This window comes from Embiotoca jacksoni, unplaced genomic scaffold (assembly GCF_022577435.1).
Source record: "Embiotoca jacksoni isolate LCO1_2020_lvr unplaced genomic scaffold, fEmbJac1.0.p SCAF_15, whole genome shotgun sequence".
Classification (NCBI taxonomy): Eukaryota; Metazoa; Chordata; class Actinopteri; family Embiotocidae; genus Embiotoca; species Embiotoca jacksoni.
Genome location: NW_027185285.1, coordinates 8,923,112 through 8,995,200, shown reverse-complemented (window position 1 = coordinate 8,995,200; position 72,089 = coordinate 8,923,112). Strand labels below are relative to the sequence as shown.

At 42.0% G+C, this 72,089-nt stretch overlaps 1 protein-coding gene across 1 annotated transcript; it reads left to right on the top strand.

Annotated features, from left to right (window-relative positions):
- Positions 1-34,853: 34,853 nt before the first annotated feature.
- Positions 34,854-59,493, top strand: plppr2a (phospholipid phosphatase related 2a). The gene is given in 8 exon segments (XM_069149341.1): positions 34,854-35,454; positions 52,989-53,109; positions 54,188-54,438; positions 55,752-55,928; positions 58,120-58,197; positions 58,199-58,248; positions 59,293-59,348; positions 59,351-59,493. Coding segments are annotated over 8 exon segments (987 nt in total). The 5' UTR covers positions 34,854-35,250; the 3' UTR covers positions 59,401-59,493.
- The last annotated feature ends 12,596 nt before the right edge of the window (positions 59,494-72,089 follow it).

Genomic DNA, 72,089 nt, shown 5'->3' with positions numbered 1-72,089 from the left:
TCTTGCCCCCTAGTCTAACTGTGTCTTTCTGCCATCCTTGTGCTTAGCAGGTGGTGTGCATTGGGGTTTTTAGAGCCTCTCAAAAATCAGCAGTTGCCCAGAACAAATGTGAGACTGTGACGGAAAACCGGTCAGATGATTACAACAATGAGCTTTCAAGCAGTTTCATAGACGTGTTAAAAAGCTCTGTAGAGGTAATGACAGATTCAAATGATAATTAATGGGCTTATCACGTGGAATGACCTCTTTGACAGTAAACTAATCATTAGAGAAGATGTTATCGTAACAGTATTGATTTTAGATGCTTTAATGTTGGCTGGTGGGTTTCTAATGGTGTGTCCCGGGCTACGAGGAGCTGTGTGCTCAGCCTAATTTGACAAATGTGGTTTATTTTTTATGCAGGTTTGCTACCTGTCACTTACATTACTTTACACTGTCACCCATTAAAATGAGCCTGTCACCATCTCCAGCTTGGACTTGCCTCCATTTACATCTCATTACAGAGCGATCGCTGCTCTACCTCCATGTTGTCATCTTCAGGATCCCATCTGGTGTGTTCACAATAACATGCATCATTTCCCTCCCTGCCTGCCTGAGGGGTTTCCAGCAAGCTGACATGAACGAGGGACCACTGCAGAGGATCCTGTGTAAAGGGGTCGGGGTGATAACTGCAGCCCAGGAAATCAAATCACATGGGATGGAATTTATTTTCCAATCACCGTGAAAGAGGGGGAACACCTGCTGTAGGGAGCCCCTCAATATTTGCAGGACCTCGCCCACATGCTGTTATGTTGATGATCTGTCTGATGGCATTTCAGACAGCTCGGCACAAAGCAGCACAGCTCCGTGATAAACCCAGAGACAGGAGGTCGTGTTATGAAACGTGTTCCTAAAGGGAAATAGTCAGCATTATCTAATGAGGCTCTTGAGGAAGACACTCAATGTATGAGCTGCTAAAAAAAAAAGAGGCTTTGTTCAGAATGCAAGCAAATCAGATTTGTTTCTCAACTCAGATCTTTAGGACAGACTGTCCGCAGTGTTATTTGCAAGAGAACAGATCAGATTTGGTGTGTCCTGACATCACCAAGCTATTTGCATGAGTTGCTATGGTAAAGATATACGCGTAGCTACGTTGGGGGTCACGTGGATTTTCAACAAATGATTTCTGCGTCTGTCCGTAGACTGTTATTCTCCTTCCCTCATCTGTCACTTAAAATGACATCATCATTGTGTGTCGTGTTGCGAGTGACGCCAGAAATCCAATCTGAGCCACTAGAGCATCCAAACTGAGACTTATCTATAGATATCTGACTGGAATGACATTTCAAACCAACTCCAAATGTGGTTTGGATCTGCTTTGCAAAAATCTGTTGTGTTTTATTTTACAAACATCAAACTTGGTACAATTGGGGTATGACAAAAAATGGATTTGCGCTGGCCGTCTGAACAAAGCTAAAGTCTTGAATCCTATTAGTGACTGTGTTTAATTCCTTTGATTGCTTCTGTGTACTTTTAAAAATGACTAAATCATTTCCTAAGTCAATCCAGTTCCATTTAAGGTGACTATTGCATTAACAGTAAACAGTCATACTTGCCTGCTGCCACTTTATGATATTCAAGTCTTCACTACGTACTTGTAATTTTTTTAAATTTTGTTTGTTTATCTTTCACTCATGGACTAATATTTACTCCCTGTGAACGCGCTGTATACGCAACAATAAATATTAATACGGATGGACATGATTGTGTACTTGTAATTAAGATGAGAAAAATGAAGAAAAAAAAAAGAATACAAGCTTTTTTTTTGTGTTTAACTGGCAGAGTTTTCACAGGATCAAATGGGAAGTACAAACAAAGGGCTGAGGATACTGTAGGAATGCAGTCCTTTGTTGTGAATCTGATTAATGAACTTACCCTGTAGACCACAGCTGGAGCTCTTGGCATAATAATACAGGGGGTGTGTGTGCGCGCGCGTGTGTGTGTGTGTGTGTGTGTGTGTGTGTGTGTGTGTGTGTGTGTGTGTGTGTGTGTGTGTGTGTGTGTGTGTGTGTGTGTGTGTGTGTGCTGGTGAGCTGGTGTTTTGGGAGCTGTGCAGGAGCAGGATGTCTGTTGTTTTAGGGGGTAATTTGCGCAAGGTGTGTTTATATGATGGACCTAAAATTAGATATAAAAGGTTGTGTACAGATGTGCCCCAGTTTGTCTCCTGCTGTGTTGGCCACTCCTGTATGTTGTGGCTGTGTAGTTGAAAGAAGGGCTTTCTTGTTTCTTACTTAAAGGAGTAGTATTACATTTTTTTGCCTGCTGACGGTTAGATAAGAAGACCGGTACCACTGTCATGTTTACAGATGTGTAAACGTGTTAATATGAAGATGGAGCCAGCTGCTGGTTTGCTTAGCTTAGCAGAAAGACTGTAAACAACAGGAAACACCTACCCTGGCTCTGTCCGAAGGAAGCCAAATCCACCTGCTCTGTTGTAATTTCCATGGTCACACCTCAGTTTTTGTACAGATTATTAAATATAACGTGTGAATTAGTGAACTTGCAGTAACTTCTTATTTACCGTACAACCTAAATTAGACCAAACTTTACGCAAGGAAGCCTTAAAAAAAACCAAGTCATTATTTTAAAGCAGTGATTCCGTATTTGAAACAAATAAAATGATCATTTAATTTGGAAAAAATATACACATATTAAGACACTTGTAATACTTAAATGTCATATGTTGCAATGAAGAGTGCATACATATTAAATGAGCATGGGAATAATAAATGAGCAATTTTAATAGTTTGCAATAACTAATGGATACATTGTTGAAATAGTTCAAAGTAAGTAAGTAAAAGTAAGTAAGTGTTTAACTCTTTAAATACTTAAAGTCTCTAATATATAATCTATAAGTCTTAAATATCTGAAATGTCTGAAATACGGTTTATATCTGTACGTCTTAGAGTTATCTAAAGCTAATAGTAATAAATGGTTGAACCATCAACCTTCTCCTACTCAGGAAACTTGACAGAATTAATCTAAACATTAGTTCCACTCATACTGTAGGTATAAAACATTATAGCTTTACACAGTGTATAGTTTTGAATAATATCCAGGTTGAAATGAACACATTTGGAACTTGATGGTGGTGCTGATGACAATGTTTTCATTAGCTCATTTACATTGCTTCGATGTATTTGATCCTGAATGTATTTCCACTTCTGGGCCTTGTCCCAACAGCAGGCTCTGCACATTGGCACATTCTCTAGCATGAATGCTCATCTGATGTTTAACTTACCCTGAATTGATCATTTGAATTATTCAAACGAGGCATGTACAAGTGCCATACAGTAAAAAAAAAAAAAATAAGCATCCAGCTATGTAGGCTGCTTGGGATGCTTGTATTCATGCACGCAGCACAAAAATAGAGTACACAAGAATTACTAGATGTTGGTTGTGTAATGTGCATGAATGAGTAAATGTGTTAATGTGTACAGTACATAAAACTTACTTCCCGGTGACTAAATATGATGTGTGCAAAGGAAAGGTGGAAACAACAAATTCACACAGCCAGCACAGCTCAGCAAAATCTCCTAGAGGACTGAACCTCTTTCCCATTTGCCCTTTTCTCCTTTTTTTTTTTTTTGCCCTACAATATCCTTCAACCTCTTGCATTTAGATTTCTCTTCCCAACAGTAAGTTGGAGGGGGGGGGTTTCCATCGAAGGCATTGTAGGAAGCAGCTAGAGAGGGGGATGGACTGAGAGATGGCTGGGGGTGGGGGGGGACCCAAGGGACCGGCATCCAATGTGCTGCAAACCATAACGGCCCCTTAACAGGCAGATTTCTCATTTCCACGATGCTCAGGCCATATCTCATCTAGCACTGTGACAATCCCACTGAGACCTATATGAGGCAGGACAGCAGACTCAGCATTGGAGGAGGGGCAGTGGAGCCCAGTGAGGTGGTTATTGGGAGTGAATGACAGAGAATAGTGATGAATTTCTTCGACAGTTTATTTCGGGAAAGATCAGATTTGATTCCACCCTTCCTCCTTGTGGATAAAAACAAAAGGAAAGTTATTGCATTTGTACATTTCCCTTTAATGTTTTGTTTTTTCCCGTTGTAATTTCTTATTTTTTACCATGTTATCCAGCGCAGGAAACGAAAACAACCAGCAGTTACTGGTGTTCTTTGCCTTATTTTCTTCATGTATTAAGGGTCCTAAAATAGGTCAGGACCTGTGTGCATAATATAAGGCTGATGGTTATTAATGCCTCCAAGGTAATGCTATATTAATGAAGAGTGGGCGTGGCAGAAACCCCCAGCCGCCTGGTGAACAGAAACACCCAGGATCAACCTCTTGATTCATTTAGCACCCCTGCGTTTCTCTGAGCAGTACAAGTCCACCGGTCCTGTTCATGTTTGGATCGAAGGGTGAGCTCGATCAAATCACTGATCAAACCTTACTGCAAAACGTGGTCAGACGCTGTATTTTGAATGAGCCTTTGATATTAGGGTTATTTTTTTAATGTTCGTGACTCATTCGATGACTTGGGGATTCATGAAGGGAGAATCTGGGTGAAAATATTCAGCTTTGTAGAACAGATACAGTGCAAAGTCAATCCCTATAAGAGAAATAACTTTTAGTCAAGGAAATGAATGAATAGATGAATAAAAGAATGAGTGAAAATACCAGTGCTGTAACTTAATATTCTTCATATGATTTTGTATGTTATTAAAAAAACTATGCAGATTTAAACAAATAGAACTGGAACAGAGCACGTCTCCAGTGGTCTTTGAGATTATAGGATTTATTCAACGTTTAGGGAAATATATGCCAAATAGCTTTCTTGCCAAGAGTCGGATGAAAATATCAACGCCAATGAGCTTTGTATAAACATTGAAAATGAGGAAACGGCGAGCATCGGTCTGTCCAAAGGTGTGTGCAGCCGTGCCCGTGGCTCTGAGATTATTTAGCTCTCGGCTAAATGCAAACCTCAGCATGCTAACATTCGCATTATATTTATGTCTGAAGACACTAAGTCATTCACTCATTCACGATACAGTAGACACTCAGTGCTTTACTCTATTGTACCCAGTGTTGGGAAGTTTACTGTTATAATTTAATAATTTAAAGATTAGTAGTTACCCTGTTAAAAAAAGTAACTATATCAATTACTTTATCAAACCGTTGTAACTTATTTAACTACTTAGACTCACCGCTGGATACTTATTTATGTTACATATATGTATATATACACTTGGGCAGAATGAAAGTTATATTCTATGTGAGCTTTTTACTGAAATAATAAGTTCAGTTGTGACCCCTTTGTATTGAGCTACATTTTGAATAGTAACTGCAATTTAATTCATTTTTTTTTTAATTAATTGATGTAACTGATTACAATTACATATATTTTGTGTTTTAAATACATATAACTAGTAACTCTGAAACACTGATCGTGACCAGTAATTTGAGATTTCAGAGTTAGCCTTATTTTGCATCTCCTGACAGGTTCAGTTTACTGCATTATACAATGATTAGCAGAAAGTAGTACACGTGCTGTCGACACTGAGCTGCTCTATTTGTTCTTTGATCAAATTTTGTACGGTGCTATATAGTGATTACATTTAAAAATTCAACCCCCTCTCTCATCAACCAAGAAAAAAAAAAAAAGGAGAGTGAATACAGTGAACAGTAAACAAGGAGTGATTTTGGAAGGAGATGGTGAACGTCTTCACGTGATTAATAATTAACACTTAAATTTGCACTGAAATTAGCACGTAATAGCACTGAACACATCTGAGGCTGATAGGAATGTGATTTACTGACCTCATTACTGCACTAGATATAAAGTTAAGGCGTCACTAAACTTGTTACAATCGTTACGTTAACTTCCTGGTGGCTTTGGAAGAAGAGCCGGTGAAGTCACAAAGTCACAAATGTCTGTAGGTCGGTAGATGTTGTGGTATTTCTGTCTGACACCGCAAATTCACTGGAACCTCCCTCAGTTTTTGTCACTGCTGGTAGGCAGCACTCTCCTCTCTGCAGCTGTCGGCATTGCCTCGACCCTTTGCACAGAAGTAGTGCGTCAGAACTGGCATGGTTTTTAATAGCAGCATGTGCCCTCATGAGGTGATGCATTGCTTTAATATCTAATTCTCTCTGTTCTATATCTAATCGTGACCTGATCGCTGGAGATGTTTCAGCAGGCTGTTCTCTACATGTTTCCTCTACAGCTCTGCTTCTTTTCCCTGTATACCTGCAAACTTTCATTTACCTTTAGCAATCACAAACATTGACACACACACACACACACACACACACACATAGGTGCACATGCACTAATGTCCATCCAGTCTGGCCAACCTGTCTCTCTGTTCCCATCCCTGACCTGTGATGTTGCATGTCCTCCTGCAACACTAGATCAATAGCCGTGTATCATTAACCCACATCCAGCGAGGGCTGTGCTGGAGGCACGTAGCCAAGCAGCCTTACACATACACACACACACACACACACACACACACACACACACACACACACACACACACACACACACACACACACACACACACACACGCACACACACACACACACACGAAACCTCGTGTTCGTCTGCAGAATTCCTCCGTCCCTCTCTCTTATAATGTTTAGGTCAGGTTCATGTCCTTTACGTCCATTCACGGAGAGGAGGAAAGAAAAGAGGGAAGGGGAGGGAGAGATGGAAGGAGGGACAGAGAAGGGTAGGGATGGAGAGGCAAAACAAGCTTTGAATACAAATGAGTTGACACACATAGTGGATGCCCTCCCTTCCTCTCTCTCTGTCTCTTTCCCTCCTGCTCCCGATCACCATCTCTCACAAACACTCGTACTCCCTCACACACATGTTCTTGCTCTCTCTCCCTCTCCTCATTGGATCAGCGATGCACAGGAGGTGATTTCAGCCACTTGATTTATTAGTCATCGCGGGATGTTGGAACAAGCTAATTAAAAGGAGGGTGTGTGTGTGTGTGTGTGTGTGTGTGTGTGTGTGTGTGTGTGTGTGTGTGTGTGTGTGTGTGTGTGGAAGATTTGGAGACAGACACGCTGCTGCTGCTGCTGCTGCTGCTGCCGTCTCTTCATCCGCTCTCTCACGCTTCACTGTGGACCAGGAGGCAGCAGAGGAGAGGAGAGGACAGAGAAGAAGAGGAGCAGGAGGAGGAAGAGACAAGAGAGCACACACCTGGGTGGAAAGAGATTTTCACACCACTTTCCCCATCATCTGCTCCGACATGGCCACCGCATAGGAATCTGGTGCAGCGGCGACCGTCAGCTTGGCAACGAGGTGTCTGAGGTAAGGAGGGAGAGAATGATGAATGAATGGACGGATGGCAGGTTTCCCTCTCCTCTCTCGTGCCGGGATGATTTGAACTGCCTGGAGTGCTGTAACAGAACAGCCATGTTGGGGAAGTCACTGGTTTTTTTTAACCGGTAAAAGATCTGTTGTTACGTGCTTCTTCTCACACTCTCAGAGTGTGTCTGTTGCTGTGTGTTGTGGTGGTAGTGGTGGTGGGGGGAGTCTCTCTGTGGTATTCTCTGTTATGCTGTGGTATTCCCCAAACAGAAGCCCTAATTATCCAGGACTGGGTAAATCCTATTATGGTTTTACTCTCATCCTTTACTTTGTTCTTTTCATAGTGGGAAGGGATTGCCTCATAGCCAGGGGAGTGGGACGTTCACTGTTTGTTTGCGACTCAAACTCGGGTGTCAGGGTAGGTCTGTTGTCCGTATAGTCTCTGTGTGTGTGTCTGTATGTGTTTTGTGCATTAAGTATGGCTAGTATCTCTACATATATGCTGACCAAGCTGGGATCTGACTTGAAAGAGATTGCTGTGACAATTGCAGGGCAGAAAATAGCCACACTCCACAAAAAAAAAAAAAACATGCAAAGCAACATGAGAACTGAGGGATTTGTTTAGTCAGATCGACAGTGATGGCACCGGGCTGCAGGTAAATAGTGTAAAAAAGAAAAAAAAAAGAAGAAGCTTTTTCCTTCAATGCTCCATATTAAAACACTGCTCTGCTGACAAAGTCTTGGTTATTTAGGTTACAGCAGAGTTATGTCTCTTTGGATGTGGCACACAGAAATAAAAGACAGACTGACTGACAGTTGGTATTTTAACGCTGCATTGCTGCTGCACCTCCTCTCATGTTGCTGCTGCACAAATGTGGATTTATGCATAAAAAGGCATGCGAAATGCAAGAGCATTGTTTGGCAAGGCAGAGCCAAGGATGATCCAGATATTGCTGTGCCCAATTAGCCCCTGTGTGTGTGTGCGTGTGTGTGTGTGTGTGTGTGTGTTCAGGGATGTGTGCTGTACTGTATGTCCTGGGGCAGGGTGGTGGACTGCAGCGGCAGAAGAGAGGACATATGGCTGCCTTGGTCTCTACCCTTTGACTGGAGTGCTCAGAGATTGAGGCAATATAAATGTCCTGCTTCTCTACAATGTGTGTGTCTGTGTGTTTGTGTAGCAGTGTTAATTCAACTTTCCACTTTGCAGCCTGCGTTGCGCCTCTCATCGCCACCATTTTCATTCCGGTCCTCTCGTGTTTTTATTCTGAAGGCTGTATTGGTATTGTGTGTTGCCCTGTCTCTTTGGCTTTAGTCTTATTTTTGTCCCCTCCATCTCTGTCTCTGCTGACAGGTTGGCTTGACTTTCTCTGATCGATGAACTGTCAGATTAGGCCCCTTTTCACGGCCCCTCTAATCAGATCAAAACCATCTGGACTGTTTCTTCCTCCCGCATAATTTCTTAAATCCACACACACAATTCAGTGAACTGTAACAAGAATTGGGCAGGAACGTGTGACTTAGTTGCATGTTAGTGATCTGTGTTTCACTTTTCAGTATAAAATAGTTGAAGAGATCACAATTTGAATTCAACAACCAACCCCATTAAAAGCAATGTTCCATACATTTCACAATTAAGGAGTCATCTTTTTCTTCACCAAAATTGAGTTCAGTCACAACATATTCTTAATTACTTGTTTTTAATTACATGTTCTTTTGAGTGTACTTGTTTTTCCAGTGTCAAATCATATAAAAGTTATGATTTGAATGTCAGTAATTACATTAGAGTTTATAATCCCAGTACTGGGATTAGTTTGAACAACTCAAATTATATGTTTGGTTGATATCAGTTTACTCTCTATGTATTTAGTTGACAGAAAAGGTTCCAGAAACTCAAAAATTTGCTTAAGCCCCTTTTCCACTGTCATTACTGTCTCCGGTCAGTAATGGAAGATCCAAAAGACCCGTGGATGTAGCTTTGGGGTCATGAAGTGCAATAGCTCCGAGGGCCACTAGGGGGTGGCTCCAAAAAGGCTCTGGCTCCATTGACTCTCATTGAACTTCATGAAATACTTCAAGCCAATTAATTTTTTTCCACAAGTCATTATGGTGTCATTTGCTAGTCACTCCTTCTTGTAGTTCTGGTGGTCCCATTACTAATTAGGTTTTAGGCTACAAAACGTAGTATATTTGGAGACATGTCTGTTTAATTGACAGGCCTGTGGTGAGGTCAGGTTTATCGCTATAGGTGGGTGGGTGTAGTGTCCTCGAGTTCCCAATCAGATCCACCTCTCGCTCCTCCCCAGCTCGTCCAAATATGGTCACTTCTGACTCCAAAATAGTAGGATGGCGATGACCAAAATGCCGAGCTTGTGTCTTCACAAAATGATGGGTGAGGTCACTGGTTGCCGCTTGATCATACCTGATACCTGGTTCTATTTTCGGTATCACTGGTCAGGGAGAATCATCTCAATCACGTCAGGGAATCTCCAAACCTGTTTTTATTTTTTCTCTTACAGCTAACCACATGGTTGTTCAGGCCTTAAGGAGGCAGGACTGATGGGTTTATTACACGCTTTGATGTACCATTGGGTTGGAGTAGGTGGTGTGTGCAGGGGGATTTTAGAGCTTTTTCATTGGAAGCAACTAAAACTTGCTATAAAAATCTGTGAAGCAAAGGTGAGCTGCAGATTCAAGTGATAATTTTCTGGAGGTTTGAGACGATGAGCGACCCCTTTCGAAATTGTTCTCACATTATCATCAGTTTTATAAAACTATTGAAGTATTGAAAATGTTTCATTTGGGCAAGCTTGAACAAGTAATGCTACTCATGCTGTGCAGGAATTTGCAAAACAATGTTTTTCAGTGAGTAGCTGACTTTTCATTAACTTGCCCAACACTGTCAAATGCTCTTGACCTGATCCGAGGACAGAAGATCTGTGCCAGCCTCTTGCTCCTTCTCCATGTTCTGCATACTGAGCAGTGGAAAGATTGTCCCATACTAATGAAGTTTCAAACTTGTCACCCACATGAGCACTTAGAAAAATTAACTTTCTACCAAACTGCTCAGAAGTCTGCACGCCCCCTCCAGGAATACATCTTTTTTTTTTTAATTCCCATTCATCTTGTGAAATAATCCCTAGCTCGGTGTCCCACTTATCAGATAATAATCATTAAAGGCTGTTACGTCTCATCTCTGGCCACCAGAGTCATTTCTCCCAAAACATAGTTACATCTTCAGGAAATCTGCCACCTCCAACTCACAACTCAAGCGTGCACTTTCTCAGCCAGTGGCCCAAACTGTGGGAGAGAGTCTCTTTGTGCTGCCTCCCACTGAGGAAATGAAACATAAAGTAACACTTCCCACCATCCTCTAGAGAAGAAACAGGAACAATTCCTCCCTCCGTCTCTCCGTTTCTCTTCTTCTCACTGCTGGTTCCCATTACCTGGGGCTTCTGCTTGTTCGCTCTGGCGGTAACTTATTTTTTTTTGGACAACCATCACACACACACACACACAGCTGCACACATGCACACACACAAGAGTCCAACCAACCCTTTCTAAAAGCAATCTTGGTTGGAACACAGCGTTGTTCTCAGGGCTACTAAGAGCTTAGCGTCATGCCTTATTCATCCCTCAGGCCTATTCTTTCCACCAGCGTAGAAGGAATTACGAGGAAGAGAGCTCTGCTGCACATAACACACCACTCACCAGCAGAAGAGAGGTTGACCTGACAACTTCTGAGAAACAAAAAAAATTAAAAAAAATTGTTGTTCCTCTCCTCTCCTCTCCTCTCCTCTCCTCTCCTCTCCTCTCCTCTCCTCTCCTCTCCTCTCCTCTCCTCTCCTCTCCTCTCCCTCTCCTCTCCTCTCCTCTCCTCTCCTCTCCCTCTCCTCTCCCTCTCCTCTCCTCTCCTTTCCTCTCCTCAGGTGATTCAGAGTTCAAACCAAGCCTTTGAAGATTTTAGGTTCAGCAGTGTCATAGATAAAAACCTAAAAGATAACAGTAAATCTAGCTGACAACTCCTACTCAGTTTTAACGCTGTTTGCAAAGTGTGACAACAGTGATCACACAGTACTCACTGCTGGAGTGTAGAACAGTGCTGATGTGTTTGTCCCTTTTTTTGTTTTTGTCTCTTCTTTGATTTTAAGCAGAAAGTTTGTGCAATGAGGTATGTTGTAGTTTTATATTGCCGAAGACTGGATGTAACTAGTCGGGGCTGTGTACAAAGGGGACTGAATCCACCTCTCAGTATATCAGGAGGCGGTTAGTTAACACATTATCGACCTGTTTAATTTGTAAGTTACAACTAAAGTTCCCATACTTGACACTTTTATTAACTAATCACAGCAGCGTAGAGTTTAGGGTGGCCGTTCCTCTGGCTGATCCAATCCTCTACCGATTTTTAGACAGTGGTTTGGGCTGGGCTGAAGGTGGAACGTATGACAAGGTCGGTGCTAGATTGGATCAGCCGGAGAAAAGACCGCTCTAAACTCGTTGATTAACTGCAACCCTCTCACAATGTCACAACCAATCACAGGCAGAGCGCCCCTCACACTGATCCTCTCTAGCACCATATGACATGAGTGTGAAGTTGTGACATGAGAAATTTACAGAAGTCCAAACGACACAGTTGCTGGGCGGGCTGAGAGCCTTTCTCAGTGGACTCCGAGTTTTGAAACTTTTACATTATTAACACTTAGATCTGCTCTATGATCCAAAAAAAAAAAAAAATGGAAATCTGAATTTATACATATGCGGCCTTTAAGATGAAGGAAGCTACTGCATCAGATTAGATACAGTGCTGCACTATCCCCTTACTTATTCTGGAGTATAAATTGCTTTACAAGAAGTAAACAGTTTACACTCATTAAATAAGTAGTTGATGCTACAAATATCGCTCTTGAACAAACTGTGTGTGTGTGTGTGTGTGTGTGTGTGTGTGTGTGTGTGTGTGTGTGTGTGTGTGTGTGTGTGTGTGTGTGTGTTGTCCTGTTAGCGAAGCCAGCATGGCATGGATCGTGGGACTTACAGGACTAATTAATCTGTTTATTTGTTTCCAGCTGACGTTTGTTGGCCATGCTAGCTTCAACAGTGTTATTTAATACGCCACACTGGCTGTGAATTTTGTTGTTTTATGAGAGTTTGTTTACATTTTTTTCCAGTGGACACATTTCACGGGGACGTTTGTTGTTTGTTTGCTGTGCTTTTGTTTTGTGATTTTTTTTTTTTTCCAAGGACAGATGTGTTACACACTTCTTTACTGGTTACCTTCTTACAGTAGAAATAGGAAAGTTAGCAAGGCTATCCAAAATTTGCCAACTGCTGCCTCACCTTGCGCGTTATAGCGTTCCACTGACAGTCTCCCATTGTGGCTTGCTGGCCAATTAGCTATCCAGTTACTCCATCTCACCAAGTAACCTTGCAAATTGTGTGAACGAACTGAGCTTCTTTGTCAGGAGACAAGCACACTATTTCAGCTGTGAAATATGAACTCTAATATAATTTAATAATTTACATACACAAGACATTAAATATTTTTATCGGGTGGCTGCTATAGTTACTATTAAATGAAAGGCACAACACAGAGCGGTAGGCTGGGACAACATTTGTAGAAATTATTCAAATGTGTTTGCTGTTACCCTGAAGGGAACTTTGATATATAATGCATTCAAATTCAACAAAAGCAATGCTAATGTTGATGACTGCATGCAGCATACACTGTAGTTTTGTTCTAAGAATGGAATTCACTTTTAGTGCTTGTATTAGATATTCATGGATGACATGACATATAAATGAATAATAGAAAGGTATTGTAGAAACAATGTGCAAAATGAAATAGAAAAGCAGCAGTGTGACTGTGCAGACTAAGAGATAAGACATCGAGGGAAAGCAGCAGTTCTATCCAAAGCTCATTTGTCCTGAATGGATTTCATTTAATCTCGCACTCCGGCCCTAACCTCAGGTTGGCAAGTGGACTGACCTGAATTACCCTCTTTCCTTCAGGACAAGGAGAGAGAAAGCTGGGCTGGTTCAAAGGCGGGCGGAGGGAAGGAACGGCGAGAGGGATGGCAGTGGAGGAGAAGCCGGGTGTGAAGAGCAGCAGCTCCATCGTTCCCTGCTTCCTGTTTGTGGAGGTAAGCGTCATGAACACGCTGACATGTTGCTCACAGTTTTACCTGTAAGGTGGGAAGACAATAGATTATTTTTCACATAACTCAACCGATGAGATCTTGACAAAGCTGAGAGCACCAAACACCTCCTTACCTCACCTTACAGATCCAGAAAAAGTTGTGATTGTATCTCTCTTGGCCATTTCCTGTTTCTGTGTGCCTTCATGCTGACTCCCGGTTTATCTCTGCGTTTCCTCGTCCCATTAGTGAGAAGAAAGCTTTGCTGGCTCTGACATTTGACTCACTATCTAAGCCCACAGCTTAACACACTTTCCTCTCCTCAAATCTCCACAATCACAGCCTCAGTGGTAAATATTCCAGGCTGAACAGCAGAGTTTGGGACAGCTCAGCAAACACGCGTCGCTGGCATCCTCACTCAGTGTCACACAACTTGGCCTGCTGGAGCACCAGGGGCCAGCTGAGGCTTTGCAAAGTGGCTGCAGTCGTTCGGCGGCGCGTTGAGCGTTTTCCAGCGTATTTGTGAACTGCATGATTCATCGAGGTGGTTGTGGATGTCTCAGCGCAGACGGACTGGATTTTAATCTATTGCCGCTGTGGGATTTGCAATGGAGTTGTACAGATCACGCCAAAGGTCATTGTCTGTGGTAGGCTGGGAATGCTCAGACAAACACACTAATGCACTGCCGACACACACGCACACACACACACACACACACACACACACACACACACACACACACACACACACACACACACACACACACATACCGGCTTCATCCCTTGTGGAAAGCATTCTCTACATTGTTTGTGAGAGCAGACAGACAGATGACTCAGAGGGCAGTAGAAGTCCCAGAGCCTTCACCAAATTGTAACTGGGGTGGAGAGAAACATGAACTGGTGAGGTAATCAGATGGCTTGTAATCGAATGAGACAGAGCGAACAGTCCAGAAGCTCGCCGGCTTCTACTTAGCCAACCATTGGCTTTTCAGCCAGAGTGCCCGATGCATTCAAAGCACTGCTCTGTAACAGATAACAGAAGCTGTTTGCACTGTTGCTTTGCAGATGTAGACATTAAATCAAACTGTATTTGACTGTTTATAGTTTACACTGTATCTATCTCTTCATTGCTTTGCTTGATTTCATAATTTTTTTTTTGTAGAAAATGTATTCTAAACTAAAACTATAAATTTCATCTTGAACGGGTTTTCAAACTGTGAGCTGCTCCGAAGAGTTGAATGGAGGAGTAGATGCCATGTGAGGTGGAATAGACTGATACATGCTGTGCTAGATTGCTGAAATTTGCTCCAAAATTAAAACCCCTTCCCACAGTCATGAGTCAGTCACATCAAACACAAGAACATGATACACATATTTTTTTTTTTTAACTGACTGACAAGTGTGACTAACACTTGCTGAGAAAGTTTTTTTGGCTGTCCATTGTGAATAAATGTCCAGAAATCTGCTTAGAAATCTCAATATGAATCTATCTACTTCAGAGTAACAAAAGATTGATATAGAATTAACATGGACGTTTTTAATGTTAGACTATCAATGTTTGGACAGAGGCGGTGTTGTCTCCGTTTTTCTGCCTTTTTTTGTTTTTGTTTTGCTTATTAGCACTCCACTGTTTTGTAGTTGGCTGCAAGAACATGGACTGAGGTGGATGTTGGTGTATTTTAGCCGCACTTTACTTGAACACCTCAGCAAGTCCTCCCTGTCCACCTCCTGTACTGTACCCGCATATGCCTGGCTGTAAAGGAGGGACCAGGCTACAATAGTAACACTAACCCACTCCGCCCTCGTGTCTGTGAAACACTGATCTCTTTGGTTATAATACACAGTAAAAGCTCTCCATTAGGCCACTCCACCATATGCCTCCCACACAGCAGCTCTCAGCTCTCAGCCCTCAGGTCTCCGTCAACTCCCTCGCCAGCGCCACATCTGTGTGTGTTTGATTGAGAGAGTATTTCTGTCAATTTGTGCTGGAATGGAGAAGCATAGCAAGCAATCAGGGCCAAAGAAAGGAAGCCAGCAGCTGGTACCTGTAATGGAGGGCAGTGAACAGGGTTTTCTTCCGCTCGTGCTGCTAGTAAAGATAAAAGTGAGAACGTGTGCATGGCAAGAAGGGACGGAGCCACTATGGCTAACAGTTTAATACCACTTCATGTATTATTCGAATCAATACATATGTATATATCAATTTTCGTAGTTGATTACTCGCGAACGATATAAACCTTGTGTGACACAGTGATGAAAGCTTAATATTATGAGGTATCAGGCAGGTTCATCACTGCCTTTCAAATTACACACTAATTCAAACATTGGAGGAACTCCAGCATTTTATTATTGGTTTGCTAAGCCCTCAAAATTCTTAATAATGTTTTAAAATAATTAGTTCTTTGTTTCAGAGGAGAAGCGGCTTCTCATTTCTCGTTTTGTTGACTGAAACGGCAGTAGATCAGCGGTCTAATTAAGGTAACGTTAGCGTCAGCTGGTTAAAAAGACTGTTTCCAAGTGAAAGAACAAGACAGAGGAACTACGTTCATCTAAACTAGTTAGCAGGACATGTTGTCACTTACTCCAAGTCCTTCATTCCTTCTGCTATCAGGCTACTAAACGCTGACAGTGGACATTTTAAATGACTTGAATATAACTTATTTATGTCTATAACTTCTTATAATTTATAGCAAGATACTGCTGCTCTTTTCCTTGTATCGACCCGTGTATGTTGATATGTTAAGCTGTTGCCGCTAACATCTGGCCGATCTACTTTGCCTGTGAGCAAGTTGTGTGTATAAACTGGGACAGCTGCAAATTAACCTGCTGTGTTTAGTTACTGTATGGTTTGAGGTTATCGCTGTCCAGTTATTGCTTTTCTCTTCTTCTTCTTACTGAGGAAAGCTGTTCACATTTGAAAAAAAAACACACGTATACAAACAGTATAACATGCTTTTTGAAAGATAAATATTAAAAGCAATTAACTGTAGACAGGAAAATCACCTTTTCATGTAAAGTGTCATGATGCATTATTTTGCATTTGGATTCCAACCCCAATTCACTAACAAACAGAATGAACTGGCTTTGGAAGATTTGTCTCATTACCAATGCTGTTGCTAAGCAGACAGACAACTTCATAGAGCTTTCTCCCTCATGCTGCTTTTTAAAGAGAAACTTGCAGGCTGGCGACCCCAGTGAAAGAATGTGTACGAAAATGAAACAGAAACTACATTTCTGAAATAGACAGTATTACATAGATTTAAAATTGCAACACATCATCAGCAGGGTAAAACTAAACCCAGGTCACGCTCCCTATTCGTGGGTGAGCAATCCAAAGCTTGGTGAGTTCTGCTTCACAATGATAGGAAGAGTCGACATCGAAGGATCAAAAAGCGGCGTCGCCATGAACGCTTGGCCGCCATAATCCAGTTATCCCTTGGTAACTTTTCTGACACCTCCTGCTTAAAACTCAGAAAGTCAGAAGGATTCTGACTTTTACTATATTCTTCTGTATTCAGACTGAAAATCAAGGAGAAGCAAGCTTTTGCCTTCTACTCCATGGGAGGTTTCTTTCATCCCTGAACTTGCCTCACTAATATTATGATACTAATATTTTAAGTTGCTTGTGTGACAAAAAAAAAGAAAAGAAGACAACTTGTGACGTCACAAAAGGAGAGTGGCCAAGCTCGGTCAAGTTTATCATGAAGTAATATGGATCCTAAAATCACTTATGTGAATGTGATGGACCACAGCTTTATAACTAAGAGCCTGTCAGGTGTCACGGAAACCAGACAAAGACAAGAATTAGGAAAAAATAAATGAGAAAGGAATTTGTGGTCTGAGGAAAGCCAGCGGAGAACTTTGTCAGTGTCTTGGTGCGTGAACGCCTTTAGATAACTATAGCTCTCTAAAATGAACGGCGCACACGACCGTGCTTTTAATTACAGATGCTGCGGTGGAGTCTCATCTCTTCACCTGCAAAAATTCAATCACTCACCTTGATGAAAAATCATGAAATGCAAGATAAAACTAGAAAAATAGACCAGCTTACTAAATAACAGCCACTCAGACTCACTATAACACCTACTACTATACAGGCTGAGGCAGAGATGACTCCATCGTTGACATAATATGATGGATTTTAACTCGTACATGTCAGAGAGGGTATTAAGAGATGTCTTTATAATAGAATGAAATAGCTCCTCTGTTACACAGGATTATTGCCATTAATTGCTTGTGCCTCCTTTGAAGTTGACTTAAATTTAGTCAAGTACAGGGATAAGTGGCAGATTATTTTACGTGATAGCTGAGAAAATAGAGTTTCATGGATTAAGTGTGGTAAAAATGAGGTTTTATATCTGAAGCGATGATATGTTACAGGGAAAGAAAAGGTGAAAAGGGCAGATTTTAGGATATGGAGGGACGAGACATCCATGGAGGGAACTACTTTTAACAGTTAATCTCCATTAATAATTTTGGTTATATTTTGGTCCTTTTAAGCACTGTGTACCTGAGTCCACATTGAAACGTGCTGGATGGGCTGCCTGTGCTGCGCTGCATGTCCAAAGACCCGTCCAGACGTCCACCCCACATGCGTAATGTTACCTGCATGTTTCCCAAAGATTCAAACCCTGGAGCTCGTCGCTGTGAATCGACAATGTTAACCACTGAGTCACTCCACTGCCTTAAACAAGATTACATTATTGACTGTGAGGTGCTTTAGCGGTTCGGGATGTCAACACGAAAGGTTGAGGTTTGACTCCAGAGCCTTTCTGCATATTCTGGGATACTGAAAACTGCCCTTAGCCATGAATGAACGAGTGAAATATATGTGATGGATACATGAGTGAATCCCTTATTCAGGATTATTCATGCTTAGGTTCTCTTTCGTGTGATCAAATAAAAACTATAAAATAAAATAAAATAAAAATAAAAATGATGAATGATGATGACAAACGGTCTGTAACCTGCTGAGTAATCACAGCTTTGGCTGCAGTGTCTGATCTGTGAACCATACAGAGAAATGTCAGTGAACTATTAATAAGTTATTTTCAGAGAAATGGGCTTTTCGCTTGAAGGTACTCTGGAGCAGACTGGATAATGTGTGGGGAAAACTGGAGTAGATGCTCACAAACTTATTGTGTTCATCACAAAACGGCCTGTAAACTGGTACTGTGGCATCTAAAAGCATTTTTAGATCTTGCTGGGTGAGCGTGGCTGTAGCTAACATCAAAAGACCCAGCAGGCTTGCTGCATTCATTCGCCAGTATAATAGAAGACTGTAGACATTGCAACATATGGTGTATGTTCAAAGTCTTGGCAATAAGGCAAATATGTGTATTTCCTGAACCATCATTGATATAAATGAAGAGGAGCTGAGCCTGCAATGAGAAAAGGTGTGGCACTCCTTTTCAGACATGTCCCTCCACAACCTCAGCATTTAGTGTGTGTGTGTGTGTGTGTGTGTGTGTGTGTGTGTGTGTGTGTGTGTGTGTGTGTGTGCGTGTACGTGTGCGTGTGCGTGTGCGCGGTAACATACCAATCCATACCAAGCCAGAAGGACCTGCTCTTTTATTTAGCCCCACACACCTCATCAGCAGTTACCATGGAAACCAATCAGCCAGACTCATTCTCTGTCTCTGCTCTCTTTCTTCTGACTCCTTTCATCCTCTCTGCCCTAATCACAAGTCACAACCTTTTCTGTCAGTGCTACCCACTCAGCCATCTTGTTCTGCGCCCATCTTCTGTTCCCTCCATTTTGCCCCATCATTTTCCATTTTTCAGGTTAATCCCCCTCCCTGGCAGCACTTATTGTGTCTTTGGTCTCTGGTTCACAGCCCAACAGATGCCAACGTCACCTTTCATTAATTTCCCTTTAATCCTCTTTTACAATACAGTGTACAGTTCTATGTTTTCATCACCCCTCATTGTCTGATCCAGATCTATAAAGGCTGATGATATAAGAGGAATTGTTTTAACCTCTTTCACCTGCAAAACTAAATCAATCAGTCTCGCATATTTGATGCTGTGGATATTCTTGTTTGTTGTCTGGGTGGATAAAAGTCTCTCTACCTCAACCTTATAACTGTTCTCTGCTGTCTGGGGAGACGCGAGCAAATGTGCTGTTTAAAAGTAATTTCTGTTGAAAGCTAATCTGCTGTGAGCTTTAATGAGGAGATGTAACGGAGGGTGGAGCTTTGTGTTGTGATGATTTTTACATCCTGATCAGTGGAGCAGCACACATAAAGCCCCCATCCTGCTGATGTAAATACTTTTTACACCTCTTCTCAGAGGCCTGCATGCAAATGCCGTTGCCATGGTTATCTGACCTTTTGATCTATGTTGAAATTTGGTCATATCATTAGCACCGAAGATTTACCCTATGGCCTTTTCATACAGCCATGATGATGGACAGTTAATTGGGTAATTTGTGCTGATGTGCTGATGATATTGATGATATCAGGGACAGTAGGACAATTATTAGGGTGGCATAATCTGATGGAAAAATGCGGGAATATAATGTTTTTTGTTGCTGTTGTTGTTGAAGGGAGGGTAATGTGACTTTTTTTCAGGGGGAACAGGAGGAGGTTCTACTATTTTTTTTTTTCTAGATCCTTTTTTCTAGCATCCCCTTGTGAAATTTGATTGGAAAAAAACCCCCACATCAGTCACTGAAACTACCACATCTCAAGGCAAATACACATTTTCATATGCCCAATAGCAGTCTTTATTTATAAATTTGAGTAATGTGTTTAAATGCTGTCCCTAATTACATTCTATAACCACACTAATACAAAATGGGGTTTGGAGAGGCACACAAGATCAATTCCTGGTAGATTTTACAAACGTATTTATTGAGGTGTCCCAGTTGCATTGTTTTTCTAGCTAAAAAAAAAAAAGTAATTCTAAAATCTTAATAATGTAGTATATTATACACTATAGTCCCCCCCCCCCCCCCCCACACTTAAATTATTTACATACAATCCCTTAGATTATATCTGGGCTTTACTGTGAGGTCGTGTGGCGGCTCAGTTTGAGTTTCCTTTGATTTTTCTGCACAGAGCTCGAAGTTGTCGTGAGTTTCCCTAATCACAGATCAGATATCACTCACATTCTCAGTTGGGTTAGTGTGGGTGCGAACATTTCCTTTGCAACCACTAAATTTAACCACATGTGAATAGCCCACATCTTTATCCTCCATCATTCTCCCTAAGCTTCTTGAAGAAATGAGTGGATGTACATCTTCCACATTTTTTGTGTTTTTAAATTTTCTTCAGCTATGGACAAAATATTCTGTATTCTGGTGTTTTACTTTTTTTTATTTTTTTTTATTATTTATTTATTTATTTTTTTTAAGCTCTATTATATCCTTTTTCTGTTCTCTTCAGTTTTTTGTTTTTAAAAAAAGAGCACAGCAATGGAGAAATGTTGTTGATTTATCCAGCAGAGGGCACTGTTGTAACACAGCAGAAGCTTCCCTACAAGCTACAGTACTACGTTTATAACGTGCTTTGAGCTTTTCAGTGTCACATTCTTTTGACCCTGATCAACAGAAACTTTCACACTCTCATCACCAAGTTTTTTTTATTGCTTAGTTTTCTCACTTAATTCACTTTGACAAGAAAAAAAACCCCATCTCTGATGACTGTGTGATGTATGCAGACACATCAGTCTCAGCTTTAACACCTGAGCAACATGCAGAGATTAGACAGAGAACACATCAGCATTACATCAATGTCTTGGGCTGCCTCCTCCGCCTCTATAAATAGCCGAGTGCCTTTAATGGCGGGTAACAGTCTGATAGCTTCACACCTGTCACAGAAAGTGTCCCAAGTCGAGCCAACTGCGACCCTTCCCCACGCAAAAAGTAAGCCAACCGTATGGAGATTGGGGTTAATACACACACAAATACTCAAAGAAATATTAAGCTAAATGCACATCCACTCAAACAAAGACAAACATTGGCGCTCAAAACACATCGTTGTCGGGTGTATCTGAGGTGTGATCAAGCAAATGAGATTAAATGCAACAAGAGCAGGTTTTTCATACCATCTGGTGGACTTCACAAGGAGAAACTATTCAGCTTTAAATTGATGCTACGATACTCTGTACAAAAAGCCTGGGAGACTAACAAACCTGCACACAGTTAAATAATAAGTAGAGCATATTTTTCTTTGCTGAATATGCAATATATTCTACCATTTCACTATAGATTTTCTCCCTTAGAAAATATTTGTTTGTAGTGCCAACATAGCTTTTACTTTACTTGTTTTACAAGTCTTACGACTTCATTTTGCGAGTTATGTGGTTTTATTGCACTAGAGTGACATCATTTAGATCTATATAGCACAGTATGTGGAGAAGAGCTGTTGAGGTTATGACATATTTTCAAACCTAATTGGTACAATATTGCAAAAACACAAAGTAGTGCAGTTAAACACCAGGGCAGGTTGCCTTACTTATTGAAATGTCAAAATACAAGGCGCAACCAATAAATTTTCGAGACTGGTCCTGAGCAGAACACAGAGCAGGAGTTTTTAACTACTTAGTGACGAAGTCTTCCAAGTTACATCGCTTGGTCATCGCTGAGCAGTGGTACGTGCGCATTTCAAATGACAAAGATTAGACATACATTTTTGTATCAAACCCTGAGGCCCTTGAAATGCTTCAGAAAGTTGAAAACAATGAAACAAAGAGCTGGAGAGTTTTTGTTTTTTTTGCGTGACTTTGCATTTCATGAGGGGCAAAAAGTCACTGTACAAAAACCAAAGAAGGTCAGGAGCAACCGGTCGGGTTTTCTTTAACAGTCGTGTGGTTGTGCATCGTCAATTCATCCCAGACTGTCAACACTGAGTTCTACTGTGACGCTCTGAGACGTCTGAGGGAAACAGTCAGTGTAAACAACCTGATCTGTTGCACGGTGGCACTTTGGTTCTTCAACCTGACAACACGCCCGCATACAGCACGTTGAAAACGCTCCCGCGAGAAACTTCATAGCTCCCCACCACCACTACTAACGATTTGCCGCCCTTGTACTTTCTTTCTGTTCCCCGAAAATGCTGACGTTTCGGGTCTGTTGTGACATGGCAAAGGCACACATACCAGTGGTCACAAAAATATGAGTGCTGTTTTTGATACTGTGGTGTAAGTTGGAATACTTACTCACAAAGGTTATAGCTTCTTCCTGGTTTGTGAACATCTCGGTGCTGACAACATAAGGTTCTGTACTGTCAGAGAGGAGGAGTTTAACGCATGTGATCCTTGGCGCCACTGTTGGTACCTAACCTTTGTATATTATATCAGTCAAAACTGTCTCAACAACAACCAGAACACATCTGTTTTTTAATGTATTTTTTTCGTCACCTACAAATCCAATGAAAAGCAAAAAACCGAATTGTTGCATTGTTCTTTATAAAGATGTGAATCTTTATAGATATAATAATCATCATTTGTTATATAAACAATGGATAAAGTAACAAATGTATAATATCTATGATTAGGTTGATCATCCTCTGCACTCCTCCAGAGGTCTGCAGAATATTTTCAGTTTAATTTAATGTCTTTTTTCAGTCATAATTTAAAAAAAAAAATTGGGCTGCAACTCATCTGCTCACTTCAACCTTTTTAGTTTGCAGCTAGCTGGTGAAACATTTAGCAGCTAAGGAGCCAGACTTTCCCTCAGGAGTCAGACCATCATATGTGGGCTCGGTCAAATTAATGTACAGTGGATGTCCCAGAAAGTGGAATCAGTTTATCTGGACCCAAAGTTTAGTGAGAGAAAAGTCTCATCACTCATCATTTGGGGCTGCAAAGACGATCAATGAGAGAAGGACAATTGCTGTCTCAGCGTAAACCGGTGCTGAGTCCGTGTTTGGAGGGGCTGGCGGAACATTTGAGACACATTTTCTTTTTCTGTCAAACCCCAAAACACACTGCACCAGAAAATTGGTCCACTACAAGTATCAGGTCCCCCGACACAAACAGAGTAACACAATGCAGACAGTGACGTTCCGGGAGGATATCTGTGAGTTGAACACTGGGGAAGCCAAACAGCTGCTGACAAAGTGAAGACCAGTGGCCACTCATTCAGGGGTGAAGATGTGCACCTCCTTCGAAGGGAGGAACGTGGGTTTAATCGGGGAAACAAAGAGGTGATCTATGTAAAGAGGGAACAACCATCCCTGACCCATGGAGGGCATCTTTCAACATTTGCAATGATCTCAGCTATTCCCCAGTCCTTTGTAAACGGCGCACATGTCCATTGTAATTATTGATTCATGATATTTGCATATGAATCCAGGTATTTGATCATTTGTGGTCACTATGCAGCTGTGCATTTTAAAAGTTGTGATACTTGCTGTCAGCTGAGACCGATGAATAACATTAGCTATTCATGAGCAGTGAGTAATCCACAGATTGCACATTGTAGGACTTGGCAGACAAGGAGTTTGGGGCTCGGGCCATGTGGGCCATGTGGGCCAGTAATAGCTGTTTTGCTGCAGTGTAATATCTGTAACGTGCATACACAGGGTTTCCCCATGGAGATGTGTGCACTGCAGAGGTGTGTATCTGACCGCGCTGAAGACATGCGGGGAGCTGCATCCTCACCCGTGTTGTATTATCTGCTAACAGACTATTGTAAGGCACTTTACATGATGGCTGGAAGGAAATGAAATGATAGCACTAGAGGTTTTTTGTTGTTGTTGTTTTTTTAAGCAGAAAACAGGATTGGACTGGAGAATGATTAAAGCAACGCTCTTCTCGTCTCTTCTCTCTTGGTCCCATCGGACTCTTCTTTTCTTTCAGCCTTCTTCTTTTTTTTTTCACATAAATACAGCACGAAACCTCCCACTCTCTTTTTCGCTCCACATCTGTTCTGACCCCACCTGCTCATAAACAAACGCACATACTCACCCAGAGGAAAGGCGAGCCAGAGTATCTCCAAGTATCCCCGTCCGTCACCAGCTCGCCTCTTTCTCCCGGCTTTTCATTCACCAGCTCAGCCTGCTCCCTTCATCCCACCACCCTCTCTCGTTCCCTGAACATCCTTTGTTTCTCTCTCTTCCTCCTGTTTGTTTCCACTGCAGGGTGACAAACTCCCATCGCTTCACATGCTTCTCTTTTTAATATTCCATCTAAACTTCTAGTCTCTCTCATTCTCATTCATTTGAAAACAACTGTCAAACCTTGCAGGGTCGTTTTCATATGGAAGCCACTTACTCTTCATAAAAAGCCTATTTATCATGTTCTCCTCTGTTCGAATATTTGTATGGATTGGGGTGCATAAAGCCAGATTGAAACATTATTGTTTCAATATAGCTGTTTGTCATCATTTGAGCGAGAAATGAATAGAAAGAGTTATGGTGCATATTAAAGTGTCGTGGAGATAGGGCTGTGTGAAGAGACAGACAACAAATGCATTTTCTTGATGCAAAATTTAAATAAAACAACTGAGTTACGACACACTGATATGTCTACCAACGTATGATAACAGTCACTCCGCTATGTAATATAAAAAGGTGAATTACATCCAAACCAGGTACAGATATCTAAGATTATAAACACACACCAGCAACGTGAATCAAATTTAGATCCCGTCAATAAGTATAAGACATGGACCGGCATCAGCATTGTTTTAATCTTCGTTGTGCATCAGGTGAATGAAATCCAATGTTCACTCTTCTTTTAGGTCTCCACCTAACTCGTTGTTACCAGACAGTAGAAAATAGGCAGAAAAGATACTGCCTGACTTGAATTTGTCCTTATTTACCACTGAACTGCTCTGTCTGTTCTACTAACTTATGGCAGCAATCTTAATTTACAGCGCGGTCTGCTCTACAGCACTTTCAATTGTTGCAAATTGCAAACTGATGTCTTGTTCCTCGTTCTTACTCATTTCCACCAGCCAGCTTCATTTATTTACATTTATCCCAGCATGCAATGAAACGCTAACAAGTTATAACGACTAAATTATTCAGCTTGAACACCACATTTTTACAGGATGTGTCTAAATATGAGTTAAACAGTATCTTCAAATGTTTGCTGTTGTGAACAGTACCCCCTCTTTATTCTTGTTTTGCCATTGTTTATTGTTGACCAAACTTTTCGAAATTCATAAGGAAACACTTTTTTTTTGCCAGATGGCACTTCAGCAATGGTAGTTTTTTGGTAGTGAGGTAATATAGCAGATACATTTCCCAGTTCTTGAAGCAGGCACTGTATTAAGAATTAGGTTTTTTTTTCTATTGAGTTTCAGTCTCAGCAGGAAGCCTCTCCTATATTTAGGATGACAGATTAGATATCAGCACAAACCACTGAGTTATTCCAGCTCCTGCTGCGAAGCTGTAGTTACCACTGACCTCCATTTAGCTTCCAGTTCACACAGAATAACCCACATCAGGATGACAGAAACCTTCCTGTGTGTAGAAGTGCGTCATGGCATATCTTTGGTTTAATGAAAGGTAGAGAGGAGAAACAAAAGGAAAGGGAGTGGGAGGACAGTGTGTGGGTGGTGTTGGTGGTTGCACTGGCCCTGGCAAAGTGTCGGCTGGTAGGAGGATTTTTGGCTTTAAACCTAGTTAGAGAAACCGACTCCAACTCACTGTAAAACAATACGAGGTCACTGTCTTCCAACATCAAACGTTTCTGGAACATGTAGCAGAGGAAACCAGATCCACCGGTTGTTCAATAATTTATAGTGTTTTTTGTACTTGTGCAGTTTGTCACGGCGTGTAGCGCCTCTGCTTCGGCACCGCGGAGCTTTACTGTTGAGGGTGTAGTCATGTTTTGGCGGCGCTCACAGCAGAACAGAGCAAATCAGAAGTGCCGCAGTGGGTCTGACACAAACACAGGCACATAGAGCCTACACATGTACTTTGCAGTAAGTGTTACTTTATTCTCGTATTTTCTACAAGGTGAGCGCCTTTGATGCCGACAGCACCGTGGATTTGGGGCCGTGAGACGGAGCTAAGCAGAAGCCTTGAGTAGAAATACCAGTTACACAAAAAGGACATGAAAAGATTGCAAAGTTATGTGACCACCTCCCGAGCTGTGTTTTCTTTTACCCTCTACACTCCACTTTTTTTTTTTTTTTTTTTTTTCCCCACGTCTTCACCAACTCCATTTTTTGTCTTTTACTCTGTTTTTCTCCTTCTTTCTTCCATTGTTTTTCAATTCTCTGCTGCCTCCGCTCGTCCCCTGGGCCTCCTCCTCCTCCTCCTCCTGGACTCCTGACGTGCCGGCCAGGTGCAGTGTAGCGTGCGTTGATGACAGGCTTCTTAATGGACAGCATGTGTCTGACGGTGAACCCCTGTGCCTCTCCATCCTTCTGCTCTAAATCCTCCGTCCGTAAAACACAAAACTGCTCTTTCAGGCAACATGGCATTAACAGCATCCAGGGACGTGAGTGGAGCACCAGAGGAAAAGAGCAGCAAAGACAGGCAGACATCGTGACGCTTGTCAGAACTCTGTGGCTGTCACTTATCCTGTGGAGGTTTACCTGGTAAAGATGCAAAATGTAACATCTTGTGGTAAATAAATATTTACTATTGTAGATTTAAAGAACTGTTTGTGATGTTTTGTGACACTGGTTTGGATTTGCTGTCACATGTATTTGATTGATTTGCAACCCTGAGCAGGAAGAGGGCAGTCAGATTCCAGCAAAATATAATTGTAGTAATGGCTGATGGGAATAATGCTGATCAATAGTGAGATGAAGTGTAGAAGAGGAAATGGGACTTGTAGTTTTTAATGTAAGACACCAACATCTAGACTATTGTTAGTGTAAGTCTACTATCTTAACATTTTTTCTTATAGTGATTCATAAGTATGATAAGTGTTATATTGATAATTTGTGAGGTCTATTAAAGGGGCATTTCACCAGTTTTACACGTGAAAAAAAAAAAACATCTTACGTGTCACTTAAACTTTCGACAAGCAAAAACTTACCAAACTTACCCATTTACCAAGACTAAGCAAACTTTATGAAAAACATATTTTTAGATATGAAATACAGTAAAGTGACCTCAAAAAATGTTTACCTTGGATTTATTAGACCTAAAAGTGAACTATATCACAACTTTGTAGGACCATGCGAAAGAATTAAACTGATCTAAAAAGACAATTAACTGGTATTTACTTTTAATACAAAACAGTGTTGCCTCAAAGAAAGAAGGTTCTGGGTTCGAACCTGCAGGTCGGCTGGCTCTTTTCTGTGAGGAGCATGTTCCTGCTGTGTCTGCGTGGGCTTTCTTCAGTTTCTCCGGCAGTTCAAGACACGCGTGTTAGGATGATTGGCGATTCTACATTAGCTGTAGGTGTCAATACGAGTGTGACTGGTTGTCTCTCTGTGTTGGCTCTGTGATTTACTGGCCTGTCCAGGGTGTAGTCTGTCTTCGACGACAGTCAGCTGAGATAGGCTCCAGCTCCCCCTGTGACCCTGTGCACTATATAGTGGGTATAGATACTGGATGGATGGATGGACATAATAGTGTTTATGTATCCTCAATTCCGCGGCGCTTTATTATGATTACTAGCTCTAACTATCCAGAGCTACAGTAGCCCAAGCCCCCAGAGCAGCCTTAAGCTGTGAGGGGATTTTTCTGTGGTGGCCACATTCCTGTATTACAGGATATTGCTGGCAAAAAGACTCTTTTTTAAAAAAACAAAAAACAACAACACTTTCTTAATAAAGGAAATGTCTGTAAAATGAATATAATATCCTGAATGCCACACACACACACCTGAAAAGGGCTCTTTGTGTAATCTTAATTGGTTCCATTAAGTTCAATAAAATTAAATGTAGAAGAGCTGTAAATTTGTGTATTGGATTCATGTGACCTGGGAGCCGACAAGAAGTGAGCTGACACAGCCAGAGGTTTTTTTTAATACGCTGAACTGGATCGACTAAAAACCTAAAACTTTGACTGTATCTTGGAATGCTTCATTCAGTTTTCTTTATGCATCCATGAGCTAGATAGACAAGCTGCTTGGTTCCCTGTCATACTGAGTTTGCTCTGCCTCTGTTTAACCCTCGTGTTGTCCTTGGGTCAAAATGACCCGCAGCTGTGTTCAACCAAGTTCTATTTTATTTCTATATTTTCACATTTTTTGGGGGATCATTGGTGACAAGGATGCTGTGAGGGTTTCTTTAAACCAAAAAAATCCCCCAAAATATAAAAATATAGAAATAAAATAGAACTTGGTTGAACACAGCTGCGGGTCATTTTGAACCAAGGACAACGCGAGGGTTAATGGGTGTAAAGGCACGCCCTCGTGGCTAATCAAAATACAACTTCAAATAAAGACAGAATCGTGCCCTCTGAAACCAATGACAGTAAAAACAATTTTTTTAAAAACTGTGGGGTTGTCACCCTCATAATGTATCGCCAGTGTGTATATGTATAGCAAAAGTGCTGTCACACCGAGGTATATTTATAAATAAAATCCTATCAGTGGGCAAGAATGTGTAAATTAACATCTGTGCCTCGCTGCTGTAATCTTACAACACTCACAGAGGAAAGGACACAGCTCTATATTTAGACACAAGTTCATCATCACAGAAACCTCCCTTCATGTTAATAAAGTATTAATATAATTAATCAAATATGGCTTACCACGTAAGCTGTCTAGTCCTGTTTGTGTAAAAATAAGAGATAGTGATTTGTACAGGCATATTTTTTTACTCAGGTCGAAAGAAGGAGGGAGTGTGATCGTATTTTAAGATCTGCACCGAGCTCTCTGCGGTGGGTTCTTCGCATGCCGTTGGCTGTTGCTGTTTCCTGGACTTGATCCTAAAATGCTTTCCATGTATCTGTGCCATATTTTCAGACATCTTGATGTCAGTGCTCTTGTAAACCCTCGCTGCCTCTTGGCGTCAGTAGGACTAGGCACAGTCTATTAGTCCAGTAGCTGATGTCAAAATTCAGAAGTTCAGATACGAAATATTCAGCAAGGTTGGGGAAAATAAAAATAAACACAGTGCATGTCAGAGGACAGGAGAAGTGGAAGAAGTGTGAGGCAGATGAGTGAGAAATGAAGTATGACAGAGACAAATGAGACTAAGGCAGAGCATTTTTTTTGAGAGGTATAATCTCCATGAGAGGACAGGAGAAGGAGAAGAAGAAGAAGGAGATTCTGGGTGTTTGAGCTATGTTTCTTTCTTTAAAGGCAGCAGGGGTGAGTTGAAAGAAAAACACTCTGTGACATTTCTATTGTCATACACACGGATATGAGGAAGAGCAGGATATTCATCTGAGAAAAGGGCAAGAGCTCATCCTGTAGTGCCGTTAGGAATGTGGCGGTGCCTCAGAGGGTGAGCACCTGCTGAATACTGTGCCCTTTCAGAGAAAGATATTGCACAACTTGAGGTAAATTTTCTTGACATGGTTTGTCTGGTGTGAGGTCTTAAGACTTGTGTGTCTCAGCTGTATCATGTGAAACAAGCTCCGGCCCTCTGTACGTTTATATTGAACTAAATGGGACACAGTTATTATTACATACAAATTACCATATTATCCATAACAGCCATTGTGTTACCTAATGTGATGGAGAAAGTAGTCATATCCTTTTGTAAATTTACACTCAGAATATTGTGTCTCGTATTGAAAGCTACTTCATATTCCAAATCTGCGACATATCACAAAGTAAATGTAGAGTGCTTTATGTATGATTTAAGTCACACACTTCATATGTTAAAGGTTCAGTGTTAAGGGAGATATATTGGCAGAAATGGAATATAATATTCATAATTTGTTTTTTGTTGGTGAATAATCACCTGAAAGTCAAAACAGTTTTGTTTTTGTTAGCATAGAATGAGCCTTTCAAATGTACTAGGGATAAGCATCTCACGCAAAAATACTTCCATAATCGCTTGAAACTAATTGACTATTAAGGGTTTAGTTGCCGCCACCACTCCCACCCGCATGTGAATCCCTTGCACCATTAAATCTGCCTCAACAAATGCCATCAAACTTCTAAAACCCACGCTTTGGACAGAGTCCAAGCTTCATCTTTGATATGAGGGTCATTGTTTGTGCTGCACGTCCAACATCAAAGTCACTCCGTCTGGCCATTGACCGTTGATTATTGCTAATAATCTAATAAGACTGTGCATAACCGTGGTAGACTGACGACCTGCTGGCTACACCTGAAGAGTTTGCGCTGCACCTCATCTTCATTTACGTTTTAAAAGAGTTCCACGTGGAACTTTTTGACGGCTGTAGTCGTTTTTTTATGTTTCTGCGGCTCACACCGTCGCATCAAGGAGTCACATACACTAATGGATTTTTTTTTTTATATATATATATATATATTTTGACGGCTATTCAATTATTTGAAAATCCTGACCCATCCCTAATTAGCGGTTCCTTGCCCTTGGAGCCGCTGTGTTTCTACAGAGTTTCGGAAGTTTGGTCAAACTTTGTGTATACCTGACGTGCTGTTTGTCAGAAGTGTTACTGTAGTGGAATAAATATGTACTGGCTCACTCTTCAATACAGTGGTCTAAAGAATTTCTTAAATTAAGTAACTCAAGTACAGGGACCTTGATTTTAATGTTTGAATTTGATTACCGCCCATTGTCTTTTCATTTCTGGTAAACCAGACATGAAGGGCAGATACGACCTCTTCTTATCACTGATGAGCACTTTTGATTCTTCCTAACTGAAATCAATGAAAAACACATTTCCTGTACAACTTGTTCAGGAACTGAAGTGTGTTTAAAACACCCTTATACCTCAAATAATAATTGAGTCACTTTAATGTCAGTACATAATGAGGCGAAGTGCACTAATGCCTTGATAGTCTGACAGGCACAAAATATATTTTTAAAGCGTTGATATGAAGGAGGGCTCGGAGGGAGATGATGACATCCTTAGAAGCTCGAGAAGAGAAAGAAAACAGTCCTCAATCTTCGCTCGCTTTATACGCTTGTAACAGGCAGCCTCATGTCTCCTTGTGACAGTCCCAAGTTTGAACTGTCATAATGTGACCTTTCATCTTGACAAGCGGCGGCTCCTTTTAGCTGTTGATCTGCCCTTCCATCTCCACGCTGAAATAGGTTCAGAGTCGGTGGGTTCATAAGTCTGAAGCCCGACCCTTTTTTTTTTCCTTTTTTTATTTTTGTAATTTTTTTTTTTTTTTTTTTACGGCTAATGGCTGCTCTTTGTTGGATGAAATTCAGAGAGAAAAGGAGAGAGAATTGTACAGCAGAGCAGGAAGACGAGTGTAAAGGAGTGCTAAGCGGAGAGCATAGTAGGGAGCTGCAAGGGTGTGAATAAGCTGCTGTCACCCACATTGCAGGTGACAACAAACCAACATGGCAGGCTAATCTGTACAATCACCACTGGGGAGGTTGAGAAAATGTGCCCATATATTAGATAGAGTGAAAGTAACTCATTTTCTAACATTTTAAATCTGCAAAAATGCAGTTTAATGGCACAGTGGATTTCATTTCACTTTTTGGTTTCTTACTCACCTGATATAGAATGAGGCAATGAGGAAAAAGATGATTCACAGCTTTTCCAATATTTTATGTATTTTTTATTTTTTTATTTAATGTTTTATTGCACAGTGTAGTGAGAATAATGTAGCTTTACCTTTAAAGTACATAAAACTCAACAAATCACAATAAATACACAAGAGACCGAACACATCACAAAGTCAACAATAAGTATGTGCATTTAAAACACAAAACTCAACAAGAAAATAGAGACAGAAAAATAGAAGACAGATTCTTACAAAAATGGCCGCACAACTGATCTATGTTCAAAAGCTGTTCCAATTTGAGTTTAAAGCGATCCAAACAAGATCCAGTTTGAGTTCTGTAGGTGAGGAATTCCACATGTTGATACCCCGAACAGCAAATGAGCATTTATGTAAATGTACCCTAACAAATGCAGATTTGCTGGTCAAACCTCAGCTGCTGTGAACTCTGACCTGCAGGAGCTCGAGAATAAATCTCCACATGCAGCATATTCTGGGATTTTTGTCTTTTGTCCTTGTCCGTGCTATAGTGAAAAATAAGGAGGCAGGCAGTGCTTTTCATGCCTAACTATACATAAATACGCTGCTGATTTGAAGATGGGGTTGTGAATTAGTGGTGTTCCTTCAGTTTGGCAATCACTAGTGTGAGTCAGAGCCGGTCACAATATGCTGAGTAAATGCAGGGGAGGAGCGCTACTCTGTCAAACAGGAAAACAAGGGAAGGCTTGATGAGTCACACATATAAAACACCTCCTCTCACCCAGAGCTAACCCACCAAAGAGCTCCCATCAGGTGTGTGTGTGTGTGTGTGTGTGTGTGTGTGTGTGTGTGTGTGTGTGTGCAGCCCGCCACCTCCAACACACACAAACAGACTGACAAGCACAAATTGCTACAACATCATAATTTCTGACCAGAACGAGTACCGTAATGTCGACGCTACTCTTACAAAAAGACTGGTCTTTACAAACAGATTTTCATTGGTGAGGTGCTAAAAATACAGAATATTATAAACCTGGTTTCTCAGTTATTTCCTCACCATGACAACCACAGTTAGCAAAGCACATCTCCCTTATGGGAGGCGCAGGACAAGGCTGATTTGATACAACAACAACAAAAGAAAAAAAGAATCTCCCATTATAAATAAACAAATCCCTGTATGACATGATGTTTCTTTCTGTATGTGTTGGTGGGTGTTTGTTCACACGAGTACATACATACAGGACATGCGTGGCTGTATGTTTTAGTGCATGCCGTGTGTGTACAGTATGTATGTGTGTGCCGGTACCACGGGTGGTGAGTGGTGTCGCATCACCTTCATTTCATCCCATCTGCTTTTAGTCTTAAATTTTCCATGAGGCAGAACTGGTTTGCCTCTGCTGAGTGGGTGTACGTCCTTCAAAAGAACATCAGCACAGGTGATTGGAAGAGAAAGCGCTGAAGTGTTCTTATAACTTCTAAATCCTGTTTGACCTCAACATTGACGCTGCAATAATTTTGTATTTTTAAATATGATTACTCAGATTTATTAAAAAAAAAAAAAAACATTTTAAGCAATCACCCTATCCTGAGTTTCCATCAAAGTTTCAGCCGTTTTCAGTTTATTATTTTCACAACCCACAACTGTGCTGTTTGCAGCACGCAGCTGTTTTCAACTAAAAACGCTCGAATGTTTCTGCACTTTAGCAGCAAATAAACAGAGAAAGCTAGCAACGAGCTAATGAAGACAGATCAATATTAGCAGCTGAAGAGCCTCGGCGGTTGGTGGATACCAATACTGAGCTAAAAGCAAAGGGAATATTGACATTCATCAAGTGGCCAGAAAACCTATTTCAAATGGATGCTAACATTTGTTGAAAGTTCAAATAGGTAACTGTGTTTGCCCTGGCAACTCTATAAGGTGATAAAAGGATAATGTTTTGTTTACGGGTTAATGCATCACCTTTGAGCAGCCTCCAAAAACAGACAAAACAATCAATTCATAGTTTACCGAGGAGCAAATATTTGTTCTTTCCAAATAATTTACTTTATAGTTATTAGATAAAGAAACTGTAGTTTTGATATCTTTGGTCCTGTGTGTATGTATGCATTACATTTTGTGCTCTTATTTACATAAACCTGCTCTGATTGATATAATTTGGCCACTTGGGGGCAGCAAAAACAAGCTGTTAAGTTGCAGGTCCAAAAATCAAAACAACATATCAAGACCAACCAGCGCTCTTCTTGCTTGCTCTGTAGGTTGCACTTCAATTTCTGTGTGACACACTGTGGTTGCACGTCTATTAGTTAAATCGATCACAAAGTGTAAACTAAACATTTAAGCAGCAAAAAAACGGATTGTGAAATGGATAGGCAAAGACAGATGTGAAAACAATTATAAACAACAAAATTTAAGAGATTTTTGATTCATCATTTAAAGATTGAATGGGTTATTATCAGCAGGAAATGTAAATACATTTTAATATTTTCCTTGTAATTTAGAGATGTGAATTAAACACTAGAAAAGCATAAATCTACTTTGGTGACCTACTTCAGGCAGCCATGTAAAACACCATTTTACAAAGTGATAACGTATAGGCTATACAAATGCGTGTGGAAGTTGGTGGAAGTGTTTTATCAACTTTCTAGTAGAGACATCAGCTGGTGAGAACCACGTGTCTGCAGAAACACACTCCGCTATGCCATGCACAAGCTCCTGCCACACAGATTCACGTATTTTGCACACACACACACACACACACACACACACACACACACACACACACACACACACACACACACACACACACACACACCGTAGCTGCAGATACACCCACAGCTCAACTCTAGTAGATTTCATGAGTGCCGGCAGCATAAAGGCTGCTCCCCCCTTTCTCTCTCTCTCTCTCTCTCTCTCTCTCTCTCTCTCCATCTCGCTCCGTTGCTCTCTGGTTCTCTTGCTCACTCTGTGCAATTCTTTGTTTTTGCATCCTTTGGTGCGGCGGAGCCCTCTTTTATTCTGCCTTTTGGCCCCGTTTTCATCTCGTGAAGAGAGAAGCCTCGTGCAGATTTGCTTGTGTTGTCATCTTTCTTTCTCTCACTGTCTATCTGGCATCCAAACACTGAGCATCTCTCTCTCTCTCTCTCTCTCTCTCTCTCTCTCTCTGTGTCTCTCTCTCTCTCTCTCTCTCTCTCTGGGTCCGTATTTCCTATGCATCTCCCCGTGACTGAGGGGAACAGGGACTTGAATCTGCCCTCTTCCTCTCCTGCTCCTCCTCCACCACCACCACCTCCTCCGCCTCTGCTTCACCTCTTGTCCTCTCGCTTCCTAACGGAGGGATAATGTTCTATTTCCAGCTGGTGATCATGGCTGGGACGGTGCTGCTGGCTTACTACTTCGAGTACACGGACACCTTCCCCGTGCACATGCAGGGTTTCTTCTGCTACGACAAGACCTTCTCCAAGCCCTACCCCGGCCCGGACGAGACCAGCAAGGTCCCCCCGGTGCTCGTCTACTCGCTCGTCACAGCCATCCCCACCGTCACGGTAAGAGTTGTCTTAATTCATTTGTAAGGTCGAGAGATCGAGGGAGGGATTTTTGAGGTGCACGGGGGAAAAAAAGCATCCAAGGTGTAGGTAGGAAAAAAGGAGAGTGGGGAAGAAAAAAAATACTTGAAAGGGATGAAGTTGGCAAAGTTTAGGTGGTGTGTTAGATTGTTGCTCTCTATCTGTTTTCACATGGTGTAAAAGTATATGAGAAAACCTTCTACTTGTTATGATTGTAAGTCTGTGCAATGAATCATCTCTGGTGTGTGTGCTGCACCACTGATATAGGGAGCAGATTGGCAAGCTGCATGGAGGTAACCCCCCCCCCCCCCCATCCTTGACAGGCAGGTGCATCTCTGTGTGTGTGTGTGTGTGTGTGTGTGTGTGTGTGTGTGTGTGTGTGTGTGTGTGTGTGGAGAGAAGAAACTGAGATGAGAATCACCTCAGACCACCCAGAGATGTAATGGGAATAAGCAGACGGGTCATTAGAGAGCGAAAGAAAGAGAAAATAAAGAAGGAGAGGAACAGTGAGAGAGACTAATAATAGAGAAAGCAACAGAGCAGAAGTTGGAGTCGAGACAGAACGATAATGGCAGGCAGCAGATGCTGTCTGAACAGAAAAACTCAAGATGATAGGTGAGAAAAAGATACAATGAGCACAGAGGAAAGCAATGTGAAGGGGGTCATGTCCTGTTTTTACTGTATGTGCGTGTGTGGTTGGCTGTGGAGCCTCAACTGAGATGGAAGGCAGTTTGCCTGAAACGTGTAACACCTGGCACCGAACACAGCCACAAACCTCAACAGCTTACATCTCCAACGTTATACAAAAAAACAAAAAAAAACACAACACAACACAAAGCACCGCAGACAGAACCAGCCAACAGTCACAATACAAAGCAGACAAATAGCCGGTCCAGATTATAAGCACATACAAAACCGGAGCCTGCAAAGACAAGAATATCTTACAACTGGAGCACCAAACATGCATAGAGGCGGTTTGTGTGCAGCAGGATGGCCAGGAGGAAGGTTATGGACTGTTATAATGTGGCACCACTCTGTACAGTTTGTCTCAATATTCCCTGGATACTTTCTTTTTTTCTAATTAAGAGTTATGACTTGACGACGTTTACAGCCAGAACAGGACAAAAACAAATGCATGACCAATTGTTTGTATTAACTAGTTTGTCATAAAATTGATATATTTCGGTCTGCAGTATTGATTTAACTGTGTGAAAGTTAGAGTGGAAAGAGGAGTCGTAAAAGTGCGGGTTCATAATTCTATTTAATTGAAAGGAATGCAGTCTTAATACAAGAGTATTTTACTTTATGTCGTCATATTTTTTATTATTATTTCTCATTTCTTTCTTGCCCTGTGATTTATTGAAAGATGGATTTAAAAAAAAAAAAATCTGACTACATTACTGCTGCCCTCTTGTGACACTAGCAGTGATAACAGGAGCAAAAGGTGAAGTTCAGGGGCTTTGTTACTTGGCAACCATAGACTGTATATAAAAATGGATGTAGCTTCCAGGTCTGAAAAGTGAAGTCAATGCGGGGGTGCTTTAAAGTGCAATATCAGTGAGGGCCACCAAGTGCTGGCTCCAGAAAAATCTTTGGGTCCCACAGAATCTCATTCAAATGGTGTCATGGTTGTCAATTGGTTGTTTAGCTCCATGATTGTACCCGAAACTTAACCACACTGTTTCTCTAAGCCTAACCATGTTGTTTATGTGCCCAAACCTAACCAAGCCATAATCATAGCATTGACACATCATCCATCCATCCATCCATTTTCTTCCGCTTGTCCGGGATCGGGTCGCGGTGGCACCGGGCCAAGCAAGTTGGCCTAGACTTCGTGCTCTCCTGCAACATTTTCCAGCTCATCCTGGGGGATCCCGAAGCGTTCCCAGGCCAGCTGAGATATAGAATCCCTCCAGCGTGTTCTGGGTCTTCCACAGGGTCTCCTGCCAGTTGGGCGTGCCCGGAAAACCCCAGGAGGCGTCCTGAACAGATGCTCGAACCACCTCAGTTGACTCCTTTCGACGCGAAGGAGTAGCCGCTCTACTCCGAGTTCCCTCCTGATGTCCGAGCTCCTGACCCTCTTTAAGGTTGAGCCCGGCCACCCTACGGAGGAAACTCATTTCAGCCGCTTGTAGCCGCGATCGCGTTCTTTCGGTCACGACCCGAACTCGTGACCACAGGTGAGGGTCGGAACGTAAATCGACCGGTAAATGGAAAGCTTCGCCTTCCGGCTCAGCTCCCTCTTCCCCAACACTCTCCGGTTAGGCGCCTGTGGTGCTGATGCAGCCGCACCGATCCGCCTGTCGATCTCCCGCTCCATCCTACCCCGAGATGCTTAAACTCCTTCGCTTGAGGCAGGCACTCCAACCCCCCCCCCCCCCCCCCCCCCAGAGGGAGCAATCCACCGGTTTCCGGCAGAGAACCATGGCCTCAGATTTGGAGGTGCTAACCCTCATCCCCGCCGCTTCACACTCAGCTGCAAACCGCCCCGGTGAGTGCTGGAGGTCACGGTCCGAAGAGGCCAACAGGACCACGTCATCTGCAAACACCAGAGAGGTGATTCAGAGACCCCCAAACCTGACGTTCCCCCCCCCCCCCCCCTCCGGTTGCGTCTAGATATCCTGTCCATGAAGGTCACAAACAGGATCGGTGACAGAGGACAGCCCTGGCGGAGGCCAACACCCACCGGAAACATGTCTGACTTATTGCCGAGAATACGAACACAGCTCCTACTGCGGTTGTATAGAGAGCGGACGGCCCGTTGCAACGGATCCGGCACCCTGTACTCCCGCAGCACCCGCCACAAAAAAAAAAAAAAAAAACGGCGGACCCGGTCGAAAGCCTTCTCCAAGTCCACAAAGCACATGTAGACTGGATGGGCAAACTCATAAAACTGATTTATTTTTTCGGCAGTGGTTTGTTTTAGTTTGGGAAGGAAAAGACAAATCCTGTTATCTCGCCAATCAGGGCATCACATCAGACAACACTGAGTTTGGCAGATAACAGTTTGTTGTTCTGGAGGGCATGAACAAGCAATGTGAACTTGTTTGTTTATTTAGTGGCTCTATTTGTGTTTGCATATGTGTGTGTGTGATGGTTAACAAGAAAATATTAATAATGCAAGTGAGGTCCTTAATTTATAATATAATGAAATATAACATTCACACCCCTCCCTATACCCCAATAGTGTTCGCACGGTTTCTTTTGAAAAGCTTCACCGTCACTTTATTACTGTTTGACATTATTGATATACAGCCGTTAAACTTGATTGAACTAAGCTACACTCACTAATCCACACCAAGCAGACCTTTAAAGCTGCCCCAACAGAGGATAAATTACATTGGATGTTGAACTGGGTCAGAGCACATTACTTACACCTGCTAGCCTGCCCCAACCTGTGCTGACAGAGGCCTTGGTGTGACTAAGCAGCAAGGTAAATCACAGCAGTGAGTCCCTGCGATAGTACCATGTCTGGTGCAAATGTGCTTTGCCATTTGCTGCCGGTTCTGGAGGAGCTTTATCTCTTTTTGTCCACTGCAGCAGCAAATCTGTGACTTGTGTTAAGTGGCTGCGCAGCATAAAGCCAACCATCTTTAATTAGAAAATAGAGTTGTGACCTTTTGTATGGTTTTAGGGAACAGGTTAGGAACTGTCATATCCTTTTTGTTGCCAAGCAACATGATTATGTGTGCCATTGTATTATGAACAATTGAACTGTCTTTCAATTTGAAACACATTTTGATTGCATTGAATTTAAAAAGGACAGGTATACTGAAAGAGCATAACGGTATTGCTGTTGCAGAGATTAATTGCAGATCAGAGTGTGGACTCGATTATTTGAACTGACCATATAAATAGAGACCCTGTCTGGATGAGTCACTGAAGGTAGTAATCAGCGTGTGTTTGGATCCGTGCCAGAGTTGTCCGGGCCCAACAGAGGGCAGTCTAGTGCCCAGTCAGCTCCCAGTAGGTTCCCAACATTTAATTCAAATCATCAATCACTTTTTGAAAGTTTCAGCACAAAGAACTGCTCAGAGACAGAAACACAAGAGAGGGGACCTGACCTATATCCACCTATGACTATTTGTAACAGTTATGGTATGTATACATATGTGTCACTTTATGGCTTTATGACTTATAGTAAAGTTACTATTGGTCTAAAATGTCAGGGAAGGAAAACAACAGAGAAAACCATTATTATTTCTAGTTGTAGCCTCTACAATATGTTTTGAAAGTCCCTAAAAGCAATCACTCATGGGAAAGGTAATTTGTTTTAAGTACATGTAAGAGCTGTCCAGATACAACTATTAGATTTTTTTTTTCTAGAGCTTATGCAGTTCAATACAACAGTCTTGCAATAAATTCTACCTTCATGACAGTTAATATAGTAAGTATAATAATGCATTACACAGATAAGGATTTTTAATATAGTGCCTACCCTGTTAATAATAAAGGTACATTTTGAAGGATGGCTGCATTCTTACAGCTGCGTATAGCTATTGTTGATGAGACTTAAATTAATCCAACTCCTTCAGTGGATGTCCAGGGAAACACATTTTCTGTATTATTTTGAATGAGTAAAGATTAGTTTAAGTTGTGTCTAGGCATGATTCCCTTTTCAATGGCAGCAAGCAAAGCCTCCGTTTCCCTATTCAACTCCATTTCTTATTATACAGCCCAAAATTACAAATGCTTCAAGGGGTTTTTACAGTCTGTAGCTACAGCATACAACACTATATATATATAATAATGTAGATAGATATTATGACGAGGTGAGGAGATAACTGAGTAACTAGTAGATTACTTTTTTAAACTAACTTCCCCATTACCAGACTTTACGTGAAAAAGTAATGATACCTCACTGGCTTCCCACCACGTGAATACTGCTAATTCCCGCCTCTGCTAGTTATTGTTGTCATGCCTGTGCAAATTTATCTCTCAATATTTTTTTTTACATTTTTTTTTTAAACAATTGATCCTTGATTTCAAACAGAGGTAATAAAAAGCTGCTTCACCTTTGTATAATTTTGTCAGCTATAAATAGTGAATTAATGAAGCTAACATTAGGTCCATTAGCTCCCAGCCAACAGTTAAATGTTTGCCACTGACTTGTTTTAAAAGGTGATGTCTGTAAAAGGAGTTTTTTTGGGGGGGGTTATGGGATACAAAGAAAAAGAAAGAGATTTTCCTAAATGTTTGTTGAATGTATGATTTCTTTAATGCAACTGTTGAAATCTTCAGTCATCTGGATTTGATGATTTGCTGAAGGAAACTGGTTTGTGGCAGCCTGAGCATTGCCAATGAATTGGTGCTGAAACTGTGTGTCACAAGAATGGAAAGGTACCTCAACCACTGCAGCAGGTCATGAATCTCTTTGTTTGCAATGAAAACTTCTACATCATAATCATATTTCATTTAGAGAACAAAACAAGTGAATATTGAAAATCCATCCACCCCTTGCATTAATAGATTAATTCTGATTGATTTCTGTTAGACTTTATCTGGAGGCAACTGCTCTGCGATTGAGCCCGTGTGTGAACAGAGTAGTCTATTGTCTGGAGATTTCACAGCGTGCGAGTGGTTGTGTTGATGACATTTCTACCACACCTCATGTGTCCATGCAGCATCCCTCTGACACAGACACTCGGCAACAAAGGCGTTTTTTTATGAGGAAAAAAAGCTCGAGTCACCATTGGTTGGCCATATCTCAGAATGTCCTGTATTCTTTATAAATTAAAAGTCCTAATTTAAAATGTTAAGCTTTTTTTGGGGGGCCTCGCCCTTTCCTAGTTCTCCTCACACCTATGTTTTTCTCACGGGCCAATTAACACGTCATCTGTGAACTGATGGGTCTTCTCACCTTGTTTGCTTTTCAATCTGTGTTGAGAGTGACAATCATACAGAGGATGATATCAAAATTCTGTTCTTCTGTCCCACTTCCTGCTCTTTACCTCAGGTGATGAGCAGAATAAGTATTTCATGTGATTAGAATCAAACTCAAATAAAAAAAACATATCAGAAATGAATGCTTAAAGAATAGGAATAAAATGTCACCCTTCACCTTCTGTTCTGACCGTTCCAGTTGAATTCGAGGTGAAGTTCACATTACATCCAACAGCAGATCAGATCAGATCAGATGAAACGACTGTGAAGTCATCTTCAACGCAACACACACGCACACTTGCTGGATCCTTTCGGAACACAGCAAGAGTAGCTGTTCCTCGTTTCCAGTCTTCTGATCGATGATAAATTAAGCTGACTAAATCACGATTGTCATAAATGGTTTCAATTTTATAATCTTACTCTTAGCAAGAAAGCAAATAAGTATATTTCATGAGAGGTCAAGCCATTTATTTAAGCTTAGTCATATTGCTTAGCCTTGGTGAGTGTGACCTGAGATAGGATACAATAATAAATACAGTGTGACTACTTTATTCCAACAATAAAATTGCAGTAGATATTCAGAGTGACTTCTTGCACTTACAGACTGAAATTTGGTCTTCACTTATCTTCTTCCAGCTTCTGTAAAAATCTCCCATTCAGCACTTCTTTCATCTCTTGAAAAAATAAAGAATGTTACTGGAGTTTACTTTAGATTTTTTTTAAGACCTGCTACAGCACATTTTATTTAAAAGGTTGAAACCTTTGAATATTAAACAACGTATAATTCAGTCACCATACAAAGCAGACTTCTGGCTTGTTAGCAATTTAGTCCTCACAACAAGCTCCTCGAAGCAATCTTTTTTTTTTTTTTCAAGTGTCGCCAGAATTTAACATTATTTACCCCACTTTAAATTATACTGCATGTGTCCTGGTTTGTTATATAAGTAATATCCAAAATAATGCGCAGGTCTGAAATGAATGGTGGCAAGTCAGTTATAAACCGTGACCATTTGTCAGTAAGGCTCAAAACATAAGTTAATGATTCGCTGCTATCCAGTCAATGTGTGTGTGGTAGTGTTTTTTTGTTGTTGTTTAAAGCGTGCAGCAGATTGTAAATGACCTGTACAATGAACATACATGTTTAAAAGACATTTCTCTGAGATGTCCTGCCTGTGTCCTCTCCCCCTCGGCCGTAACATCAGTGGGCTGACATTAAACTGCATTACGCGTCACCCTGATGAACCATAACACACCAGCCCCTCAGAAACACCCTCAAATTCATGCACAGTTGCACAGACAGTTTCAAGCTCCTTTTTGTCCTCTCTGCTGTCCATCTTCATCATGAGCTCTTCTTATTGAATACCATGTCTCCTTTTTGTTTTTGAATGCAAAACTACACACACACACACACACACACACACACACACAATCTCAGTCTGTATGCTAACCCAGGTTAATGAGACAGATGGCTGGGTGGGCTCCGCGGTGGGATGGGTGTGGGGGTGGGGGTGAGGTGGGCATTGATCGCTGTGACACTGGCTGCCATAGGAGCATATGTGTCTGGGTGAAGTCTCTCTGGCTTCTGCCCCTCCCGACTTCTGTTCCTTAGTTTGCAGTGGCAAGGGCAGGGGAATCAGTAGAACATGTAAGAAGAGGGGAGGTGGAAGTTCAGATATTGAAGGAAGTGCGGGGAAAGAGAAGAAATAAATGTAAAAACCAGGCCTTTAGCCCACTACAGAAAAGAAATTGATCGAATTGTATTCATGGAAAGAAAAGGTTGGTGTTGTTTTCTTCCCTGCACATTAAAGAGGCTCTATCTGTTCTTTCTATCTGTGGGGCTGATATCCGTACAGAAGGATAATTCACCACAGTCTCGGTTCCCTCTCTGCCCGGAACACAACAGCGGCTTTCATCTAACTGCTCGCGATGATTATCACCCTCCCCGAGCCAGCAGGTGATTGCGTCACCGAGCCATTTTCATATTCACATCATCGACAATCTCCTTGTCACCTTCTCTTTTCTCGTGTCACCTTAACTAGTTTATCTTATTCACTCTCTTTGTAAGTTCACAGCTAGTGCTGCCTGCTCTATATACCGTTTTCCTTTCTGGGCCCAAGGCAGTTATTGCATCAACCTGAGTGGCTATGCAGTGAACAGAGCGAGAGAGAGAGAGAGAGAGAGAGAGAGAGAGAGAGAGAGAGAGAGAGAGAGAGAGAGAGATAGGGTTCATGCCTTCCTGTTGCCTATCTAGTAGATTGTGCAGAAGTCACCCATTCCTGTGAAATGAGATTAGACTGAACAGTGGTTGTCATTTCTGCTTCTTGGCTTTGATCCGTTTTTCAGACAGGCGGAGAAGGGAGACACCTCGGGGGTCCTGCTTGGCTGGTGGACTATCAGGGTTCACTCAGCGCCTCAGAGATCTCTGACAAACGCCAGTCCCCCAATCTGCATTCACAACAGGGGTGCAGCCCAGCTCACCACCCTCCATCCTTGCATCCTTCCACGAGAACGCTGGACCACGTCTGTGGTTTTCTGTGAACGTTTAACTCACACAAGGTGTCTCTGAACATTTTTGAAGAAAAGATGAAAAGCAACAAAACGGGAGGAAGCATGAGTTCTGTAATGAGATCAATGAACGAGAGGCACATGGAAGATGTTTGTACATGGTGTTTAATTGTCGCTGTCTTGGGTTGAATTTTTTCCTATGATTTTGAAATTATTACCCTTCAAGAAAACCTGGTATTTGTATGTCATATATAAAGTTAAAGTTTGAACAGAACACCTGATAGTTCATCATATCCCCGTATTTGAGTGTCTGAGTGGTTATTTCAGACTATACTGATCAGAGGTTATAACTATGTGCTGTGGCAGTGAAGTAGAATCTGTTATGTGCAGCTCCTTTGTTATGTTGTTTGGGTTATTTGAGGGATGAGAGTTTGTTTTATACATTTAGTGGTAACAGTTGGGAGAATTTCAGAGCTCAGTGTTTGTATTCAATACGGCTTTCTCCTGATTTGGAGATGGAGGCTTGCATGTCTGATTAGAAACATTAGTCTAGCATTTTTTGAAGAGATATTGAATTGCAAACAGTTAACTGAGACAATTGATAACACTGTCAAGTCTATACAGATAATATGAAGCCAAAAAACACCAGTCATCTTTTCTTAGCATGAATACTCAAAATAAAGGAAACAGAGAGTCTGGATTTATCCAAAGTTAACCGAATCCACCTCTAAAGCTCACTAATGAACACGTATGCAGTGTATCTAGTTTGTTTAGTCTGTGCATGAAAATTAAGCATGGGGTTTACATTATTTCTTGGATGGGTGCAACATTGAGTCTGATAGCATTAAAATATAATGACTTTCAATAATAACATCGCCATCATTTTCTTTGAATAACTCAACTACAGGGAAAGATAATTATGTAAGAAGACTGAAATGGCTGCTGCCTAAAAATACAGAGCATAAATAGTCTCAAGGACAGGGTTTGATTTCATTCAATCTAAAATGATTATAATCATCTAAATGAAGTTTGAAGGAATTGGTTTTGACCCATGTATATATATAATCTTCAATTTTAAGCACCGAAGTATAACAGGTCCATTCTCTTTCTCTGGAAGTGAGAAGTATTTTCCAGGTAAATTCTGCTATTCAACCCTATCTGTGTCATTGCAGGTACATCCTTCACGTGAGCCCGTGGTTAGTGACATTGACCTGACCCCAACTCTATGACCAAAGGATCACACAGTGTCTCATTGTAAATAAACATTGTACAAGGACATATCGAGGAAGAGTGAAACAACAGAATGAGAGAAAACAATGAGACATAAAACAGCTGTAAGTCCCACTGATGCAGGTTTTTAAGGAATGTAACAGAGCAGGGAAAAAGGGGGGGCGTGAAATTGAACTGGATAAAAATAGAAGGGGAAAGAAAAAGAACATATCTTAACCTACTTTTTCTTACAGAGTGAAAAAAACAATCAAAGGTAGAAGAGGAAAAGAAACATTAACGTGAAAGAGAAGGATTATTGATGAGGTTGTGCTTGTGTAAAACGGAATAAGGAACCGTATGATACTACAAACAAGTGTTTAGGTGTCTGGATTTATATTCTCAGCAGGCTAACAGCGGTTATGATGTGCAGTCACACTTTCCTCAACGGAAGAAGGGTATCTCTCTGTGTGTACGTGACTGTGCGATGGTTGTGGATGTGTATGAATGAGTGGGTGTGCTTTGCACATGCTTCCACTTGTGTAGATGCAGGTTTATGTGAAGTGCCCCATAGCCTTGAGAATGCAATTGTGTTTGCATTTATGCGTCGTGTGCCCATCCATGCATGAATGAGATCATGTTCTTTCCTCAGTCGTCGTTCTCCATCATGTCGTATCACTGTTATTAAACTGCTCCGTCGCTGTCTTATTAGACTCATCCTATCTGTGTTTTCAACCACTTTCCTGTGCCAACACTCTGCTGTTAGCACCCAGAGCGCGCAGACTGAATCCTGGTGAGAACCACGTGTGAGTAAAGGTGGCGGTGATCCTGATGCACTCAGACAAGTGCCGTGTCTTTCGCATCATCCATTAGTCCAAATCCTACATATAGTCTGCATTGCAGAGATTGAGGTTGCTGTAGATGATGGCAGATAATGGGATGCTAGTGACAGCTAAGAATCCCTTTGTACTTTACACATGAATAAGTTTCCCCAACTTGTCAGAAGCATTAGGTCATATGGCTGCAGAGCTGCGCTTCGTTGAAGTGGGTCTGCAGTTGGTCAGTGAAATACAGGAGCTACAGCCTGCTTTCATTAGATCACCTGTCAGAGAAAAACTGAGTATCTCACAACAAAGGTTATGATTGTATTTATTTTTATTTTAAGAGTTTTGGAGTAAGCACTTATTTACTTTAAACAAGAGTCTTGGAAGATATAAGCTAACTAAACTTTTTCTTTATTGGTATGGTATTTTTCCCACTTTACCTGTCTGTAATTCAGCTTTTTGTAAAATGTGATTAAATTAAGAACTGTCAACAACTGTCCGGGTCTTTCATAAACAGATGTGTAGGCTAACTTAGGACAGATATATGCTGTATATAGTATAGATATATACTTGCTTTTTGACCACGCGGTTGCGTATTCAACCCATGGCGTCGTGTTGAAATTGCGGTAATACCTGTGCGCATGGTGTTGTACAGGAGGAATCAAATAGAGTTCATACCAGAGAACTAACGATATAAATAGCTTCCCGATTTGCCTGACATTTCTGAAGTATTTTAAGAAGAAAAATTCTCCATGATCGGTGATTGTTAAAATTGTTTTGCCATCTCATGGGTCCGATGACTGGAGGACAAATCACCCCACCCGCACCATCCGCACTCCCTTTTTCCCACATTTGCCACCATGCGTGGATGAAACAGTCAGGGATTCACTTCACTGTTCACATCGCTGTTGTCCACTCAAAGGCTTGAGTATGCTTCATATGGCATGCTGTCTATTAGCATCTGAAACACCCTTCTCCCACATATTTCTGACATCAGAATCGGGGGGGGGGGGCGACATCTGTCAGTTTTGTGAATTCCTGAAACCAGCAATTTAACAATCCACTCTCACCCTGTGCAGCGAGGAATGAAAGCGTGCAGGAATGGAACGTCTACCTCAAGTTGTGTTGTTCAACTAACACTACAGCTTGAATGCCTTTAAGGAGTGACTGTTAAAATGTGCACTGTTATCCGCACTTGGATGATTCATCTCCACTCACACCCCTGACAGCAGGCTTCGTACCCTTCACACCCTGCGGCTCTTCGGAACAGCTAATACAACCGAGCGACAACCCACTGTGACGTCACCCACTGGTTAGTCTTGGCATTTAGGCTGCTGCCATCTTTGGTTTTTTGGAGCCAGAAGTGACCATATTTGGACGAATTAGAGAGGAGCGAGGGGTGGATCTGGCTAAGGATCTGGCTAAGAACCTGGGGACACTATGCCCCTCTCGCCTATGCCAGCAACCTGACTGCCATCAGGTTGTCAATCAAACCGACACGCCCCAAACATACCCGTCTTTAAGCCCTAACATGCAATTATTTTCAGAAGCACCACTGAGCAGAAGGAGTGAATGTAACGAATGACGCCATAATGACCTGTGGAAAACCTTTATTGACTTCATATTTTATGAGAAAAGTTGACACTTTTTAAGCGAGAGGCCATTTGAACCAGAGGTTTTTTGGAGCCAGCCCCTAGTGGTGCTCAGTGTTATTGCACTTTAAGGCACTTTGCATTAGCTTTATTTTTCAGACCTGGAGGCTACGTCCATTTTTATATACAGTCTATGATTTCCATACTTTTAACTTTGGACGTAGTTTTTACCTTGACTGATAGGGTTCTCTATTAAAACACTGTTTACTGTTAGAACAGTTTTTGATGATCATATTTGTTTTTTTCCCCTGTGCTGTTAGCCAGGCTCAGTTTGAGTCACGTATGCACTGCGGCACTTTGTGTGACATTTTAATCAACATCTGATGACAGCCTCGGTCAGTCAGATCTGATCAAACCACGGCAGTCATGATGAAGAAAATTTGTGGACATTCTGAGTGTTCAGCTCATCGGAATTCCCCAAAATATTGATATTAGGCTTTTTCCCCAAAAACGTGCTGCTCATGTTGTCAGGAAAGAGCTGTTTTGCAGTTATAAACTTTGAATTGTTAGCCCTATACCAAGACCACAAAAAGATTAACGCTACCAAAAGTCTCAGTGCTTCATGCAAAGTAGGTACATTTTATACAATTGCTCTGGATCTAGAATACATTATAATTCCATCTGTTTCTTTCTTTATTATGTTTTGTTTCCTGCCACCTTATTTTATTGCAAACACAGATGGATTAGAGTCAGATGCTATTTGCAGAAGGGAATACGAATGGAAGTAATCTGTATCTCGCTGCTCGCTGCAGCGGCACGTTCAGGCTGATTCCAAGATGCTTGATTTGTCCCTCGCAGCTTTATTGACATCATTCCAGATGATGGTAACACAACATGCCATCTCTCCTGTGTTTTGACTAACTCACTCCTTCAGACAATCTCTCACGGTGCAGATTCACCACCACTTTAAAAGAATCATGCAGAGAATTTTCATCTATTCTGGCATTCTTTTCTCCATCTTTTAAATGCTCACTAAAAAACAGTTTATTTATAAAACTACGTATAAAATAAGATCTATAAATATAAGATGTTGTTTTTTTTTAATCTAAAATGTTATATCCTCCTCCTCTTTAGTAATGTCCCTCTAATCTTCTCTGCTCTCATCCTGTTCTCTTTATTCCCTGACTCCCACTGCTCCTCTGTCATCTCCACAATCCTCTCCATTCATCTCATCGCTCTGAGTAAAACATCCCCGCTTATTGTCTTCTAATAGACACGTACTCATAAGAAGGGCCATTCTGAATGCACACTCACATTTGGCTAATACCCACTGACACAAATTGAGATCTGATTACTTACACACACAGAGCAGAATCCTCCAGCTTCCGTGTGCAGACAGAAATGGGCTCTGTAGTCAAGACGCTTGTTTGTGCATGCACAGAGATTTCATCACGTCTTATGTCTGTATTAATGTTTCATTCCTTTACTTCTCTCTCTTGTTCTTTATCTAAATGATGCACGTCCTCGTCTACACTTCTTTCTTTTTTCCCCCCCAATCTCGCAGCTCTATGCAACGGCAAAAATCGCGTGTCCCGTGACGGCACGTTTCTGGACGCATCGCACTACTTCTGCGTTGTCAGCGTATAGATTTGACGGGCAGTTTAATTTCAAGGAATTATAATCCCGTTGTCTCTAAAATGCAGTGACAGCCTCGTCACATTTAACTGTGAATCCTTGAAGGAGCGGTTGGGGCGGAGGCAGAGAGCCGGAGCGCATCCCACTGCAGCGGAGACACATCATTTAGAAATGTTGGTTGAAATGATGTGAAACATGATTCACGAGGATGCCATCCACGCATGGATAATTCAGTCCTGCAGTGCTACCCACAACCTTTCTACCTCCAACATAATTTCCTCTCATCTGTCCTTACTCTTCAACTCACTGTCACACTTTCACTTATTCTCTCACTAGTCCTTTGACCCATAGACAGATTTGGTTTCAGGAGTGAGGTGCACAATGAAGCTGTGAGACTTTTGTTTTTGCAGAGTAGCATCTGCAGATGTTTACTCCCAGCAAGCTGCATCCTGTAGTGGGTTAGAAAATTCTGTAAAAAAAAAAAAAACAATTTATGACATTTACATGAATTAGGATTACAAGAAACATTTAAAGAAAAAAATAAAATAATGTGGGCACTCCAATTTTTTAACCCCATATATACTCTTTACCAGACTTCCATCCAGTATCTATCGCCGCTTCATCCTGAACAGGTTCATATGGGGGCTGGAGTCTGTCCCACCGGACTATTGGTGAAGGCAGAGTACACCCTGGACAGATCATCAGTCTCTCACAGAAACACAGACAGCCGTTTACACTCACATTCACACATAGAGCCCATGTAGGACTGTGGAAGGAAGCCAGACAGAGAAAATGCAAACTCCACACAGAAAAGCCCCAGCTGACCTGGACGTTCAAACCCAGATCCTTTGTGTTGTAAGGTTAAAGTGCTAACCACTGCACCACCGTGCCACTACTGCAAAGCCTCATAGTCAATGTTTTTCTTATCAAATCTATGTAACTCTATAAGTTCCACTGTTTAAAAGTAGGTCTAATTAAAGTTTGTGTTCAATTCAAAACTAAAACAACTCATTGTCCGGAGGTAAACAAATCCGTCCACCTGCACCTCACTAATTAATGTTACATCTTGTTTGTCATAGATGGGAGTAGCTCGTCCTCAGGAAGCTACCAGAGTCTGCAAATAATCACTGTGCCCGTCCAAGAAACCTTATAATCAGTAACTTGTGACATTTTGGAGGTACAGGAAGCAGATTTTGTTCACTTTTAAACAGAACCAGGATGGCTGCTTCCCTCTGTTTCCGGGCTTTACGCTCCGCAAAGATAACTGTTTTATTTAAATGTATTAGAAAAGAGTGGTATAAATGTTTTAATATCAACAAGAAAGCCAGATGTCAAACTCTTTCACTAAATTAAAGAAATGGAGTACAACTAGCCAATGAAATTTCTTTGTGTGATTTTTTTTTTTCACTTATCATTTTATTTAACTTTGTAGGAGCTCGTAAAAGAAGGTAAACATACAAACATTTCAGTTTTGTCAAAAAGTCAGAGATGCACTTGTGTGATTTTTGGTGTTTGAACAGTATGAGTAGGAGGACACTGTTCAAAGAGAATAGAGAAATCAACCTGAAACTGTAAAGTCGGGGGATTGGGAATATTATTTTTGAAACGTTTGGGCTACTTTACAACTGACTCTGTAAAAAGTACAATCACAAATGCAGAGATTAACCCTTCACTATGAATAATAGTATTAGACAAAAAGGGCAACTGGGGGAGTAGTACTACTATATGCTCCCAAAAAGACCTGCCACCCACTCCTTTACAGCTTCGCCCAAGGTGAAGTGTTCAAGTGCACTCATCCAAGGGTGACAGCACACTGTTATCTCACATTTTGTGGTATACACAGGCTCTGCAAACCAGCAATCCCCATGGAAACAGCCACTATGCTGGCCGTTAATTGCACCCTAAACTCTTGTCCGCAGTGTGACGACACATCTAACATCTCTGATTCAAAGCCACTGATTAACTCCCGCCCCAGCTTTGATTTCATGCTCATATTAGTGTTTAGAGGGTTGTCACGGAACACACAGTTGGGTTGTGTTTCTGTAATGGGAGAAATCTCTTGGCTGGGCATGCGCTTCACAGCACTGCTGCACTGGCTGGGCCCCTGCGTGCTATTAACTCTTCAGACTTGGCTGAACCCACTTGGAAATGCTTTCGAAGCACGAGATTTGACTGAAACGTGAAACATTCTCTTCATCTCTCGTCTTTTTTTCCCCCCCTCTGACTTTGATAGTAATTCTTTCGTTTGCACCTGCTCTCCCTCTTCAGACAGCAGTGCTTCAGACACTGCTATTGTGGGGCATAAATTGGGAATTACAGTACATTAAGTATTGAAAAAGGAGGGTGGAGTTTGATGGCTCCGTGGAGTACGTCCAGTGTAGTGGGTCCCTCTACTGTCACAGCAGTGCACGCAAATTGTGAGGATGATTTAAGATGAAGCATGTCTCTGTCATAGATAGTTATTCACTGAGAAAGCTACGTTTTAGTGTCTGTGTTTGAGTGCTGCAGGCTCTCATACAGATGAGCTTCACAGTTGCAGCCCATTAAGGGATCATCAGTCTGGAGAGGCACCGCTGTTCAGAGTCGCAGGAAGCAAATTGAACGCAGTGATCTGACCAAAGTCTCTGCCACAGGTCCAATGCTTATCACGAAAACTGTGAGCAGCCAACAACAATGGCTGCTATTTTTGATTACAGAAATTTCCACACAGTATGGAACTCACCTCTCCATCTGACCACAGCCAGAGAGCCCACACTTAATTAAAGAGATCTCGATTCTGGTGTGTAATTAGAGCATTTTGCAGTGTGAGTTGTGAGATCATTAGTAATGCGTCATTCTTCAACACCATCATGGCAAAATGATCCTTTATGTAAAGCTGTATATTGTTAGAATGTGAAGATAAACAAAGCCCGTGGTTATTGTCTTTTTCCTGTAAACTATTTGTAACGTCATGTACAATCACTTCTACATTTGCTTAAGTGCTATTTATTCCTGCCTAAGCCATGTTTATTTTTTGATTTATTAATTTATTGTGGCCACACTACAATACACTGTATTTTTTTTTCCAATCAGTATACCATAAATATTTATCATACGGGACTGCGTGGGTTTTTTCATTGTGCTACAGCTTCTTCCCACAATCCAAAAACATGCATTCTTGGTTAATTACTGGTTGTAAATTGGTTGTAGGTGTGAATGGGAGTGATTGTCTGCCTGCGTTGGCCCTGTGATGGACTGGTCCTTGTCTTCACCCATAATCAGCTGAGACAAGCATTAGCCCCCTGTGACCCTGTTCAGGATAAAGTGGATATCGACGATGGATGGATGGATGGACGGACAGACGGATGGATGGATACACTTATCAAACAAGGTTAAAAGTCTACAGCGGTACAACCAGCTCTATTGTGCTTTTCATGCTGCACTTAGCCCGAGGCTAACAGCTGTTAACCTTGGGCTAAGAAATGTACTAACCCTGACTTTAGCCAAGTGCTTTCTGGCCCTGCTCTGAAACAGGGTTAGCCATGAGTTTTTTTGGGGGGTTGTCCCCTAAAAATGGACTTAACCCATGTCTAGAATATGCCAGTGTAAAACAAGACTACAGTAAATTTGCTGCTTGTTTTTGAAGACTTTTCCAGTGACGCGTCATTCAAGATTGTGAACATAATTTCCACACATTTAACCCAGGGCAAATAGAAGCAGCAATGTGGGGGAGCATAACCCCCCCCCCAAAACAGTTGGTAACATGATCCCATAGATTCAGTGCACCAGATGTAACAACAGACAGTACATGTAGGCTAGGTAAGAAATAAAAACGAATACACTGAACATGTTCAAACATCAGCTCTCTGTTTTCATTGTGTGTGTGCAGATTCTTGTTGGAGAGCTGTGTGCCTTCTTCACCAAAGCAGAGGGAACCCAGGAGAAGACCATAGTCACTGCAGACTGCTGCTACTTCAACCCACTACTGAGACGCATAATACGCTTCCTTGGTGAGCACGCTGTTTTCTAGTCTGCACTTTACAGACTCGACTGTGTGGCCCCGTTCACACCCGGCACTAACATGTACAGTATCTCCACACGTCTCCGGTGGCACAATAGCACATTCAGAAGCACAAGTAGAGAGGAGTAAAGCAACAGACCTATTTAACAAAATTAGATGCCATTGCTTACTCGACCCTCATTTAATGTGCCATCAATTAGCCTACTTCTGACATATTTCACACCCTGAACCATCAGGCTAGACCTGATCGTGTCTGTTTCAGGTTATTTCATTATTCCGACGGGTTTCAGAGGGATGCTAGGAATGAACCGTGTAAGAGGGCGGGGCTCTTCCACAGCTGTAGGTTTGATGTGTGTCAGAAATTACAGACGAGGTTAACTAAAAAAAACGAATAACTAAACCGGAACGAGGCTTCGGTGTAACAAGAATCAGGTGGTCTGATCAGATCAAATGTCAATACGTTTCCAACGCGTCTTGTGTGCATTCACACCTGTACTATGAGCTGTCCACTTGTGACCGGGTCACCCAGGACCCATGTTAGCTCACCCTGAACAGGGTCTGTCTGATTTTATCAGGAAGAGGGTGAGAAAACAAGAACCAGATCAAAACATCATGAAATAAAAGGTTTAAGTGTAAGAACGTGACCTTGTACACTTCAGAGTGTGTCAACCAAAGCTTGTATATGCACCTGTTAATTGGATGATAAAATGTGGTCAGATCTTTGTAGTCGAATATTCAGCACCCTGGCAGGAAGACTCTCATGAATATTGAGCTGCGTACTAATTTGCATCTTGAGCTGAATCAGCTGAGGTGAAGGCTTTTGTAGCAATTTCACACCTCAGCTGATAATAATGTACTAGAGCTATTTTAAGGAGAAAACATTTATTATCAAAAGTTTTATCTCAAAGTGCGGTTACACGTTTTGATATCTCTCCCTCAGTCAAACATGGAATGCGCTTTTCTTTTTTCTTCCTTCTGTACAAATAAAATGTACCACTTCTTCATCACCTTTTCCACAACTTGTCCACCTCTGTGACGACTCTCCCTCACGCTCGTGTCCTCCCCAGGTGTCTATGCCTTTGGCCTTTTCACCACCACCATTTTCGCCAACGCCGGCCAGGTGGTGACAGGAAACCAGACGCCTCACTTCTTGTCGGCCTGCCGGCCAAACTACACAGCGTTAGGCTGCCAGTCCACCATGCAGTACATCGCAGAGCGCCGCGCCTGCACGGGCAACCCGCTGATTGTCATGACTGCACGCAAATCATTCCCATCGAAGGACGCAGCTCTCAGTGTCTTCTCAGCGGTGTACACAGTGGTAAGGTTGGAGCACGCTCGGGGTGATGCTGCCTCTGTAAAGATTTGCGACTGTACTCCTCTCTACTGATGTTTATAGGCTACACAGTCAGAATTTAAGACCCACCGATTATCATTACGTATTCAATTTACGCTGAGTTTAGAAGATAGGCTCACCGGTGAGAAATCTTTTCAGAGCACAGGGAAGTGATGCATCAGAAGGAATCTGTGCTCAGGATGAACGTGAAGTGGATTTCACCTGCTGGTTAGCACATTAAACCTGCTGGGGTCTCCTTGGATTCCATTTGTCTCAAACAAACCGCCCATACACCCATGTTGGCGTGTGGAGTGTGTCTTTTGTTTTCGTTTCCATATATTTTCGTCATACTCCTCCAGACTTCTATCCTCTTCTGTTTTCTCTGTATGTTTATTACTTGGGATCATGAAACCTGAGTATTGGTTGATTTGGTTAAAATTGACCCAGTTTCAACTCACTTGAGTGAATACATGTTTTTGTGTCCACCTTCATCTTTTTTTTTTTTTTCGAATTTTGAAATGAACTTGCAGTACCTCTAAAATTCTATTTGTGTTCAGTCTAAGCACACCTTAATCCTGTAAGATGTTGGCTATTCTTTTGAAATTTTCACCTGAAGAAACAGCCCCAGATTCAGCCAGTAACAGCTGCAAAGCTTTTAGGGCAAAAATGAACGACCGTGGGCTCTATGAATGAGACACTTTGGAGAATTTGTAAATATGTCTCCTCCTCCTTATCACCAGGCCAAAGTGGGGGTTGTGACATTTTTACTTCTGCCCAATTCAAATTAAAGAATAAATAACAGCCTTATAACAACGAGTCAATGACACGGATGTTATTGAACGAGCTGTAAAAATTCTCAACTGCAACTCTTGTAGATTTTATGCGACAGAATTGAAGGATAAAGAATAAATGCCGGATATCCATCAAAGTAGTCTTCGGCAGCCTCTTCAGTGAATGTGTCATGCTTGGCAACCTTCGAAAAATGGTGTGTTTTAATAGCAGATGTGGCCTGGTCCTGGTATTAGAGACCTCCAGGGTTAAAGGTGTAAACAGAGATCCATAATGTCTACCTAACAGCTGTGAACAGGCTTATAAAACTATTCATTTAAGTTTTCAGTGGCATTAATCAGCCAGTAAGAGGAAGTAAATCTGATGCTCTGTTTCACACCTTATTGCTTTTCTTCTGTTCGATTTAATCAGGCGGTAGTGACGCTCACACGATGTGCTTGCGTGTTCTTTGTGGCCTCCCGTGTTCGTTGTACCCTACTGTGCGCTCCCTCCTGTGTGTCTTTCTCCAGATGTACGTGACGCTGGTTTTCAAGACCAAAGGCACGCGGCTCACCAAGCCCACCATCAGCCTCACCCTGCTCTGTCTGGCCATGTTAGTAGGCGTGGTCCGGGTGGCTGAGTACCGCAACCACTGGGCTGACGTCCTGGCAGGATTCTTCACCGGTGGAGCCATCGCCGTGTTTTTGGTGAGGAGAGAGGCGGAGGAGGGAATGACGGTGGAACAGGTGGACGAGTAGATTGAAGAAAAAGACAGGTTTTAAAGCACTCCACCGATTTTACACATGAAGATTCGGTCACTTGTTACAAAGACTGTGATTTAAGCTGTGAAAACAGTTGTAAAATGTCGTCTTCAACTCTCGAGGAGCTTTTTAAGAAAATAACCCCGAAGATGTCATCAGAGCTATCGGACTGGCCTTGAGATTTCAGATTTTTAAAGTGCCCCTGAAATCACATTTAATCATCATCAATCACTCATTTGATCATCTAAAATAACGTAAGCGTGTCACTGTTAGTCGCTTTTTATTATTAAAAGGGAGAAAGAAGATCTGACAGCAGCTGCAGGCTGGAAGAGAGAACCAAAGTAGACAATCTATCGCAGGCAGACAGCAAGTTGTTTGCACCAATTTTGAGGATGAAGGACCAAATAGACGCGTAAACAGACCAGGCTGACGTTCGGAAGCACGTTTACAAATAGTTTAACATGATGTAGCTCAGTAGCTACCAAGCTCACTGACATTAGCGGCACACTTTTCCTGAGGTGAACGTTTGTTCGGTGTCGAACGTGCAGGACAAGTTGTGTGTTCATGTTCAGAAGTCAGATAGATGACGTCAGCATGAACGTTGAGCATGTGTTGTTGTTCAGAGTTGTCTGTGGCGTCTGGCTCAGTGGGACCCTCTGCTTTGTCGCTACTGCTGTATGTGAGATTTACGTAGATGGGTCCATGAACCTCTTACATGTCTTGGAGCTGCTGCAGAGGTCGACCGGCTGACATAGGAGTGCCAACTGCTAATGCTGCTCAGCTGAACCTTCCAGGCTGTAAACAACTGTCCCATGCGGTTCGCTGTGTCTCTCGCTCTCTCTCTCTCTCCCACCCACATGGCATCAGTCCTCTTTTGTGTTTGCACCTTGAAGAACTCCACAGCGCGAACAGCATACAGTAGATTTAACTCGCTGATAGAATTGCTGATATTGCTGACTGGCGCACTTGTTGTTCTGTGTTAGTTTAGTTTTGATTCATTTCATTTGATTGAGGCAAATATCTTGCCTGGACGCCCCGCTCGTCAATTTCTCCTAGCCAGTTTGCAACAAACAAATTTCTCTCCCGTTTTTAAATGTTGAACATGTTGAAGTGGTTTGAGGGGGCGCGCGTGTGTGTGGTGTGTGTGTGGTGTGGTGCGCGTGTGTGTGTGTGTGTGTGTGTGTGTGTGTGTGTGGAGAGAGATTCCAGTGTTTTTGAAGCTTAATTCACGTTTCCAAATTTCCAGTTTCCGTAGCTTTGATTTTTACCATTCTTTTTTGAAAAGCAATGGAATGATGAAGCACTGGATTACCCTTTTAAACCTTTTAGCAGGGTCCTTCAGAAGTCGAGGAGAGAAGAGGTGGATACATGACCTTTTCTAAGCCACGCGCTACTTAGTTACTGTAGCTGTGCCTGGCAAGCTTCCATTCCCACATGGCTCAAAATGCAGTTTAAATGTGCACCTATTGCTCAGAGATGACATCATGCCAAGAAACCGCCACGTAATGTTGATCATGTGGAGGACAAGATAGTAAAAGAGCAGCATTTTGTTTTGGTAGCACAGGGTAAGCGTTTGACAAGTGCAATACAATCTGACTTCCACTTCACCAAATACTGTATGTAGTAAGATAGTTACCCAGACCATGCTGATGTTTGCGGCCTAAATTAGAGCAGATAAATATGTATTAGTCCATTCCTTACAAATTTATGATCCCTCATACCCTTACAGTACTTTCACACCACCTCGTTTGATTCGAATTGTTTGATTCCTTTCACATCAGCTTTTTTTGGCCTGAACCGACTTAGCAGGTGTGAAAGTTGCCTCGTAACAAATTTGGTCCAACCAAACGAGGTGGTTTCAGTTGTCGCTGTCTACAAACAAATCAATGTCAAGTATAAGGACGTAGTATGTCATGCAAAGGTCGTCAGTGCAGTTGCATTAATTGCGATGGGATCTGGACTTTCAGGTGTGAAAAACGCCCTCAGATCCCGGTTATTAGAAGCCCCTGCTGCAGCTGTGGTTACTCTGCTATGACTGAAGACTCGCTGTTCAGGAGCACAGTTTAACAAATGGTCTGTTCTCCTCACAGCTTTCTTTCTACCCTCTGTAACTCTTTCTCTTGGTCTCTGTCTGCAGGTCACTTGTGTGATAAACAACTTCCGGCAGTTGCAGCCCAGTCCTCCTCCACCGCGAGCCCAACGTCCTGAGTCGGTTTCTGGGCATGCCCATGGTGACGCTGCCCTGTGTGGAGAGTCCACTCGAAAAGTTAAGTGGTCCTCAGGTAAGGGGCGGGGGTGGGTGTGAGGCACCCAGTGCTCAAAGGGCTAAGATACACCACCCCTTGTCTCTTAACTGAATCCGTGATCCTCTGTTTTCCTCCACCGAAACGAGCAAATCTCCAAACACGCATGCTCCAAGCCCCAACTGCACCCCCCACCACCACCACCCACCCACCCCTCGGTCCCAACAATAACACCCAAGTGAATCCTTTACATCTCTGCGCTCACAAGCCTTGTTGTAGGCTGTAAAGAACGTCGCTGAGATTTGTTCTACGGGAGTGAAATGAGCCGCAGTTCGATTTCAGCCAGAGGATGGAACAAATTGTGAGCGTGTTTGCTTTGGGAAAGAGGCGCTTGCCTCACTCCGATACCCTGCTGTGTTACACATTTTTCCTCATATCGGGGATTTAGAAAGTCGCTATCTCTTTGAGGTGAGTCAGCAGTTTTGGCTGACGCACGCAAGGTGTAGTTTACCATTTGGATAGAAATGCAAAGCAGCAGGCTGGAGGAAAACTATGAGCTCAGGCAGAAAGAACAGTAAAAGGTCTTAGCGATTGCAGAGGTCCCCCTTCTCTCAAAAGCGCTGCATTTTCGAAAGAGATTCTCTCAGGGGTGAAGTCCAAGTATTTAGGAAGATGTCTTGCGTCCTCTGTGGTCTGTCACCGTCACTAACCCTCACCTGACTGCCTCTTTTCCTCTGTCTCCCACCTTGCCTCTCTCCTCTCAATCTGCTCCCTTGTCCCTCGCTCTCCTCTAGCACCCCGCGCTCTCCGCCTCCTCCCCACCTTACAACACCTACGTCCAGCCATTCTAACCAACTCTGAACCTTCTTTTTCCCCGTCACCGTCACGCCTCACTATATCTCCGTCATCTGTTGCCTTATTTTCTGTTTGTGCATCTGTTCTCTCTCCTCGGCCCCGCCCCTCATCCCGTGCATCGCTCTTGAATTATTCTTTTCTTCACTTTTCTCTTTCCTCCGCCTCCCCTCTGCCCCGTCCTCTCTCTTTCTCACTCTCTCTTTCCCCTGCAGACTCCGCGGGGATCTCCGTTCACCGAGATCACATGACCATCAGCCCTATCGGTTCCCGCCACTCCCGATGTCCTCATACCGTCTCGCTCCATTTCCAGCGAAGTCTAGACCAGTCGGAGCAGCACTCGCCGCACTGCGCCGCCCATCCGGCCTGGGCGGTACGCAACGCTGCACCGCTCCTATTCCACGCAGGTCTAGATCTCCTGTAATACGTGAAATGCAGCACAAACACACCTCACCCTCTTGCCCTCTCAACCCCCGGGGAACCGATAGGCAAACTCTTCAAAGAATTTCTCTTTTGCAGGATGTCCGTTAAAGTAAAACTGAACATTCAGTACAGAGTCAGGTACTCTACATCTCTTTAGCTTTTTTTTTTTTTTTTTCATTCTGAATATTCTTCTTAAACCTTTTTTGTATAAACTCGATCATGCGAAGCTGACTTTCATCTTCAGTGGTGTGAACTGTGAGGGAAAAAAAAAAACACATCAAACTGTGACCACTGAGAATGTCTGCCGCTTATTTTTTTTTTTTTATTTTTTTTCTTATCACCCTACCCCCTCAATTGTATGAATGAGTTTACACCCGTTTGAAGGAGGCACGTACTGAAAGCTCAACGTGACAGTGAACTCCCGGGATGCAGCTTTGATGTTTTGCTGTCAGGAGGCTGCCATGTTGGACCAAAGAAACCTGCTGAAGGAAATGTGTGCTGCTGAGATTTACCTGAAAAAACAACAACATCATCCTTTTAGCAAGCTGTGCACACCACGCAAACAAACACATGCGCACCCTTTTCCTCCCTTGGTCGCTTTCTCTCACACTCCTTATCTCATCCCTTGCACACACACACACACACCACTCACACACACACACACACACACACACTCACACACACTGGAGTCTGACTAGCAGTGCCCTAGTCAGCTACGCATGAGGTTTACCCAGATCAAAGGATCCATTTCATATCTCTCAGCAGAAGCACCAGACAAAAGCAAGCAGGATGAAAGTATAGACATCTTCACTCTGGCTGTCTTCTTCATGTTTTTTTTTTTTTTTTTTTTTTCTCTCTCAGATGGTTGCAACTTCACCAAAACTTGATGTGAAATACAAACACATTGGATAAGACAAAGCCAAGCTCCTGACTGCAGGTGGCACATCAGTGAGCCAAATAAAGTGCATCACATTCAGGAGCAAATATTAGTTATTGGTTTTTTTTTTTATTCTTTTGAGACGAGGAGCCTTCGTACAAAACGCTTTCTGTGATGCCAACTGACATTTTTTTGTTTGTTGTTATTATTATTATTATTATTATTTCACTCCGCAACGGCATCGCTCACCCTGAAATGGGAGTTTCTTTTGCTACCAACAGGCCACGTCATGTAATTATTGTGATTAATTTCTGAGATTTTATGAATAGTTTTATTTACTGACATGTATATATGGTGTTCCATAAAGCGCTACACGTGGCGTGACAGTTTTGCTGATTTTTGATTTGCACACTTCCTCCAGTCCTCGTTTGTATTCGCCCTTTTCTTCCTCTACACAACATATTTTTCCAACCTCAGTTTAACCCTCATCTCTGTGGACGTTGGTATCTCGGCTATAATACCATCGCTGTGCTGTGAAATGTTTCCCTCAGCTGGACGACGCAAACGCACACAGACAGAACTGCATACACACAAGAATAAAGCACATGTACACATTATCAAACATAAATGAAAAGCACACACATGCACAATCCCACTTAAATCCCCCCCCCCCAGCCTACTTGTTACTGTGCGTTCCTTCCCCTTAATCTACTTTCTAACACTGCAATGCGTTTGTATGATAGTGTACATAGCTCTTTTTTTTTGTATTGAGAGTGTGATTTTTACACGAGCATCACCAACACAGTGTGGAGATTGGGGAAAATCTTGTATTTATTATGACGATGAAGAACATGTGTGAACGTGAAGCACAATTAACCAAAACTGGATTTGTAGGAAAATATTCCGGGTGGCTTACAGCACCCGGTCTTTTACCGGACGAGACAAAACTGGGAGAGTCATTTAGTCTTGAGTTCCGTTGTGTTCATAACTTTATGAACGTGAAGCCCTTTCAGTTTTAAATTGGCATAAATAATTGATGTGAATATAATTTCTCTCGTTTTGTGGTCATTCTTCACTTCAAGTTAACAGTGCAACAAGCATAAAGCAAGCTGACAAAATGACATGTTCAAAAAGCCTTAAGGGTTTTGTTTGTCACTACGGTGAGGCGGATCAAGCTGTGAGCATGTCCTGGCTAACATGTTAACCATCAGGTTCCTTCTTTCACATGCGCAGACGCAGACAGTGTGATTCTAGCCACCTGATCAGTCTCTGTATTATTCTGTTATCTGCTTCTTTAGATGCTAATTATTGCAACACCACTTAGTTTGCTACCTTGGTTTGTCTGCTGTTTGCTGCTCGCAGGGTAGCGTTCGGGGTTATCAAGAGATTTTCAAGCAAATCCCTGCTGTGGCTGCAAATGAGGTCGATGGGACTAAAGCATAACATTAAAGTTGCGGCCCATAAAACCAATACAATAATCTAAAACGTGTTTAAAATGCTCCGTAGCACTGAGAACAACTGCAGAGCAGAGATAATTATCTGCAGGCAATTTGATCCGCTGTTGTTATGAAGATTTTAGCTCTAAAAACAATGTGGTTTTGATGGAAATCTAAGAGTCCTAAAATCTCAAAAAGATGATTCTTTTAAGGCTTGAGCTCGGAAGATAAAATAGTAGACGTGAATACAATTTTCACTCTTTTCTTTTGCGAGATCTATTTTATAAATGGGCAATTGTTTGCTAAAGCATGACCCACAACCACCTCACAAAGAGGTAATAATCAGCGTTTACGGCTTGACACCAAGTGACTTCACTTAATGCTGCTTTAACACCCATATTGTTGTTTCACACAGTACATCTGGTTTTCTGAGCTTACATAAGACGCATCTGCAGATTTGACAACAAAAAAGACAGAAATTATATTCACTTAAAAAAAAAAAACTTGCTCACAACATTACAAAAATCACAGTCTTTTTTCAGACCCTATAAAATCTAGGAGCCAGTCATTTTCTTTTAATATAACTCCTTCCAAACCAAGACCATGTGCATTTTGACCATGAAGAAAATGTGCTGAATTAACTTCACATATCTCTCCAGTGGATGTTAGACGCTATCATCTCAGATTTACTGAACATTTTGTACTTGTGAGAAGTTTGATTTCACTCTTTGAAGAAGAAGAATCATAACAACTGTGACATTTTGGTGGCTCAGAGAGCCGGGGCTGCATAAACCACATACCTGCGAAGTTGTGAAGCTGAGTCACACGAATGACCTTTGCTGCATGACATCCCTTTGTTTCATGTTTTTCCTCGTTGGTCTCCCGTGTTTAACGTCCCCCCCCATGACGCAGGAATGCCTTAAAATAATCTTAAAGGAAAAGCATAATAAAAAGTACTTCGAAAACAGCGACAGCCTGTATTTCTAATTGCAAGTGCGAGCTTCTCATTTGTGCAAAATCTCAGTAACTCTTCACCGATGCAGTCAGTCAGCATCTGGATCGGTGTTCGCTGTGAGCACTGCAGCGGCACAACAAATGTACAACTGAGATACAAGTGAATAAACACCAAGTAAAACACCCTCCATGAGGAGGCAGATTGGTTCAAAGCTACAGCTTTACATCCCTGTAAAGTCTTTAGTAGGCCGGTGTTTTAAATCAAAGAACAAACACGCTGCAGTTGACTGACGTGAATAAAAAAAGCAACCGGTCTCCTTCAGATCTGCAACTCTGAGGGGGGGGAATCACATTTCCTTTGATCCTGTTGCAGGAAAACCCTCTGTTTTGTAAAGATTCGTGTGATGAGAACAATAAATGGATATTGCTATAAGAAAAGCAATCTGTGTCAGTCTGCACTGCTTGTTTTGCTGCTGTATTCAGTGCCCTGGTGTGATTTTGTGCGTGTGCGCTGGCGTGCATGAGTGTGTTTTGCGTGTACGGCGAGAGGAGGTTTTTACAGACACTGATTACCGATTTTTTTTTTTTTGTCCAATCAGATGGCAGGTGGGTTCATCAGGCTCGACTCTGAGGTCCTGCATTAGATGTCTTAGTAGCAACACTTGTTCATTTATTACTTGTTTATTGAGAATTGTTAACCTTTGAAATAGGACTCTGCTTGATGAAAATATCTTTTTGTGTTGGCATTATGGGAAATATAGTGTATTTGAATCTTTTGCCAGTAGGGGACACTACAAATATGGCCATTTCGACCTCTGCTGCAGTGATTCTGACCTGTTTAAAATCTGTCTGTCCCCTTCTTTACATACTGAACATTACTGTGAATACTAAACCACTGAAGTACACATCTATTTTTAAATAATGGAGCAGATGACAACAGTAACAAGCAAACCAAAACAATAAATTCAAAGTTCAATTTAAGGGAAAAAAAAAAAAAAAGTGAACACAATGACTACTTATTAGCTTTTAGCAAAGCTTTCAAATGCACCTTATGGTCTGCATCGAGATGAATTTTGTCACCAAGAAAAGGACGCAGATATGGCACCATCCTTGCACAGCGACAGGAAATAAACACTCAAGATTCTTTACTAAAATTATAGTTCAAAGAAAACCCTGAGCTCAAAAATTTGTCGCAGTATTATTAGGAAATTATGCTGCATGTAAATTATCATGAGTACAAGATGCTCAGCAGAAAAAAAAAAAAGGCCCCAGTAAGTAATATACCGTTATATGACTGGATTGTTATTACTGTAACATTTTATTAGGGTTTGGTCTTGTGATTTCAACCTGGGGATTGGTCCAGCTCCCAACGCTCAACTAATAAAGCTGAGAGTTTAAATGATTAATAGGGTAGGAAAGAAGAAAAACAAGTTTCTGCTGCACAGATCTGGTTTTGATTTTTTTGGAAACGTGTATCTCATTTTTGCTATTTCTGTAATAATATTGGATCGTTTTAATATATAAATTAGACAAAGTGTAAGAGTCACCTCTAAAATGTCTAAAACTGAAGTATAAAGTAACATAAAGTGGCTCCAGTACAGTACCTGAAAATTTAATTAAAGTTCAGCTGTGAGTTATTATCCACCGCTGTCTGTTCCCTTATTCAAGTTAATGGTTTACTCCTGTTTTTTAGTAATCCATTTAAGTTGGGCAACTTCATCAGAACGAATGCATTAAAGGCAGAGATGGTGTGATTTGAAAAACACTGAATCTTCCAACAACCTCATCAGCGTTATATTCTCAGACATGCTGCTCCAACTGTTCTCACAGGCTGCTCACCATCATTACAGAACTGTAATGTCTGCAAGTTTTCTTTTGAGACCTGCAGCATGACCCTTAAACATATTAGAGAAAACTAAAAAAAAAAAAAATAATGATTTAAAGTAAAATATCCAAATACTCAGCGGTGCGATCTGTTTAAGGAAACCTACTGTGTGCTGTGACAAGCTCAGTACTGCCATCATGTGGTTTGAAGCACTCTTACCCGCCACACACCCAACATGGATCTGAATATTGATAATGAACGACATCTGCTGCTTAGCATGTTCATTTTTTAGACGCTGCCAATGATTCTTTAAAGTTTAACTCCCATACTAAGCGGGTTCAAAGAAAGTTGGATTGCAGCATACGTCAATCGTGTCGAGAATGACGGCATGGAAGAAAAAAAAAAAAAAAACACGTGAAATTTATAATACCTCATTTTCTGATATCATGACTCTAACACTGAACTCTGTTAGGAACACCGGACAACGGTCACTCTCGGGAGTTTTGCATTTGCAGGTTTAAATCCACAAGATGGCAATGCACATCATAGACAAGTGCTCGTATATGTCGAGCAAGGAGGAGGGGGAGAGACTATTCGAACCCGGCGTTCATCTTTTCAGACATCATCGTACATGAGGAGATTTCTCAAGCTGTGTCATGGAATGAAGGGAACAATCACACAGCAGCTAATGAGAAGATCTGCACCTGTGTACGCTAATGAGACGTAATGAGAATCATTTTCTTAATGTCACAGATGACGGTAAGAATTGCTTATGCATCAGTTGTCTGTACATGCGGCACTCTGCGTGCTTGCTTTGCACAGCAAGCGCCTTTTTTTTTTTTTTTTTTTTGACTGATTTCTAGGAATTTGTGCCCATAAAGTACAGAACACTATCCACGAATTACGCTGAAAGGCTTGATCAAAGAAACCTTACAGTACCGATGACACTAATTGCAGCCACCTCAATTCTCCAGACTTTAGAGAGATGCACCTGCAGTTCCTAAAAAACCTCTGCTCGGCTGAATTTAAACGACCACCAAACATCCCGGTGAGAGAGGTTCAAAGGACGACGCCGTTTGCTTGGTGAAATCCCACCTGCAGCGTCTTTCCGCCGCTTGTTTGTTTTTTTTAATATATATACTTTTGGCCATGCAGGCCTCATTAGTGTGGGCAGCACAACTCTGTGTTAGTTTTCATTCCACTGTGTTCTTCTCCGCATACCAATCACAACGGGTTTTCTGGTGATTTTAGGTAATTTTATTTTCCACCAGAAAGCTCTTTTGGGTTTGACGGTAAACGTGATCAGTGTGACTAAATGTTTTAATACCAGCTCAGAGCTGAGCGGTTTACAGACGGTGGATGGAGGGGCATGTGAGGGGAAGGAGAGAGAGAAACGAGAAGATGAAGTAAGATATTTTTTACTTCTAAAGTAATTATGTTTTGCCTTTGTGGAGGTGGAGCTGATGAGGACTGGAGCCACCAACGGAGGACACAGAGGTTATGTAAAGTTTCTGGGAATGTGGTGATGTTACACACAACACACATATAGTATTTTTTTTTTTATGTTGACTCTTATATTAAAGTCAATATCTTTGAATGCAACAGTTTTAGAAATAAAATATATTAAAGATTGATAGCAAGAGCCTCATGGGAAATAATCTTAACAAATACATAAATCAAGTGTAAAAAAAAAATTCAACTCCTATTGAGGTGTGACTCTGTGTTTGCAGAAATGCTTGAAATGGCATATCGAGGCTATAGGTGCCATAAAGTAGAAACACTATCTGATGCCTTTATCTCTGCTTTGATTCAGTTAAAATGGACAGACGTTTCTAGTGGGAAATTGATGGCAAATTTAGACCTATTACCTCTGCATTTCTAAAATGTTTGGCCCAGGACATGATACCAAGTGGAGGATAATTAATAGATATTTAGCGGTGTACTAAATTTATCTGTCTTAACCTTGCTAAAACTTGACTGATCCAATAACGCTTTAGACCTGTAACCATAACTACGCAGGTGAAACCTGTCAAGCTTTGGATTTCTCCATGTCATAGCTGCTGCAAGGTAGTTTGAAAAGTCAGGAGGGCTCAGCCTTTTTTATTTAAAGTCAAAAACCAAAGGGCTTCATACAACATCATGTAAAGTGTGGGAGAAAGTTTAGGTCAATTATTTTACAAAGTCGAGCCGACGTATAACTGCTGCTGCTTTAATACTGTTGTTTGAAACTATAGAAAATGTCAGACTTTTGTGCTGCTTTTGAATATTTTCAAGTGACTGTTTGTTCTCATAGATATACCACGTGTTTTGATCTGTGGTCCCAATACTTTCTAAGTCACTATCACAGAAGCATAATATCCGGTGAGGAAGCAGGTTATACGTTTTTGTTAAAGCAATATATCAGTAAGTGCCCGACGATGATATTTATCAATCAGAATATATATTCTATACAAAAGATTTCTGCCTGAAAACCTGCATTTTTTTTTTTTTAATTCACCCAAGTATCATAAATGCTGCACTGGTCCTTTAACATCCTGGAGTTAGCATGAGACAGTGTTTTAATCAAGTCATGTCGCTAAAGTTAGCTTAATTGGGTAGCTAGAAATACAGCAGCAGATTAAATATAGCAGAGATAGTTGTCATTTCGGCTGTAAAAGTGACAGCGGCCAGCTGAAAACAAGAACTCTGCTCTGTCCTGCCCCTGAGTGGGAATTTTGTTTCGAGTAGTTTGAGTTGTAAATCTGTCACAGTTATCACTTTTAAACTGCGGATGTGCAGCGCCAGAATGAAAAGTGATGGGAAAGTAGGGACAGGCACGGCAAATTATTTATTTCAGCAGCAGTTGGTTTTGTTTTACTTCGGTACCTTTTAAATCTTACGTTTTGTTGTAGATCCTGATTTGTATTCTCAATCCTTTATACGTTTTTTTTTTTTTTTTTTTCCAGCAGTGCAACAGCAGGTAAAAAAAAAAAAAAGGCACCACAGAAAATCTATAACAACCAGACAATGGGGGCATTCCCTCTCGAATGTCAAATTCCATCCCACTCCGGGATTACAGGACCTGTTTCTAAAAGCAGGTGCTGTGGGTTCAGAGCATCAGTTTCCCCTGACAGTTTGGAGGTGAGGTGCAGTCAGCTGAGGCGCTCCACCGAGGAAGTTGCACATGTCATGATCGTGGTTAAGTGGAGGAGAGGAGGAGAGACAAGGCGGATGAGTCATGATGGAACAGAGACGTGGAAGGGAGTGAGCGGTGTGTGTGTGTGTGTGTGTGTGTGTGGTGTGTGTGTGTGTGTGTGTGTGTGTGTGTGTGTGTGTGTGTGTGTGTGGTGCTGAATTTGTATAGAATAAGCCCGAAAGCAGGAATAGAAAAACTTAACATGAAAAATAATGCTCAGAAGCATAATGCACTCGTGTTTTTTTACACATGTATGCACGCACACACACGCCCACACACGCACACACACACACACACACACACACACACACGCATAGATACCAGATGTCGGCTCTGTATAATTTAGTTTAAATTATAATTGTTCAGGCAGAACTACGGGCTGACACAATGAAATTACACATAACTGTGAGGTATTGATTTTGTGTTATGTGCAGAGGGTGTGAAATAATTGAAAGTATTACTACACCATCGAGCAAAGTGTGCAGCGCCGACAAGAACATAATGTATACACTTAAATCCTCCCTCTAACATGACTAGCAATTTACAGATAGCCATTGAATAGCAGGAAGATTCAATCAGGCAAAGTTGAGACTCATATCCAGTTGGTGGAGTGGGGTTAATTAGTATACTTGGCTTTAACCAACCATGCAGGATGTTGAAGGGTTGAAGGATAATGTTTTGTTTAGATACACGGGCGCAGTGTCCACAGATAATGTCTTCATTAACTATTGATGCGCTCACACACGAGGCTGATAGCCCCTGTATCTCCTCCAGTTTATATGCTGCAATCCCTCCACCTCTACACCTTTCTCCTCTCCTCATTCTGTCTCCTCCGTCTCTTCTGCTTTATCTGAGCATCCGAGAAAATCTGTAAATCCCCCCCCTCCAAGCACACACACACACACACACACACCTCCACCAACCCCATGGTTTTTCACGCCTGCACTCCTCCTCCTCCTCCTCCTCCTCCCCCACCTCCTTCTCCTCCTCTCTCCTCCCTGCTCTTTCCTCTCCCCCTCCACTCCTCTCTTCCCTCGTCTCTGTCTTCCTTCTTTCGCTTCCTCGCTCTTTTACGTGAACATAAGCGCAAAGTACACACTGCTCCCCCACCACCAATACCACTACCACTACCACCACCACCACCCTCCACACACACACACACACGCACGCACACACACACACACACACCACACACACACACACACACACACACACACACAACACACACACACACACACAGCCTTTCACTCCTTGCATTATCTTTCCCGGAAATTGCATTTCCAGCACAGCCAGGGCCCCATTATGAAGAGGGAGCGACATGCTGTAACCTTTTTAAAAAGCCATTAGTGATGCACCTGCCCCTCCCCCTTACCCCCCCCCTCACACACCATCTCCCCCTCCCTACCACACAACCACACACCCACCCCCCTAAACCCTCACCAAACCTTGCAATTCATACGTAACCCCCCCCCCCCACACACACACACACACACACAAACACACCACTCCTCTTTCTCCCTTGTTCCATCCTCCCTGACCCCTCCCCACCCTTATAGCAGCTGTAATGTTATTAGGCCGTTTCTACCAACCATTACTCGGCCAGCTCCCGCTCCCCATCTGAACACGGAGCAGATGCAGAGGGAGCAGCGCAGGGCAATGGGGGCAGCGATAAGTGTGCAGAGGGTCAGGTGTAAAGGGGGGGGGGTTTGCTATGGATGGATGGATGAATAAAGATGAACGCGCGCAGCAGAAAAGACAGGAATGTGAGCGAGAGAGGAAAAAAGGGAGTTCAATCGATCAGTGTAAACAATGAACCCCCCCCATCTCTGCTCCCTGCTTTGGTCCACTTATCTAAATACAAACAGCAACTGTAACATCATACCTGGGTATCACACCTCTGCGCACACAAATATGTAAACAGACACACAATAATCTACACACACACACACACACACACACACACACACACACACACACACACACACACACACACACACACACAAGCAGCAGCAGCAGCAGCTAGCAGCAGCAACTCAATACAGAGTCAGTATTGAGGCCTGTTGGAGGAGCTGTATTGTTGTTGCACTGTCATTTAGTACTGTAGTTGTGGACCACACTGGCTGCATTATCGTCCTATTAGAATGCAGAGACGAGCCAAGGAGGCAGTAAAGAGGGGAGTGGAGTGCCATGGAGCAGTGCAGAGACCGAAAGGCAGGGTTGAAACAAGCAGGCACACAGACAGACACTAAATCCAATAGCATGGGCAGGTTCCAGGAAGCAGATAGTGAGAGATAGAGGAGGAAGAGGAGGAAGAGGAGGAGGAGGAGGAGGAGGAGATGATGAAGTAAAAAGTATTTTTCTTCCCTTCTTCTTACTTATGTGTAGCACACAGCAGAGTCTGCAAACCCTAATGCAGCAACTGTAGCTTAACCGTACTGTACAAGCCTACACAACACAGCTTCGGCACGGCTACAGCCCACTGACTGACTGTCAATGTGATGGAGGTGCTGCACTACGCTGAGGCATCGGAGGGAAACCCAGAGGACACAAATCCATAAAAACAACCGACTGTATATTTCCTGATCCCTGCCCACTTCATAAAACCCCACTATCACACAGGAGGGATGTTCATTAAAGTAATTATTGGCAGGATGATGGCGCTGCGCAGGCTCTGAGGTGACTGCAGTGAATGTTTATAATATCTCATAAGTCTATCTATATTCACACTCTTAATGTGATTCTAATGCTCGGCAACATATTGATCAAAACTGCAGGAGATGTTGATGATGGCCGGAGCTGGCAGTAAGGTTCGTAATCCTCCTCCATACAAGTCCCCTGTGTAACTGGAGGCTAACAGATCACTTCAGTGTTCAGCTTCCTCCCCCTGCTCTTTCTTTGTCTGTCTATCTTATTCTTTGTCTGTCTATCTTATTTCACCAGTAAATCAAATAACTACATCCATTTGCATTCATTATTATTTTGCATCTGTAGGTTCATATCTTTTATTTTTGAAGGTCTGGAACTTTACTGCTCTGTTTTTATCCCTTTCAGGATACAACCACGCTAATAGGTTTTTGTTTTAGCCATTCGTTTTGCTGCGTTTACGCCGAGCATCCGCACTACTTTGGCATTTTTAAACCCGTAAAATGAAAACTTCTGAAAACTCTACAGACACAGGGAATTACATTTTAGTTTGGACAAGTGGAATCAGAGACTTTAGAAAATGATGCCGTAGACGCCCACCTCGTTCGCTCCCTAATTGGGTGTAATCCTTCCTTTTTTTTGCCACGCCCCCTATCATGTGATCCTTCTCCAGAAAAAACAATTACATCAGTCTTGATTACCAGTGGTTAATTTAACATATATAATGAATCACAAATGTTGCTGGCCTTGAAGTCAGTGCTAGCAGCGTGTTCAATGACCCATCAGACTCTGTGACCAGCCATTATATTCTTACTTTAGTCATCTCAATCCTCATGCCTAAACCTAACCAACCTAACCAACACTCAATCTGATTGGCCACCAGATAATCACTGGTTTTGGGTGGCATGCCTAATATACACGCGTGGTCATGTGATCATGTTATATACGTTTTTAGGTGGGTTATTATGGGAAATTGGTTCTAAAATTGTGCTAAAACACTCGTGTGTTTTCATTTGCGTTTTGAAATAAAAATGCATCAGTGTAGTTATAACCTCATGCCTCGCATACAAGACTTTTAGCTGCAACAGCCCCTTGTTTTCAGTAGACAAGCTTTGATAAATGCAGTGCACGCTACCCTTTACGCTGCAGAACCAAACAACTGACAGATGTACCAGTTTGCTTCATAGTTGGTGGAGACCAAAAATAGAGCTAAAAGAGGAGTGACCTTACCTAAGGCAACGTTGTTTACAGCTTGTCTTTGCCCCCCCCCCCCCCCCCCCCCCCCCATTTGGGCAAAAAATATGCTATTGCCTGTTGAGTCAAAGTAGCAATACCACAACATAAAAATAATCCATTACAGAAGTCCTGAATTTGAAGTTAACTTAAGTAAAAAAGTAGACTATTATCAGTCAACTGTATATATTATAATTAGACCCACATGACTCTCATGCCTGTACAGTGTGAAGCTATTGTGTGCAGATGGTTAACTTATCTTAAAGGTCTGTTGTTGTTTTTTGTATCTGTCCTGATGTCACAAACAAGGACCAAGAATGTGTCTCTCGGCAGGGTTCAAGAAATAACTGGAATCTTATTATCATTGAAGTTACCATCAGAACATCTGTTGGAAACTCCAGCAGACACTGTGCAACAGTAATCTAGTAAAATAGAAGTAATCTTCT